Source organism: Peromyscus leucopus, unplaced genomic scaffold (genome assembly GCF_004664715.2).
Source record: "Peromyscus leucopus breed LL Stock unplaced genomic scaffold, UCI_PerLeu_2.1 scaffold_188, whole genome shotgun sequence".
Classification (NCBI taxonomy): Eukaryota; Metazoa; Chordata; class Mammalia; order Rodentia; family Cricetidae; genus Peromyscus; species Peromyscus leucopus.
In genome coordinates, this window is record NW_023505061.1 from 118,489 (window position 1) to 190,577 (window position 72,089).

The 72,089-nt window shown below is 36.5% G+C and overlaps 1 protein-coding gene across 1 annotated transcript; it reads right to left on the reverse strand.

Annotated features, from left to right (window-relative positions):
• Positions 1-16,674: 16,674 nt before the first annotated feature.
• LOC114692024 (28S ribosomal protein S14, mitochondrial-like) lies at positions 16,675-36,707 on the reverse strand. Its single transcript, XM_037201877.1, has 3 exons — positions 36,651-36,707; positions 34,120-34,260; positions 16,675-17,332 (listed from the first exon to the last, which is right to left on the reverse strand). The coding sequence occupies exons 1-3, from the start codon at positions 36,705-36,707 to the stop codon at positions 16,922-16,924; spliced, it is 609 nt and encodes a 202-aa protein (XP_037057772.1). The 3' UTR covers positions 16,675-16,921.
• Between the last annotated feature and the right edge of the window lie 35,382 nt (positions 36,708-72,089).

Genomic DNA, 72,089 nt, shown 5'->3' on the forward strand with positions numbered 1-72,089 from the left:
CTTCACCCATATGTAATGTTTAGACAGCCAATGATGCAAAGGTTATATTAACAAAACCGCTACCTTGAAGAGAAGACATTGCATTGATCACTGTCACGACATTCTGTGCATCGGTGATCAAGGTGGGTTTCTCACACTGACATTTTAAGGAGTTGACACATAAGATTATCCTTTCTTAGCCGCTAGATTTTATCAAACATCTATTAAATATAATGTCTATCTGAGATGTATTTCTCTGAATAGAAAAATTGCAGACTATATTTTTAACTTTTTATTTATAAGTAGAATGTTAATGCTCCAAGTGTTTAAAAAATAATGAAAATTGCCATTTAAATTTTCTTATTGTTATCCTTATAAAACATGGCTGCTAGTCCTGGAAAGTAGCATCTTCAAATCCAGTACAGAAGTGAAGAGTATAATGGGCGTCCCTCTACTTGTTGGTGGATATTTCATAAAGGTAGTCACTATTCAATGAATATTCAGAGTGAATCAACATTGAAAAGAAAAGGAGCAAAAATAAATGTTGCTAATCAATGTATTATTTATTCAGAATTATGCTAGTGTTTTTCTGTGGAAGCATGTATGTAAAGAAAAGTGAGACTATTCAATTTTGACACTGGAGATGGAATTTAACAGACATTTTCCAACAAAATAATGTACCAACAGATGCAAAAGAGAAGGACTATCTCTCTGATCATTCCATGTTGCTGGGTGCTACAAGCCTGGAATCTAAAATGCCTTTCATCCCTCTCTTGGATCCTAAGCAAAGGAATGACTGAAGAAGGGACTATTTCAATAGTAAGGTCTACCCCTTAGTTTCAGGTTTTGTTATCGATTGTGAAATAACAAACCTAATCAGGTTTTAAAAATATCCCAAAATATCTGGCTGTATCACTGACAAATATACATAAATAGAGAACCCACAGAATAAAGGAGTGACCCTCTCCTCATTATCCTCTAACAGAAAATGAAATGTCTCCTTTAATTTTTATTTCTTTAATTAAATTTAATTGGCACATGAAAATAGAAATGTTGGGCACATTGATGGCATAACATGGTATTTTATGTCTACATATTATGTAAATGTTAAGTCAGATAATACATACTAGATTTTTTAAATTTTAAATTTGTTTTGTAGTGTATTGCATGTACATGGGTATTTTGGCCACATGTCTATCTTGCACCATGTGTGCTGGTGCCTTTAGAGTCCAAAGAGGGCATCAGGTTACATGGAACTGGACTTACAAATTGTAGTGAGCCTCCATATGGGTGCTGGAAATCAATGCTATGTCCTCTGGAAGAGCAGCCAGTCTTCTCAACTGCTGAGTCATCTCTCCAGTTTCCACATAGCTGCTTTTATTGTAAACACTATCATTTTCTCGTACAGGGGAGATGGCTAGGTGTCTAAAGATCTTTCTGTAGAAGACTGAAGAGACAAGTTGTATTCTAAGTGACCATATAAAATGCTGGACAGGGTGACTTGTACACTAGGGATTGGTGACAGATCCTGAAGGATTGTTTCCAGCCAGATTCATGGAAACAGCCAGCTTTAGGTTCAGTAATATCTGTGTCCCCAAATGTGAGGTGGATAAGTGACTTAGGTCATTATTCCAACATTAATCTTGGCCTGCATAGATTCCTGAATGGGCAAGACACACAAACACACACACACACACACACACACACACACACACACACACACACAAAAGATCAATATCTTTCTCTTTAGAATTTTGAAATAGGTAGAACATTGTTATTATCTACATTCAGCTTACTCTTGCATTTCAGAATTTCATGATTACATCTACTTATAATTTTATACCCATTCAACTTTCCTATGAGAGCATCTTTGTCTGCATTCCACACAGTAGTGCAATCTTGAGATTCCTGTCTTTCTGTACTTGGTTCATTTCATCAAACACCAAGATCTCCAATTCCGACATAATCACAAGGAAAGGAAACCAAACATTAAAGGTCTAATTAGGTTCCAAATTGTTAATGAAATACGTTTTTAAAAATGCCTGTGAAGCTGGGCGGTGGTGGCGCACGCCTGTAGTCCAACACTTGGGAGGCAGAGCCAGGCGGATCTCTGTGAGTTTGAGGCCAGCCTGGGCTACCAAGTGAGTCCCAGGAAAGGCACAAAGCTACACAGAGAAACCCTGTCTCGAAAAAACAAAAAACAAACAAACAAACAAACAAACAAACAAAAAAGCCTGTGAAGGTGAGGCTCCCAAAAGTTCTAAGTTTCAACTGAACCATGTTAAAACCACACAAAGTTATTTGAAACAGGCTGCTGAAATCATTAGTTGAATGAAGTAGGATCACATGGTAAACAGCATATAGCAAAAGAAATCTTCTGAGTATTAGACAGTAATGGAGGGACACAACACTTTGAAAAAGTTTCTATGTGAATGAATATTGAACTAATTCACTGATAATCAATTCAACCTTTAAAAAATACAAAAGGACCTCCTTAGTCAGAAAGTGTGATCCTAAAGAGCAATTATAGCAGTCAAAACTCATATCAAAACAAAGTGCAAAGATAAAGTTAATTACATAATTAAGAATAATGGTCTAAATATGTTATTTCCTCTTTTAACTGACTGAAAAGCAATTATATGAAATGATGTCTACATAATTTCTTGTTGTGACTCTAATGTATACGAATGTGATGAATTTGACAATAACTGCACCATGAAGTGAGTGGAGCAGAGAAAATTAGTGCTGCAGAGAAAGGAGTCAGCCTGAGACCACATGGGAATGCAATACAGAGAAGAGGAAGAGAGACTCAGAAACAAAGGAGACCTGGAAATAAGAAATATTATTCATGTTAAATTCTTTGTATTCAGGAAGGCATAATACCTATGCTTTATTCTCCTTTGATACAGAATTATATGAAGGAATAATTATAATACATTATACTTTGTACATACATAAGACATATTTTAAATTATAACACCTAAAATTAGCTACATAAAAATAACTGTAGTATCTCATTTGAAAGAAATCAGTATGACTATATAGTATATTATAATTTATCATCATACATAGTAATCCATAGGACAATCATGATGGAAGACCTGATTGTCAAAAATGAGACAATTAAAGAACTACACAATATTTACTTCATGCATAGATGTAGGAAAATGAAGAATAATGAACAAAAAATAAGTAATGTACATCAAATATATATTAAAGTAGTAAATAAAATCCACTGTGTTGATAATAACATTAAATTGATTAAAGCAATTAAAAATAAGATGTTAGATCAAGTTAGAAAACACCCAACTGCATGTCATCAAAAAAAATGCAAAAGAGGATGTAAAGAAATGTGAAAGAGGAGATAAAAGGTAAGCTGTGACAATAGATAAAGTGCTGTATTGATGTTAGAACAATAGACAGTATATCTAGAGTTCCCAGAGAGAAATTTGATGTTATTCAAAATTCGTTCATCCAGGCTGAGATGATGCACATCTTTTAACCCTTCACAGAAGACAGAGACAGGCAAATTTCTGTTAAATTTGAAACCAGATTTGTCTACATAAAGATCTAGGCAGCAGGCTACATAGTGAGATCTTGGCTGCCTCTGCCTCACCCCCACCCCTGCCAAACACAAAATAAATGAACAAGACAATCAATTCAACCAAATGTACAGTAAAATATACATCTGTCTCACAAGGAACTTTTAAATATATGACGCACAAAACTTATCAAGCTAAAGTAAATAACAAACTTTCATGATAGTGATTGAGAAATCAATTTTTACATGTTCAAGAGTAGGTGGGATGAGGAGAGAGTGTATTGCAAAATATAGGCCTTTGAACAACATGTAATATCAGCAACACTAGACAGTCTAAATAAACATTGGGAGGACACCACCCTTAATAAAAGCACAACACACTTTCTTCTGAGGAACTGCAACATGTTAGCCAGGCAGCTTAAAAGAGCTGGGTATAAAACAAACCCCACCAATATTAATGATTGAAACTAAATAACAAAATTTGTTAAACCCAAATGAACTAATAAATCAGTAACAAGAAGAAACTAAGATGCTTTAAACAATCTCTTAACTAAATCTTGTGAAAAGAGGAAGTCATACAAATATTCCAACATTTTGGATACGAGAGATATAAACTCCTTAAAATGGGAGCTGAAGAGATGGGCTCAGTGATTAAGAGTTCATTGGGCTCTTGCAGAGGGCCTATGTTTGATTCCTAGAATACACTTTATATGGCATAGAAGAGCCAGCCTGTTACTCAAGTTCTAGGAGGTTGGCTCATCTCCTGATTTGCACAGACACTGTATTCATGGGCATAAACTTGCACATGGAAATATAATTAATTAATTAAAATCTAATCTTTTCAACCACCTGAAATGAATCATAGCTTAGAGGCAAATATATAGGTTCAGTTGTAGATATAAAAAAAAGAAGAAGAAGAAATAAAAATCAATAATCTAAAACTCCATCATATAGTATTGAATAAATATAATAAAACTAAAGCAAGTAAAATGACATTAAAAACAGAACTTAAGATATTGTGCCTAATTATTGGAATTTCAACACTTAGTAGGGCAAAGTGGAATAATCTCCAACATGAGTCTAGCTTGGAATACATAATGAGTGGCATGTCAGCCTATTCTACGGACACGAACAAACATAGAAACAAATAAATAAATAGTTTTTAATTAAAAAAGAGAAATTAATGAAAAATTTAAAAAATAAATGAAATAAGAATCTAATCATCAGATGATGAATCATTGAAAATATCAGATTTACAAATGCTTAGCTCAAATGACTGGAGAAAAAAAAAAACCTAAATTAATGAAAGCAGGATAGAAGAATGGACATTAATACTGACTTCCAAAGAGAGAAGAATATGTCATGAGGAATACTATAGAGATAAATGAGTAAACTAAATGAAATGCTCATGTTTCCAAACTTCCTGAGATACTGAGAATCCTTAAGAAATAAGAAATTGGATACACACTAAAGCAAGCAATAACAGTAATTTGTAATTTTTAAAACTAAAGAAAGGAAAGGAGTATTAACTAACTTCATTGGTAAATTCTACAAAATATACAAGGACAAAAAAAAATGGACCTAGAAGAGGATGAAGAAAAAGAAATCCCACAAAGCCCAGAGTGGCATCTCAAAAACTATACACTTATCTCTATCAAAGATATTTACACAGAGATACTCACAAGTAATATACCCAGTATCATATTAAGTTTATATGACTGTCTTTGGAATTTGGGTTCATTTAACATCAGAAAAAAAAAAAACATAGCACAATATAATCATAGTACCTAAAAAATGACAAAAAAAAAAAAACCTCATAGTTTCCTCAATGGATGAGATCAATATATTTGAGAAAACCCAATACTACTTTGTGATAAAATACCTTAAGACAAAGTATCCCCCTTTGAAAAAGACACAAAAAGTACACTTTGTCATGATACTTTATCCTTTTCTCTTCTAGAAAGACAAAAATAAGTAGACAAGAACAAATTTCCTCTTCTTTTTTATATTTCTACTGGAAACCAGGAACGTTAGGCCAAAAACAAAAGTAACTAGAAAAAAGTAAAACCATCCTTTATTCTTCTTGAAGTGGGTTCTCTCCCTGTCCCAAAGCTCATCAGACAAGTGAAGCTGACTGGTCACCAGCCGTCAATGTCTTCCTTCCTCTGCCACCATTTAACAGGTTACACATATTTGACACTACACCCAGATTTTTTTGTTTTTGTTTGTTTTTTTTTCTCTTACTCCTTTTTTATATATTTTTCTTTTTAATTTATTTTTTAAATTACACTCATGATATTCATTACTTACACTCATGATATTAATCACATTTGTGGTATTCATAGATTACATTCTCAGTATTCATTCAATTATATATATATATATATATATATATATATATATATATTATTAATTTTAAATGTCGAATGTCATTTCTTAAAGGGGGTAGGAGGTTAAATACAGGCTTACAGCACAATGGGAGGACCCTGGAGGGCAGAAGTTCACTACTGATGTTTTTACAATCTTGCATTTAAGCTGTTAATGCCCATTATTCAGGATACACAAACAAGGAACTTCCCTTAAGCATTCAGGAGGGTGGAACTGGCAGGGAATTAGCATTGTGAGGATATCAAGGGTCAAGGTCCGCAAGCAAAGCAACAGTTACCCAAAATGGGGGCCAGGGCCCTGCAGATCCCCTTTTATTAAAAAATGAGTTCTGACGTGGGTTGCGTGGGACGTCAGCAGGTCACCTTACCCGTCATGGAGACACCTGCCCAGGCCACACAGTGCTCTGTCTTAGGTTGGTGAGTGCCCCCAGGATTACCCGTCTCTGAATACACATTATCATACTAGCTCAATCGTGTGTGAGCTGCATGGTTAATTGCTGCCAAGATCTCAAAGTGGCACTGGGCTTGCAATCTGTGTGTTCGATACAGAAAAGACCAACAGAGTCCTATCTCACCCATAGCAGTAAGCTAAAGGCAGCTGAGCCATTCCCTTTCTTAATGAGCCATACTATGCATTGTAGTCCTTGTGAGATAGTATCCCAAAAGCAACTGGAACTTGAGTTTATAAGTTTATAATTTTCAAAGCCAATTGAGATGTATATAACTACTGAAATTAAATTTATCAATGTCCAATAGAATGGAAGATTAACTAACTGTGGTAGCTACTTTTTGTTGCCAGGGTTGTCCACTGTACTAGCTTATGTAAGCAAATTAATGAAATGGTAATCCCAGAAACTAGTAGCAGTGGTGTGCGCCATTGTTATTATACAACAACAGTGACAGCAGCAATGTCAAATTCTCTTCTGGATTGTGTGGACATCCACTGGCATGGATACAACGCAAGGAACATGAACTGCCAAGGCCCATTTTTCTTGATCCCAGCATGACTTTAGCTGGCAGTTCTTCTGGAGAATCCAATCTCATGGCTACAGTTTTCTAGGCTTACAATAATGCTTGCCAAAGCTGGCCATATTGGGCTCTCAATCTCCATTGGCATCAGAAGGGTAGATTTTTTCATGAAGACCCATTAGGTCTCTGTCATGTTGGGTTTCAGCAGCAGCCACAGGGCACATTCAGTGCTCAGGAATCCAAAGAGGAACCTCATTGTCCTGAGGGAAGACATAAACCAAACTCCGGACCACACCAACACTAGATTGGGTCTCCTCCATGTGCTAGTAGAAAGATCCTTCCATTGCTCCAAAGGGTGATTTGCAACAGGAGATCTCCAGTGCTTATCTACATCAGATCCTCTCCAGCAGAATCCAGCTGATAATCCAGAAATCCACCGAAAAAAAAATTTAAAATATATAAACAAGGGAAAGAATAGAATGTGAGAGGAACGATGAGTCCCTAGTTCTTCCTTTTTTAACTTTAGTAAAATGTTTTGTTTGTTTGTTTGTTTAATATTTCAAATTTTTCTTTTCTTTTTATTGTTTAAAATTAATTAATTTATTTATTTTTCTATTATCAGCTTGATAGAGTATATATTCTTATCTAATAGTGAGATGTTTCATTGAGGTTTGCTCAGTAATTGAGTAAAACCAAAATTTATTATAAGCCACAGTCGTCCTAGGGACCTCCATGCTATATATATAGCCTCCATGGTTCTGTGGGTTGTAGTCTGAATGTTCTTTATTTTATATCTAGACTCCACTTATGAGTGAGTACATACCATGACTGTCTTTCTGGGTTTGGGTTACCTCACTCAGGATGATTTTTTTCTAGTTCTATCCATTTGCCTGCAAATTTCATGCTTTCATTGTTTTTCTCTGCTGAGTAGTACTCCATTGTGTATATGTACCACATTTTTTCATCCATTCTTCAGTTGACCGGCATCTAGGTTGTTTCTGGCTATTACAAATAGTGCTGCTATGAACATAGCTGAGCATGTATCTTTATGGTACGAATCAGCATTCCTTGGGTATATGCCCAAGAGTGGGATGGCTGGGTCTTGAGGTAGTTTGATTCTAATTTTCTGATAAACTGCCATACTGATTTCCACAGTGGTTGTACAAGCTTGCATTCCCACCAACAGTGGAGGAGTGTTCCCTTTGCTCCACATCCTCTCCAACATTGATTGGCATTTGTGTTTTTGATTGTAGCCATTCTGACAGGTGTAAGGTGGTATCTCAGAGTTTTGATTTGCATTTTTCTGATGACTAAGGATGTTGAGCATGTCTTTAAATGTCTTTCAGTCATTTGTGATTCTTGTTTTGTGAATTCTCTGTTTAGCTCTTTAATTGGACTGTTTAGTAATTTGATGTCTAGTTTCCTGAGTTCTTTATATACTGTGGAGATCAATCCTCTGTCAGATGTAGGGTTGGTGAAGATCTTTTCCCATTCTGTTGGCTGTCTTTTGTCTTATTGACTGTGTCTTTCTCCCTGCAAAAGCTTCTCAATTTCGAGAGGTCCCATTTATTAATTGTTGTGCTCAGGGTCTGTGCTGTTGGCACCCAGGTTTTTTTTTTAAATCTCCATTTTGGTGATTAAGTTAGATCCTGATGTTTATGAGGCAAGTGGTTTATAAACAGAGCACCTCCTTAAAATACTTTTAAACCAAGCATTTTATTTAGGTCTTCTCTAGAATGTAATATTATATATTGTATTAATATATATGCATATACATACATATATATACACATACACATATATAATGCATATCATCAAATCAATAATCAAGCCGGGCGGTGGTGGCACATGCCTTTAATCCCAGCACTCGGAGACAGAACCAGGCGGATCTCTGTGAGTTCAAGGCCAGTCTGGGCTACCAAGTGAGTTCCAGGAAAGGTGCAAAGCTACACAGAGAAACCCTGTCTCAAAAAAAAAAATCAATAATCAAATAACTAATAATCAAAAGAAGTTAACCAATTGAAAGTTGTGAAGAGCTCAGAATGCATTCTTTTAATTGTCAATCACATGAAAACAGTCTTAATAATTACATATATAGATTTGTAAATCCAAGCCTTACCAACTTGCTACTTTATACTTATAAACAGTCATAATAAACAGACAGAGGAGGGTAAAAGCTAAAAACAAATCAGAAAAATCAGAACTGTGGAGTGTTGCTGATGGGAATGTGAAATGTGGTATCTGCTCTGGAAAAAAACACCTACTTTTCTCTCAAAGAGTTAAACACACAATTATCAGAGACCTGGCAATCTTCTCACTCGGTAGATATCTGAGATAAACAGTAACATTGTGTGCACAAAAGTGTGTATGGGAGCAGCTGAACAGATGGCTCAACAGTGCTCACTCCAGAGGAATGGAGTTTGGGTCCTGACACCTATACTGATGGCTTCAAACCACCTCTAGCTCCAGCTTCAGGGAATCTGGGGCCTGCGTCTGCCCTTGCAGGCACTGCACACTTGTACATGTGTGCACACATATATACATGTAGACATGTAGATAAACATTTTTTTAAGTTTAAAAACTTTAAAAAATATACATGAACATTCAGGAGAGCTTTTTGAGCCTGGTTAAAATTGGAAACATATGCATAAGAATAATGAATATTTTGTAATTATCCAAAAATATCAATAAATAGAAAAATAAGTATGGTACAGTAACATTGTAACTGCTATAAACTAAAAAAGGTGTAGAACTTAAATATTTTAAATATGTGTCAAAAGAGGCATCTTTTATACTATTTACTTTAAAAACATTTTATCTGTTGTATCAATGTTTTGCCTGCATGCACACTTGCATGTATGCAGGGCCCAAAGAGATCAGAAAAGAGCATCAGATTTCCTGGTACTGAAATTGTACGTAGTTGTGAGCTACCATCTGGGTAATGGGAACCAAACTCTGCAAAGGCAGGAAGTACTCTTAATCCTGATCCATTTCTCCAGCAATGTTATACTATTTCATTCTTATAAAATATCCAGAACTCCAATGTCTTTGGAGACAGAGAATATTGATAGCTTTACAAAGTGCAAGTGGGTCATTGGGGAATACTGAGAAATGGAGGGTCACTTTAACAGTACACATAGATTTTTAGTGTAGTAACCATTATCAAAATTATAATGATGATTGCATAGATGTGGCTATTATAAGCAAAATTTAATAGCATGCGTCAAGCAGGTAAATTGTATAAAAATTATAATCTCAATAAAATTACTATTACATATACCATTAACATTTATAAGGCTGTGTATTTATTTAGGCTGTATGGTTAATGTTCTTTAAGTTCATAAGAATAAGGCAACAATATAGATCATGGATGGGGGAGGGACTCATGTGGCCCTTTTTCTCTCTAAGGAGCTGTTAGGGACTGATGGAGACTTCAATTGTGTATCCAGTGTTGAGCCACTACAATCCAAAGGTCATACAGCTGGCCCTCTTTAAACCTGTGTGTCACAATGGTTCTTAAAGACGTGAATGTGAGAAAAGGATTTGTTGAAGGGGTATCAAGAGTGGGTCTGCAGTGAGGGTAATCAGAATGCATTAATCACAGGATGAAACTGTCAAAAGAAAAAAATTGAATTTCAGAATATCAGAAATTCAAATAGTCACAATATATTTATAAATCTTAACTTCACTAGATGTATGCACAAATACTGCTTAGAAATCTAAACAAACTTGTGACTACTACTTGGGGAAAAAGAAAGAATCCAGCAACTCTTTCTCAGTGTAATATTTTTATTGGTGTTCCCAACAGCAGCATCCGTGGCTTCTAGGCTCATTCCTGGTGGTGTGCATTAGTCTCTCACCTGAGTACACTTTAATTTTCCTTTTATTTGCAGTGATTTTCATTTTGAGGCAATAGTCATTTATGCTTAAAAATGAACAATAGGAACATTATATTCTCATTTACTTGCTTAAGATGGTAATTGGACTGATTCAACACCAGTTTTGAAGATGGCATGGTGTATTAGGAACTTTAGTATCTGTAGCTGTTACAAACACAGATGAAAGATAGACAATGTTTTCCAAGGCATGTGTAGTATTTTTGAAGAGATTAGATCATAAAACAAATGGGAAATGAAATGTTTTGATAATTTATTTGAAAAAAATAACCATAAATTTCTCAGAAGAAAGGATGAAGATTTCTCAGTACACTCCATGGAGACATTGTCACAAAGGTCATGCTAGAAAACAATTAGGTGAGGAAGTCTGCAAGCGTAAAATCATGAAGAAAGTAAGAGGGCAATGAACAGTCTTCAGAACTAAGTGCACTCCACTTGGAGCCCAAGCAGAAGAGAGGACAGTGGGAGGGGCCATGTGGAAGATGCACATTAAGGGTGAAGGGAAAGCAGATTACAGAAGTCAGGCAGGATACTAGGGCTGAAAGCCATAAACCGGGAGGAATGTGGAGTTGGGGGACATTAAGTGTTAAAAGGGAGGCTAATCCAAAGGACGGGGGTAGAAGGATATATGGAAGCCTGGTATCTCAGAGCCTGATTTAAAAAAAAGTAGTCGAGGGAGTGTAGAATATATGTGAAAAGGAAGAACAGGGAAGGCTGAGCATGAAAGCATTAATTAGGGATGGAACAGGTGGGTAGGGGAAGAGCAAGGAGACGTGGGTAACTTTGTGAGAACTAAGGATCTGTGAAAGTGCCTCATGTAAAGTCACTGCCAGTAAGCAAATGAAAAAAATAAATAAATAAAATAAAAGCAAACATCAGTTCCCTACACAGGTGGATAATATTGTTCCAAGAAGACTCAGCTAACGAATGGAAATTTGTAGTATAATAATGCATGGGTTATTTCCCTATGAGGTATTAGTCAGATGCCTTGAAGGTCTCCAAAGCAACAGAAACAATTGCTAATGCCCTTGGTTACCCACCGTAACTACAAGATAAGTTTATTTATTTTTTCTATAGAACATATCACATTCTTTGGCTGTAGAATATAGAGATTTTCATCTCAAACCAACTAGAAAAATTTCCCTGTAAGCTAGCTTTCATGGGGCTGGCACTAATGGTGCAGAATGCTAATGGAGAAAAAAAACATCAATGGTTTTACCTAGTGCTGGACACAATGCTACAATATTGACCTGCCAGACAAGATGAACTTACTGGTAGATAGTTGGTGGTGGAAAGAGAATCATTCTCTTAGGTAAATGTTGACTTTCTATGCTCCAGTAGATGGCCTCACATATATTGGCATCATGAACTTATCTACCATGTTATAAGGTTGGTAGAGAGTCATGATGTGGTAATAATGGGAAGGTCATGGAGGGACGAATGGGGTGTAGATATTCCTGGTATACATGTATTAACTTCTCAAAGTTAAGGAAAAATGATTAAATAATCAGGGTGGTGGTGAGAAGAGAGGAAACTAACTGCCCAGTGGAGGAATATCAGTACAGGGGAGACTCATCAAGCTTACTATGTGTAGTGATTCCTGAATATGCATGTCATCTTTGAGAGATAATTGACTGCAAGTGCCCATCCCCTGTTTACCAGGTTACTCGCTTCAAGGAAAGAAATACGATGATGGGAGACATGTCATTACTTTTGCCGTTAATCTGCATCCTTAATGGACAAGATCATCAACATGGATTCATGACCATGAAGAAAATATTCAGAATCTTACTGGTCTCTGGTATCTGAATAGAGTTCAGCATTAATTAGCCCACAGCACAGAACACAAGTGAGCTATCCGCACTCCATTTCTCAGCACTATCCATTCTGGCTGCTCAACAGCTGCCTGCAAGGGACAGACGGTCACTATGACATGCCTCTCCCTCTCTTTCTGATAAATGGTGAATTCTGCAATACCTTTTATGTGCTTGCGTCAGAAGCTCCTGTCCTAAACCTGAAATCTTTTTTATTTGAAATGCTAAAAACAATGTTTATTTACTTCTATGTTATTTCTTTCTCCTGTGAAATTTCCTAATAAATCCTCTTATGTGCACAGAGAATAGGAGGGAGCTGAGCATGTGAGTTGTGTATTAAGGGTGTGGAGTTATATAAGATTCCCAAGAGTTACAGTGGTATATACAAAGAGATAGGCATTATAAATCCTGGGAAAATAACAGAAAGGATTTATATAATACTATTATAGAGTTTGGTAATAATAGTAGACACTGGACTTTCAGAAATGAAACATTTCTAAGTTTCGTACAGGTTAGACATAACAATCAACCCCCTGAGATGAGAGGCATGTTCTTCGGAATTTTAAGAATTTAAGCAGAGATGGGACTTCTACTCTTGAGTGTAGTGAGCTGCATCCTTCATCCAAATCTGTCTCAGTGTCCTTTGGCTGGTGTATGTATGGTACGTCCTGAAATGCCTTAAAACTTATCAGTGTATTTGAGAATTCATTATAGAGAGATAAATCTAATCTCCATCCCCCAAATAGGTATTTTAATTATACTGTGCCTTGGGATTCTGCCTGTTAACCTGGAACTTTGTTGAAATCCTGCAGGAATATTAATTCAGCCAGCTCTAATTGATACTTTATCCTTTTAATTGGTTCTTAATAACATTCATTTTAAACCTGAAGGAAATCAGAGCTGAATGTATAAAGCTTATTAGACACAGGAAGTCCTGAGTTCTCTTGATGTGAAGAGAATTTTATTCATGGCAAGTAGTACCTAAAATACAGGAAAATCTGTAGCTCGGGAACAATGAAATGAATTTCTTAAATCTAGTATTTGCTAGTTCACGTGGAAATGAGCAAAATATTTCAAGGTGTTGGGTTTTTGTTTTATTTATTTATCTATCTATCTATCTATTTATTTATTTATTTATTAGCAAATGAAGGAGAAGAAGATAACATTCCATTGAAAAGAAAGTATGATCTATAATGAATGAAGCAGCAATGCTTTCCTCCACTCTCAATTTGTATTCTTTGTAGGAATTCTGAGGGATAATTAGTGGCTTCACTCCCTGATACCCTGATCATTGTTCCTTGGCAATCCACTTCCCAAAAAATATTATTTATAATAATCTCTGAGCACTATGTTTTAATCTTGTAGTTATTTTTGTTCACAATAGTGCAAAAATCAAAATAACATGAAAACCTCAAGCTCAGAGAAGTGAAGGTTTACGCCTTCAGTTCATACATGTTGAAATGTCCTCAAACATGAGTGAGTACTTCCTGGATGTTTAGCAGAACCAAGGCATCTGCTGCTCTATGTTAACACCTTGGGCAAGTCTAAAAGTAAACTCTGCAGTTGCATGCTCTCATTCTGTACATTTGGCAGGCTCAAATCCACATCGTCATGGCTATGTAAATGATACCAACTATGTGCTGTCCCTGGGACCTAATTCTATCATTCAAATCCTGTAATTTAAGTGGAGAAAACTGCTGTGTCCCAGAACCCTTGACTAGAAGCAGAATCTAGTTTTCCAAATAAAACTCCATATAGATTTAGAGTGATGTAATGAGCCATCCCCATGATCACTCAGCAATTTTTAATAAATTTGTGTGTTTTTTTGTTGGGACAATTTGTGTACAGCAAGAGTCACTCATAAGTTTACAGTTTTTTTTTTGTTTCCCAGAATATCCAGGGTGTGTAACCACTACTGTAATTCTGCAACATTTGTCACCATCAACAAAACTCATACCATTTGTTGTCATTACCAACTCCTATCTCCGAGGAGCCTTTGATCTGTTTTCCAGCTGTATATATATTACCTCTTAGTGTTTCTTGTAAATGGAATCATACATCATTTTTACTACCATATTCTTTCATTTACCATAATGCGTTCAAGGTTGATCTATGCAACATGTCACTTTATTCATTTCTATCACAAAACGATATTCTACCTCACATATATAGAATGTCCCCTTCATCCATTTCTCAGCTGATGAGCATTTGTGTCAGTTATAACTCCTGACTGTTAAATTAAACACCATTAACTTCGAGTACAATACTAAAATGCTTTGGGAACCAGATTTATCCTCCTCAACATATGTCTGAAGCATTCTAACTTTTCTACATACCTTAGTGTTTTATAGTTCTATACTTTTTTATAAAATAAAAAAAAAATTCTAACTGAATATATTACTTAGCCAGATATAGATATGACATCTTAGGGTTAATAGACTAGCTAATGCATTATCTTTTAGCCTTACCAAAATATTATATAAGCCCATGATAAATGAATTATGCAAAATATTCATGAGAGCAATCAAGAGCATGGCCATATCCTCTAAGGTTTAGTGTTCTTTGGGACGTCACTGGCCAACAACTGCAAAGAATCATTTCCTAGCACTGTATATTTTATTTGTTAGTTCTTGTCTAGTGCAGTCATTGGTGCCTCATTACAGGATATTTAAATATAGCTTTTATATATGTAAATATAATAATAATATATATAATGTTTATAGATATATGTTAGGAAGCCTATTTTACAGTGTAGACAGAACCCACTTGAGAATGGTTTAAATTATGGAAAGATCAACACAGTAAGTTCTTGTGGCATCACTCAAAAGTCACACAGAATTCTAATAGAAGCTTCTGCAATTGTAGGTTTTCATATGACAAATCTGAAGTCTTTAGTGTTTCTCTCCCAGGTTCCCTTTTCTATCCTGCCCTCCCCTTCCATACCCCAATGTATCCTTACATTTTTCCATAATCACCTATTAACCCTTTCTATCTCCATTCCACTGAGCTCCTCCTATTGACTTTTTTTTAAATTCCCTGACCTCTGTGGATATTCCAAACGGAATCTACATGTTTAATGACTCAAGGCTAACATGTACTAGTGAGAGAAAACAAATTCATTGTTTGTCTGGTCTTGGGGTGAAGATTTAGTCTAATAAAATTTTTTATATATATATTATTATACTATATAATAGATATATTTATATAATATGTTATAATATAAAGCACAGTAATGTATCATATTGTAGTGATGTCCTAACAGGGAGCTAAAGTATTGCATTAGTAGTCTAACTAACTGATAATCTAGCTATGGAACATAGGATCTTTACCTTTTTGAAGTGAAGCTATACTCCTATCCTAAATGATACCCTCAGGAACCCGTATTTACACAACAGCATTGTATTTGTAAGTGTATGGTTTCTTCATGCTCAACACTTGCTAGTTTACTCTCCATTTAATAATTACACCGTATTTATGCCTTCAGTGATAACATATTTCTGTCTATGTATTTCGGCTTCTGTAGTGTCTAATGTTGACACTAAGTATAGCTAATTGAAGTCATAGTGAATAGATGACAAAACTTCCAAGATAACTCCATTTAAATATCATGTGTGTGGGGGGGGAGTGTGTGTGTGTGTGTGTGTGTGTGTGTGTGTGTGTGTGTGTGTGGTAAGTAGAAGTGAGCACAAAATTCCACCCCTAGCCAAGAATTATTTGCAACTAATAGCTGATGGGAAAGGGAAAAATCTATTTCTTCAGGGGAGAGATGCTCAATATATCAACCATGCTGCAGGGAAGGCCTGCTCTAAGCATTTAGGCAACACAAATCGGCTTGTATGGTTGTTTGTTTTTAGGAGAGATAATGAACATGAAGTTGGGTAAGATGGGAGATGAAGGAAGATCTGGGAGGCGTTGAGGGAGGAAAAAATATAATCAGAATACACTGTGTGGCATTCTCAAAGAATAACTAAAATCATTATTTAATAAAGAGAAATAAACCTCTTTTAGAGAAATCACCAGTGCTGTGCTCAGAAACTTATGGACCCTCCTACATGTATGTATGTTACCTAATGATTTCTAAGTTGCTATTTTTTTCCACAGAAATTATTTTTATTCCACTCATCCCTTGTAATATGCCTATTGTAAAATTAAAGAGAAAAGACAATTCAATGACAAATCACCACATTTCGTTATTTAAAAATCTAAAAGTAATTTAACTGTCAACAATATCAGGTAGACTAAACATACTAGACCCGATAAAAACTTCAGTCTATTAGTAAAGTCTCTTTTGCAAGGATTGGCTTCCCGGGCAGCTGAGTAAGTTCTGAAACCGATTTACCATATTGCTCGCTGAACTCCAGAAAGTAGCCCATGGTCAGCTAAGTGGCGGAAGACAATGCGACTAAGCCTCCAGCGACGCTTTACACCACGTGGACGGGATGTCATAACACAGCGATTTCTGATTCTCACAGGACAGCTATCCCGTGGAAGGGCAGCAATTTCTTCACTGGCCATTTCCTGAAGGTCTTTTGGCAAAATGGTGTTCTTTCTGAGAGAATTGATCCGAAGTCTCTCATCTGCATACTCAGAAGCCATTTTTCGTCTCTTCACATCACGTAACATTTTCCAGTCTACATAGGAACCTCGAACCTGATTTGATGCAAGATGGAGGAACCGCCTGCCGGAAAGTCCGCAGCAGCAAGCCAGCACGGACGCTGCCACGTTCTCCGCCTCGCCAGCCAACCCCTAAGTTGCTATTTTTAAGAGTTTCCAGTCGTCTCTTTCATTGTTTTCGTTATTTCAGTGAAGATGTTTCCTTATTGCCCTAGGAAGCCAATTCTACAGGAAACAAAATGTTTTCAGCCCCAGAGTCTTTTCTGTTCTCCTTGTTTACCATGAAACCTAATACTTGACTCCCTCCACAATTGCAAGACTTTGACACAATCTATATAACATTTAATAGGTAATGTGTTATTGAACAGTATATATTATCTTGGAAAAATACACACATACACACATATGCACACACTCATCTTGTATTCTTACACTTAGATTGATATCTGTAGAGTATGTTATAAGAACCATATAATTATGACTAAATCTACAGAAGAATATAACTGACAGTTAAATGAGAACAATAACTTAAAAATGCCATGGAAATTATATTCAATCTAGATTACTGCTGAACATACTTTTTAATAATTGTGAATGATCTAAATTGAATATTTGAATCCCATAAGAAATAACAAGGATGCCCAAACTACAAATTTATGCCCCAAAGAACCGCGGTCGAAACTAGCTAAGAAGGACCCTGGGTATTAGTCATCACCCATGTTAAGAATACCACAGTGCTTCATTGACTACAAAAGGCCACTCTTCCACATCCCCACCCAGTCCTTAGATCATTTCTAAACTACAAGAAGAGTCAGGAATAATGGTGAAATCAAAGGAGAAGATTGGCCATTTTCTGCTGCAATCAAGTTACACATTTTGCTTTCAGAAAGAAAAGGGACAAATCTGACTCATGATCAGGAGAGAGTAAACTTAGATGTATTTTTTTTCTATGGGCAGAATTGAACATTTTGAGGATAGCTGAGACTTTGGGTTTCATTGCACAGATCACCGAAGGAAAAGAAAAGTTTAAAATATTTTTAGAAAAACTGTATAACATGCTTTTGGTCCTAGAAAGTTTCTTGGTTCAATTATAACTTTCTCATACAAACTCAAACAGGATGCTTGTTCATAGTGGTTCTGCTCATTCTGCCTAAAATCCAAGTGCAGTATTTCCTTCCACTTTTTAACATGTTATTGACAATACAAATTTTATGTTTATTTATTTATTTAGTGTGTAAATGGATGTGAGGAAGTAGTATACTCATGCCAGAGCATGCCGGTGGAGGTCTGAGGACAACGAGATGGAGTTCTTCGTCTCCTCCCACCATATTGGTTCTTTGGATGAAAATCATTCCCTTACTCTTGGCCACAAGAGCTTTTAGCCACTAAGTCATCTCATGGGGCTGAAAAGATGTGATTTTTTTAAAAGATAATAATTTTTATTGTAAAGAACTTGTGTTTATACATTTAACAGTCCAAGATTAATGAAAATGCAAACAAAATCTATAAAAATTTGTGCAAAAATTCTCAAGTGTCACAAGAGATTTACATTAGCACATGGAATTCTAATGTTTAACTTAATACCAAGTATTTAACATATGATATAAACATATAAAATATGCACATTCATATATACTATATATATGTGTGTGTATATATATACATACACACACACACACACAACACACATATATATATATATATATATATATATATATATATAATCACCAGAATGAGAAGTTTATCCCAGGGTTCTAATTTATATTTAATGAGAGAAGTTAGGGTCCTTTTGCTACCAGTCATTGTACAAAAGAAATTGCAGAGAACTAGTAAAGTATGGAATATTACCAAATACCATTTTAAATCCATTAGTAGGTAACAAATTTGGTTTGGAAGATCATAAAATCCACCCATCTTCTTTCTAGTGATACTGAATTGGTTAGATGAAAAACTAAACATGGCCTTATTTTAGCTAAACATGTACATGGACACTCAACCATAAGCTTTTACTTACAGTATAGCATGTTTTGAAAAAATCTGTTACTATTCTATACTAACATATTTATTGAATAGTGAATTGTGATCCCTTTAATGTGATTATTTAAAATAAGAGTAATTTATAGGATTGAAAGAGTGTTTTATACATGTATGTGATGAAGGACTAGTGACCCTCATGTGTGGATTTTGCACATGTATGCTTTTGCACAGAGAAAGGAATAGGAATATAATAATCTGGGGAATTTTAGTGAGATGGAAATTTTGTATTGCCCAATACTATAGTAGTAGTTTCATAAACACATGTGTGTTTTAACATGTGGAGAACTGTACATTGAATCAAGTTCATTATACAACTTAAATGTTCAAATCATTGGAAAATGTTTTCTTTGTTGATTGCAGTAAAATATCCAACCTTGGATTCAAGTCAAATGCCCTGCCAAAAGATCCATTACCAGGAAACATGGCCTGAAAAATGGCAATAATTTCATGTAAGAATTCTCACACTCTTCTGAGTCATATTGTAAGCACATAGAAGGAGGTAAATTGGTTTCTGTTGTTCTTTTTCTTTCATTATACATTTATACAGTAACTCTATAATATATTCTGTGACCCATAGATATAGCTACAGATAGAGATAGAGATAGAGATAGAGATAGAGATAGAGATAGAGAGAGAGAGAGAGAGAGAGAGAGAGAGAGAGAGAGAGAGAGAAATGAATCTCACAGGAAGTAAAATAACTTCTTCCTTGCTAACTAGTTTTCACTTTGGCAGAAGGTGCTATGAAGTTTGCAGGAGAGAAAAGACATCAGTGGTCTTATCCAGTCTTTGACTATGCATGTTATAAATATTAACCTTACAGGAATGATGTGCCTACTGATGGAATATTTGCATGGCGGTTAGGGGTGCAAACAACTGTTTTCTGGAGGGATTTAGACTCTAGTTCTCAGAAGTGATTTTCCCAGTTCTGTAATTCAATTCTAATGCTCATGTATAAGGTCATAAGCCAGAGATGGGGAACCTACCACTCTCTGCCATGCTCTCAACTTGATTTCTAAATGTTTATAACCCTAAGTCAATATTGTATCAAAGACTATCAGAACAAACTCCTTTATGCTGTTTGCAATGGCTAATGCAGAGATTCCTAACTGGTTAGGTCTAGAGAATAAGTGATTATGAGTCATCAGTTCCAAACAATATAACTGTATCACCCCTGCCACAGTGATCAGTTAACATTGTGGAACAAGGGGCACCAAGGATGTAAGAATTGAAGAATGAAAAGGAAGGATGTAGAACAGCATCTTGTGGACAGGACATCACAACTACTTTCATAAACATGCAGCAGCAGTAATTACCTGCATAAGACCTATACAACATAAAGTCAGTAAAATCCTAGTCTGGTGAGGAGGGTCTAAACAAGGCATTTTTAGCAATGGACAGCTAGTTGAGTACTGCCCTTGGAAGATTGCCATGAGTCAAGTGATAGCCCCCACCTATATTCCTATGAGCAGCACTAATTAGAATCTGTAGACTACCAAATTTTTTTTAAAAGATATGAAATCCAAAAGGAGATTGTTGGGAGCATTGGGGAAATTGAAAAGGAGCTTTTGAGGATGAGATCAAAACTTTTTATTAGTTCTTGAAAAATAACAAAGGTACGATGTTTTGAAGGAGACATATTTGGAGAAGTCCAGGAACAGCTAGGAAAAATGTAATAAGGGGAATAGGGTCAAAATATCTTACATATTAATATGAAAAAGAAGACTTAAGAGGGAGGAAGACTTGGTGGGGTAGGGTCCAGGGGGACTGAAAAGGAAAAGGAGATATGGACATGATAAAAATACATTGTCTACATGTAAATATTCAAATAAGAATTGAAAAATATTTTTATAATCCTTTCAACTCTTAACAGGTTACCAGAATTTAAATTTGTTGTGTAAAATTATCAAAATATGTCATATGAACTTATCCTCTTCAGCATATATGCATCTGTTATATCAACACCTATTGCAAACAAGGTGTAAACAGAAAATATAAAACTGTAAAATCCATGTAAAAATTCAAATATGCTTCTTATTTTCAAATAACACATTACTTTCCAACACTGTTTTACTGAAACTTAAGGAATCATTGACATAATCTAATAGTGAGCAATAAATTCTGTGTTTATGCATTCTAAATTCATATTCTGATTCCCATTATGGAAACAATGCTTCTATTGTTACCATTTTGAGTTTCCCATTCAAATGGATCTGAAGAGACTAAAAGATTAAGCTTTTAAAAATGAGAGTTAAGGATATGTAAAAGTCAAATGTATTAATTTTAAAAGGAAGCATTTTCACTTAATTCCACATATAACTGGGCTTAATTCGCTACAAAGTGTATTCATTAAACTATGTTTAAATGAGTCATGAAACTCTCCAACCTAACAGAAGATAAGAGATATTGCTATATAAATGACAGGAAAAAACTGTTCTGTATAGATGAAAGAAATAAATATTATTTTCATTAAAACTGTTTTTAAATTAATCTTCATAGAAAAACAATATTATCTTTTTAAAGCAAAATTATGTCCAATGTTATTTTTAATTTAAATCATTGTTAAGTAAATTTTGGGTACAATAATCCTCTTTGATATAACTGTAAGAATTTTAATTTTTCTAAATGAAATTCTTAAATCTGGAGGAATTAAATATTCCACAATTGAAAAATTATTTCATACATTCATTCACTTCTATACACAGTCTGAATTTATTTTAATATGTTAGTATTTCCTTTTTATGGAGAGAAATAAAATACAAATTAAAGGTGTTTTGAAAAACTCCCTGAATCCCTATTAAAATAAACTACAGGCTCTAAAATATGATCAGTCAATTCTCTTTATTGAAAGCACTATCATCAGAGGACACAATTGAGACAGAAAAAGCATCCTCAAGTGTGCACTTGGGTGAGATAATGGTGAGGACAGATGCCATTAATACCATTAAGATGTCTGTCTTTAGATAAAAAGGAATTCAATAGCAATGAATGCTGTTATAAATAAAATCTTAGCAGGTACAAATAGGGACATGCTAGAGGACACATCTATCCATGGAGAATATTCTTCAGTTCTCTCAGTTCTTAGAAACCTCAAATATCATTTAGTTTTACTTCATTCCATGAACATTGATTGAGAAATTTCATGCTAGAAAAAGTTGTAGAAATAGGTCACAGATAAAAAGTATTTATGCTATGGTCCTTTCCATGATATTTCATAATGTGCAAGAAATAACTGGGGAATAAATGTGTGTGATAAAAACTTACTTTTAATTATAGATAAATGGATAGACAGCAGACAGATAGATGCTGAATAAATAACAGATAATGGAGAGATGATAGAGAATAGTGATACTAACAGATAAATGATGAAGAGAAAAATAGATGATAGAGATGATAGATGATAGATAGAGATAGATGACAGATGATTAGATGATGGGATTTTTACCCAAAAATTCACTGCAGGTTTGGTAAGAACTTAAAAATTGTATTTTACGAAAAAAATAAATGAAAAAAAAAACCTTTAAGAAATTAAAAGAAACGGCTACCATAGTAATTTGATTCTAGTAATTCTCATGACCATATTTCATATTTAAGAACAGCTGAACTGAATGGAAATATAGAGAATTAAAACTTAACTATTTGAAATAATATCAGGAAGAGTGACATGTTATACAGTTCTGAGACCAGTTGGGTATAAATCACAAAGAGCTTTGGGGGGTAGAAAACTTAAGATGAATTCAGGAAAGCTAGAGCAACAATTGAGTTTGGAGAGTGCATATGTGCATGCCTGGACTCTGAGGACCTGAGTTCGATACCCAGAATGCACTCAACCTTCTTCTTGAACTGGATGTGATTGCACATACTGTAATTACAGTTCTGAGCTGGTTGCGAATAGAGAATGCTCAGGGCTCGCCATTCAGCTGCCCTAACATGCTTTACAATTTGAAGGCTAACAAGAGATCCTCTTTCAAAGTTTTAAAAAGGTGGATAGCACCTGAGGAACTACATCAAGGATGTCTTCTGGCCTCCACATCCATAAGCTTGCAAGCAAGTGTATAAAGAACGCCAAAATTCATTGGAGTATTTAATGCAGGCAACATGATTAGTACTAATAATATTAACTGGAGCAAATGAGGGAAATGAAAATCTCTGTCTGTACATGGTAATGGTTATTAACATTATTGGCGAGCTTGTTGTATGATAATTGCTGTGAGCTCATTTAATTGTCAAGCTCCTTCTATGATGTAAGTACTATAATTGTTTCTAAGGCATCAGTGAAGAAATCAAACACAAGGGATTTCAGTAGCTCGCTCATCAAAACATAGTGTATAGCAAAACAGGAATGGAGACCTCATGTAGTAAAACATGTTCTCAGGGCTTAATCATTGCTGATGGAGAGTCTTGAATGTAAGCACATAGTATTCAGCACATGAATGTGCATAGTGATCAGCTAGCTTTATGGATGTCAGCATAGTATTAGAAAGTCAATGTAGGCTTCCAATATGAGATAATGAATCTTAATCTCCAACTCTAGATCAAGTCAATCTCAGAGACAATCATACCTTAATGTCGTTCATAACAGTTTCAAGAGGATAATAATACTACTCAAACTAATATGGAATAAGTAAAGGCCCTTTGCAGTTTATCTGTGTGCCCAACCTGAGTGAATAACAATTATCTCTGTTGTTCTTGTGTAATAGATATCCAGGCATCTTTCATGATAACTTTAAAGCCTAAGTTTGGACTTTTAAAGAGTTTTACACTTATTTACTAGGAGGGGGCATGTGTGCCATGGCATACATGTAGGAGTCAGAGGACAATTTGTGAGAGCTGGTTCACTCCTTTCACCATGTGGACTCGAGGGATTGAACTTAGGTTGTCAGATTGGTGGCAAGTGCCTTACCCACTGAACATTTCACTGGCTCTCCTTCAGAATGCTGATATGTGCATGTTACTCCTGCACCAGAAAGAGCTTTTCACTAGAAGTAGTGGCTTCCTTCCGCATTTTGGAAATCAAGATAAATACACACATGTTTCCACACTCCAAAGCATCCATTATATACCTGCAGTGAAATTCTCTCTTGATTTTTCTAAAGAATATTGAATGGGTTGGTCATTTGCTTTACTTCTTGCTTCACTTGAGTTTAGGTTCAAAAATAAGAAAAGCATGTTTATTCACCACTGTACAACAAATAAGGGGCATAAAAGGCAATATGGTAGTCACATGGCCAACACCTCCTAAGTGAAGGAGACTTCGAATGCAAGACACTTCTACAATTGAAAAATATTTTACCTAAATCTAATCAATTGCTGATTGGTGATGGTTACAAAATCTTCACAACAATGATAAACAATACAGATATTAAATGTTTGAACTGAGTCATGCACATCCAATAGACATGTTACATCTTGCATTTGAGTTATCTTTACTCACTTTTGAGTAGGATTCTGTCTGGGAACATCTGATGAAAAAGTCAGTTTAAAGCAGAGAGTGTTAGTGCTGCCACTGAAGAAACTTTCAATACAGTCTGTTCCAAAGGAAACCCGATACATCTTTCAGCAAAAAATAATTTAAATTTTATTCTAACTTACCTATTGAAATAATTTCTTTTTGAAAAAGAAACAAAATAACCCTAGAGAACATCCACTCAGTAACTGAAAAAGGAAAATAATACATGATTTCTCCCTTCACTGTTTTCTACTCTGAAAAACCTAGATGATGAAGAACCTCGCTGTTATTAACAGTTTTGAAATTGCTTCAAAAGGAAACCTAATGAATCCCCGAATAATACCACAAAGAAAAGTGAAGTTATGACATTTGTAAGAAAATGGATGGAATTGGACATAATCGCATTAAGTATATTAAGCCAGTATCAGAAAGTCAAGTATCATGTATTCTCTTACTTGTGGTACCTATATTCTATACAGATTCATAAATCATGTATGTGTGACACAAAGGTATAAATAAGTTGTTTAGCTCTCTATAGGAACAAGAGAGGGGCAAAAGACGTGAGGTGAGAGGAGTGAAGTAGATGGGTGGGAATGTGCTCAACATAAAACACACACAAATAAAAGTAAAGAAGGGTCTCTTCTTTGGAAGGGTATAGTGAGGACTGGCTTCTGTTACTTGAATCATTGGCAGATCTAACCTGTGCTGCTCTCTTCTACTGATATTTGCTTCCTGGAAAAGGTTTAATTGTTAATTCAGTCCAAGTTATTTAGTATTGCTTTACTGGGGTTTTTAAATTCTGATTACAACTCTAAAGGGATGGAAATTTCCAAAAATCATAGAATTCTCTTAGTTGTTGAATAGTGTGTTGGCAACAAAAAAAAAAAAAAACCCATGACATTCCACAAGTTATGATTTCTTTTTGAGATCTATTAAACTGAAATAACCCCAAGTTTAAGGTATTTTGTCTGTAAGGTATGTTGTCATACCTACTTGCCTGAAATGCTTGGATTCTATACTTCCATTCACTGAAGGGTATTACATGTTGTTGTCATTTTTATATCTTTGTTTGGATTTCATAGCAGGGAGGTCCTGGCTACAAAAAGCTTTGCAAATCTCTCCACAAACACACAATTCTATTTGTCTCCATCTGCAAATATTTTCACACGCACATCTAAGCATGCAAGTAGATTATGAACAAACTTATACGATTTGTGTGGAGACTCACTTTATGCAATAAGCATGGGCATTTGTGTTTATAAGAATGCTTCAGTTGTTCTGATTTCAGATCTCCATAGTGTATGCTGTAAGGAAGTGTGCTTCTCCAATGTGTGCTCTTGTTTCTGTTGGAGAATGCAATGGTGTACACATGTGAACTGGGCCTGTGTGTGTGTGTGTGTGTGTGTGTAGTCATCTGTTGTGTGTAGCTTTGTATTCACTGGATACACACACACACACACACACACACACACACATATATATATATATATATATAAAACCTATGTTCTAGAGTGAGAATTAATTGTCAACCTAGAGACACCAAAATCAAAATGGAGAGTGGTCCTTCCAGGGTGCTCATGGTGCACCCTTTGTCTGCTCACATTTGCAGCCTCACTTTTCAGTGATTTATATAACCTGGTGTTGCCGAGACTGTTTGAAGTATTTTCGCTTTGGGTCCTTGCAGCAGTTGATGAAAAATTCATACCCAGCTCTTGCAAATACCAAATTCCAGCAAAGATTTTTCTACCCAAGAGGTGGCAGTTGTCCCGATATGCACCTGCCTCAGAGTACTTTCTCTGTACAGAGAGTGAGCATTCCCAAGCAGTTAGAAGTTAACTTGTACGAGAATCCAGCCTTTCAACAGGGAAGCATGAGTGTCTTTTCATAAATAAGGCAAATGATTCTTTACCCTCAAACTCCTATTTTTTATGTTATAAGATAATTTATAATTTTAAAAACATTTTCAAACATAATTTCAATTTATCTTCTGTGACCTTGGTAAGATAATTATTTTTTTTTCTGAAATGTTCTTTATTTGCAGTTGCTGAAAAACTATAATAAAAGTGACATGACAATTGAACACAGACACTGTAGAGATATAAAAGTAAAGGCTTCAAAACCTTGTAATAGGTGAGATGAATACAAATGAGGGAAGCTATTTTATTGTCATTATGGTTGTCATCATCATTTATCCAAGGAAGACTACATATAAACCAAAATACAAAACACTTAGTTCATAATCTCAGAAACCAATTTTGTGATCCTTCAACACCCCTCTTTTTTTCTTTTCATAAACCATAGACAACTAGGAAACTGCACATTTTTTAATTGTTTAGACATAATTAACCATCATTGTTAGCAAGAGGTTGGGCTAGTTAATCACATTCTAATACATTGTTAACACCATTATTATATGATATTTTGCACCATTTGGTCATATATATGTATTTGATATAATATAACATGTATATCCAAGGTGTGTATATATATCATGTCAAAGTTCAACTTTGCACCTAGTCTTTCATCAATATTATAATTGGGACACCATGGAGAAAACACATAAATATTTATGCCTATACACATATATGCATACATTTATATATTGTGTGTGTATTTATACAGAGGTTACAGGGGTGAAATGTATAAGAATAGAAGTATTGTGCATCTGTGTATATAACATACATATATGATGATAATATGAGACACATCTCAACTGTAAAAATCGGAATAGACATTATGAAGAATTTCAATGTCTATAGATGAGCTGTTTATCAAAGAAATGTCTCCTGCTTGCTATAGAAGTCTTTAAACATAATAACTAATTCTAGTTACTATGAGAAAGACCAGGGTATATCAACATACTAGGCTATAGAAGAATATTCCATGTATAAATGTATTAAGTAAAATGTCTTTACATTTTATATTCTGGTGATGTTCAGCTTAGTCTCTAGTATACAAATACCATAACTTTGCCTTTTGCTTGGGTGTCTCTTTGTGGATTTAAGCTTTAATTATAAGTAACATTAGCTTTAGAATGGGTTCCTGGTTTCCAAGGTGATCTCAGGTATGTTTGGGTGTGGTCTGTCCTTACTTTTGTGTAAGATTCCATAGACCTAGATGGCTTATAAAATGTATATGAAATGCTTTGAATAGTAATTGGTAGAAAAAAAACTATAAGAAATTATTCATTTTGGATCTTATGTTTATCAAATACTGTGTGAACTTCAGAAAACCAAATACCCCTGAAATGTGATATTATATAGTGAAGTAGTTTATAAACCATTTCTATAGAAAATTCTGCATAGCTAATGGCAAAGAGAAGCTGTAAGAAGATGCAGCTATTAGAGGGAACAACAGCAAACAGGTCCCTTCATTCATAATCTAAATATCTGGTGACCTCATGCACTATCTGTAACCAATAGACTTTTAGTATTTCTACCTGTGACCTCATGCACTATCTGTAACCAATAGACTTGGAGTATTTTCTACCTGGTGACTCATGCACTACTATAACCAATGGACTTCCAGTATTTTTCTAGCTTCAGCAACTCACAGCTTGTATCTGTTTTGATAACGTATTTCATTCATTTCTTCTTGTGGTTATCCTGATGCCCTCCACTGAAAAGATGAGTTTTGACATATGCCTCTTGTGCCTTGCTCTTTTTTTCCATCATTGCTTACATCCATTCTGGAGAGGGCATTTGTTACCAAGACACATATTCCATCTTGTAGTTATGACAAAATGATATAATAAGTTATAATATAATCATAATTAGATATTTTATCCTATCTTATAAATATTTATTTTATTCTAATCTTATTTGATTATCAAATGCATTTATTATGCATTAAACTTTTATTCTCAGCTTGACTTATCAGGAATTATTTATAAGGCATCTAACAAGCTATTCATAAAAATATTTCTAAAACTTGAGATTAGCTAAATCAATGCTTATATATTGACTTTTCTTTTTTTTTTAAAAAAAAAGCCAACTAGGTATATAGAGTTTAAGATGACCTTTGTGGTTGGGGAGACAGCTCAGTGGATGAATGTTTGCTGTGTAAGCAAGACAACCTTGGTTTGGGTTGCAACAGTCTCATAAAAAGCAAGGTATGGCTACATGTACACCCACAACCCTGGCCTGATGGGATGGGACATGGAAATGGGAAGATCACCTGCCTTTCCCCCACAAAAAGTTGTGAGCTCTAGGTTCAAGCAGAGACACTGCCTCAAAGGAATTTGGTGGAAAATGGTAGAGGTGGATACCTGATATCCCCTCTGTCCTCTTCCTGAGCATGCATGAAGTACAAAATGTCACACATGAACACATGCATACCCAACCAACAAAGAAATATAATAATATATAATAATAATAATAATAATAATAATTAATAATAAATAAAATGATCTTTGTAAAATCTCTAATAGCACCCATGAAAGATAATAGAAAATTTCCTATGTTAGAGCTGACAAGATGGTTCAGTGAATCAAGGGGCTTGCAGCAAAGTCTGACAATCTAAGTTCAGTCCCCAGAACCCTCTACACGCACATGGCTGATGCACACACACAGTAACAATGGTAAATTAATGAAGACTTAAATCCCATGCTACCACTCAGATTGTTAAGATTCAGTTCCCTCTTTCAAATACTATAGCACTCACTAAAATATAAGGAAACGATGTATTATTACAGTGCATACTGGCAAATCACCATAGAAACCCAGAAAAGAAAAAGAGCCTAAATTATTGAGAAAAACACTCCATAACACATTTACAAGGAAAGCCGTGCAGCTTGATGAAAAATTATCAAACATTCATTTTGTTGTATCACATTTCCTATTTAATTCCATTGATTTTCTTATAGATAAACAAAAGAAGTCCATCCAACTCTTAAACATAGAATATAGTCAAATATTTTCCTGGCTCTTTTACATTATAATTAAATAAAGATACTGGAAGCCACAGTGAAATTCTAATGATTGAAAGAAATTAGACATTAGAGCACTGCATTAAGAGTTTTTGTAGAACTATTACTGCTAATTCTCATTTTCATTATATGTATAATTAAAAACTATTTATCTACCCATTACTGAATTTGTTCTCAGGGTTGATGAGAAATCATACAGTATATTCATATTTTCAGAGAATTTCTAATGAAAATCTCCTGCGCTAGAATGAGGGAATGGATCACTTTTGTTTCATTTCTCAAATTCACTTTGTCAACAGGGTACCCCGCCTGATGTGTGCCACTAAGATGTATGACGCTGCCATCTGCTGCTAAATAATACACAGCATTCCTTCAGTTGCAGAAAATATCATATTTTAAATAAGACTTAAATTTCAATTTTTCTTAGAGACATTTTCTGAATATATTTTTTGAACTAAAAGTAAATGTTAATCTATTGACAAATGAAACATAAAGAAAAAGACGTCAGTAATACTTAGAGGAATTCGAAATGCAGGAAGCAGCTGTTTAATGTGAGGTTGATTCTCATTTAACTGGAACTATTTCACAAAATATTCCATGTCTATAATATGCATTTTCACATATACAGATATGTTTACCACAGGCAGCCATGGTGATAAGGCTTCCATAAACGTACTATAATTCTTTTCAACTTCCTTAATTTTCTGTACATTTTGGATGGGAAGAATCACTCTAACTCTTCATGTTTCAATTTAGGAACTGTAGTACTAAGAGTTAATCGACTTAACTACAATGAAATTTTATTGTTTATTTCCTAAGTCACAGACATAACAAACTTTAGTACAGTAACAAACCAGCTGGTACTGGAACAGAACTCAAATTGTTTTGTGGTGGTCTTGAATGAACCCAGGACTTCTTGTATTATAAGAAAATGTGCTATCGGCTGTGCTACAAGTCTCACTCTAAGAATATTGAACTATTAACATGCCATACATACAATTTAACATATTCTATACTGTAAAAAGAGTAGTGAGTAATTAAAAAAAACTATTCAGGAAAATGTAATCATAACTCATACATGTTTTCATGCACATACACCATATGTGGGTGTATGCATGCTCATACCTGTGTATAGTAAGATCCAGAGGCACCAAGACTAAATAGAAATAGAAGAAAATAAACAGAGAAAGGATTCTGTCATTTAAAATAATTATTCAAACAAAAATCCAGGAACTGTGCTCCTAATTGTTCCCCTAGAAGTTTCTATTTCTGACATTGAGGCCTTTGGTCCACTTAGGATGGATCCTTGTGCATGGTGAGAAGGAGAGTAAAGTTTCCTTCTTATACATGTAGATATCCAGTTTCCCCCACATTTGGAAAAGCCCACAGCAAACACTTCAGTCTACAGTGGAAAAAGAAATTCTTCTAGAAATCGGAAATCCAAGACAGATGCCCTTTCTCCACTGCTATTTCAGAGGATACAGAGTTCTAGGCAGAGATGCGAGGCAGGAGGTGATAATAAACACCTGCAAATGTGAAATGGTGAGTTGAAGCCATCTGTCATGGATAATTCCCCATTTATGGTATTCCCAAATCTTCCTGCGAAAATATTGAGAACTAATGTTGGAATTTAGCCAAGATTTGAGAAACAAAAACAATGTGAAAAATATTACTTATGTTGTTGTTATACACTAGGAACTAAAAAAGCCAGAAACCAATAAATAATACAAAAGAACTTAATGCTTTATATTGGATTTAAGAGCATTTACACACACACACACACAGCACCATGCACATACATACAGACTCAAAAACATGGTGTAGTGCCATAGAAAAAGATACTTGATGTGAACCTGTATCATTTTAACTGTATGCACACATCTGTACATATATTTATACATACAATTATATATACATATAAATAAATAAGGCATTCAAAACATTAAGAATCAGTAAATTAGTTATCTGATAACATATAGAATTATTTGTGTCCTAAGGATACTTATAATAACTGTATTCAATAGATGCAAGGTTATTGACAGAATTAATTGCAAATCTATACCTCAATGAAAAATACTAAAATAAACTGGTTAAATCTAGATGACACTGTTTCTTAGGCACTATCCACCACCAGTGCTTATAATAAAATACTACAATGGTATAGACAACTCATGCTATCTTATCAAATTACAAAGAGTTAAGCTTAAAGATTCGCTTGAAAAGGAGCAGGAAATGTATTTATTTTATTGTGGTAACATGTGATAGATTTACAGATGTCTGTCTGCCCACCATCTGTTTGCTCAATGTAGTGTCTATAAAACTTAGAACATAATTGAACATTGCAAGGAAACTTGATCAAGGAGGAAATGTCTGGATCCAACCATTGTAATGGTTTTCCATATTTATCTATATGTTTTCCATTGACTCGCTGAGATATCAACAAATACAACATACATTTATACTGAATCCTGAAAAATGAGTTTAGTAACCAACAGTGATCATTTTGAATCAGAATGAGGCTGGTTAAACAGGTATAGGCTCTGTAGTTATTGTGCTCACTGTTTTTATTTTTATCCACTCATATCTTGGTAGCAAGCATTACATGGGTAGCTTACTGTAAGTTTACTTCTTGGTATTCAGTGATTATTGCTAGGACTTATGCCATACCACTGAACTCACATTAAAGTACATCTTACAGTTTTAAAAAGAGGATATATTTCTTTGAAATGGAAGATACCATTTAAAAATTGTACATTCAAGACTAAAATTTCTAGGTACAACTGCATAATTGTGTGATTTGATGGCTGCCCTAGCTTCTTCCAGCTGGATAAAATAATGAGAGGTTATTTGATGTCATTTCTCATTCTCCTGCATGGGGCTCACCCAATGACTTCCACAGGAGACAAGAGACAATGGAGGTTTCCGACAGTTGCACACATCTTCTTTGTATTTTTACCATGTTTTTTGCCCTAGGGAACTGAAATGTATAGCCTAGTTTTAAAAAAAAGAAAAGAAAAAGTAAGTTTTATCTTACTATATTCTGTCAGAAGAGGATAAAATCAGCTTTCCACATATTGTGTGATGCATGACTCCATTCTCAAAATCTTGATGAGACTCAGATTGAAAGAGAGAAAGGAAAATAATAATTTTCTTTAAAAAGGATAGAATGGAAGACAGAAAATCAAAACTGAAATAGATCCAAGATCCTCAGAACTGAACAAAATGAGACTCCAAGTTAGCCATGCACCTTCAACCCTCAGTGGTATTTTTCTCTCTTTTACTTTTGGTCTGTACAATGATGTTTCTATTTGTGAGAAGAAGAGACATGAGTAGACTTCATCCTTTTCTCACAAGGACAATGAGACCTGGTTGCTGACTATTACTAGACATGTAAAATATTAGTCACTTTATCTCCCAGGCAACTAATGTTTGGGAGGTTTTTTAACAAAGAACAGGCAACTAATAACATTAATTTACAGAAAAATATTTAATAGTCATCCAGGGAGTTTGGTTTCTCAACTATTGACTAAATGAAGATGTTCAATCAATACAGAACAGAGTGTTTCTAGGTTTTTAATCGAATCAACTTCTAAGAGGACTGTGGCTACCAGCTGAGACTCTCATGTCTTCCCCACAGTGAAAAGTGCTACATTTCTTGCTTAGTGATGCTTTGTGTGGTTTATTAAATATTGCCTTGGAAAGGAAGATAAATGAAAGGGGGTATAATACTGAGCAAAATGAACTCCACTCTGTCGTGCTTTGATTTTATTAAACCCAATTCCTTTAGAACAAGATTAGACCATTTAAAAAGTCAGTAAATATTCACTCAATCATGGAAAAAAATTAACTATTTGCAATGAAACCTTTTTCTGGCATTGAGGAGATGGCTCAGTTTGTAGAGGGCCCACCACACAAGCGTGAGGACTTCAGTTTGAATCCCTCTTACCACTAGAAAAGATGTCATGGGATGCGTGGTTGTTAACCCATTTGGGTGTCAGGTGAGAAAAAGGCAGGTCTCTAGAGCTCATTGGCCATCCAGCCTAACAAGTTAGTGAACTCCAGGTTCAGTGAGAGATCCTGCTGTAGGAGCCGCTATTCTAAGATGGCGCTGGCTTCCTGGTAGCCTAGCTGTAAACAACTCCATATTTGGCTATGATGCACGAGTATGGTAATTGGCCTTATGTCCTCAGCCTATCCCGTGGCTCCCCGTGCTAGCATTCTGGCGGGACCCAATCACAGTACGGCACGTTTGCCTGATTCCCTATATAAGCAGCTGCAGTTTAGTCCTTGGGGCCCCTCACCTCCCGCTCTCCCTTGATCAAGAGGCGCTCCAATAAAGTGTGTTCTGAGACGATCCTCGCATGGTGGTCGTTCTTCCTCGCTGGCCGAGGAGCTCGCCGCAACTGGTGCCGAAACCCGGACGTGACGGAAACCCGGGAAAGAAACCCGGACGGGAAGGAAACTTTGGACACCAGGTGAGGGGTCGAAGAGATTCAGAACTCAGCACACGGAGCGGTAAGTTCGCAGGAACGCGAGGACGTCGGTGAGTTCGCCAGGAACGGCGAGGACGTCGGTGAGTTCTCTAGGAACGGTAGTGACGTTGGTAAGTCGCCAGGAATGGCGATGACGTCGGTAAGTTCTCCAGGTATGCTGATGGTTGGGATAAATCCATTTGTGCTTGCTTTTGTGTTCATTCCTATGACAATTGTTGTTCTTCTTTGCTGTTTTATATATGCATGTCTCAAGGAAGAACGCAATGTGGAAATCAGTAAAAAGGGACACAAGGCATTAATTAAGCACCAGGATAGTCTATCAGAATTAGACTTTAAAGGGGAGAACTTAAGTAGGCCTAAAGAGGCTGACAATGAATTGGATCCAGATGAGGAGAAAATTTAGAGGAAGCTGCCGCTGAATATAAAAAAGAGAGATATGGGCGGCAGCGACCCCCTCCTTATAATGTTTCTGCTGGGGTGAATGTGGAACCAACGCGCCTTCGGGACCACATCCACCCCGGCACACCTTCCTATCTGCAAACAGGTGAAGGTTGTCGTTTTATCAGGAGAGACACCTGGACGCAGTTAGCGTCCGCGTTTCCAGTCTTTGAAGATCCGCAAAAACAACAGATATCATGAACCTGTGCCATATAAACAATTAAAAGACTGGTTGAGGCTGCTCGAGCCTATGGAGTAACGGCCAGTTATACCTTAACATTATTGACTAGGCTCACTGCTCAGGCCCATGACTCCAACAATTGGTTCGAAATAGCCAGAGCATGCTTAACTACAGGACAGTATCTGGACTTCAAATCTATAGTTACAGATAGAGCCCAGGTACAAGCTAGAAATTAATCTTCAGAATAATCAACCACAGTGGACGGTTGACATGCTACTGGGTCAAGGACAATGGACCGTAAATCAGACGGCATATCCTATTGAAGTTTATCAGCAGATAAATGAGATTTATTCTAAAAGCTTGGAAATCATTACCAAATAAAGGGAGAAGTGTCAGGGAATTTGACTAAGAGCATTCTGGCGGGACCAATCACAGTACGGCACGTTTTGCCTGATTCCCTTTATAAGCAGCTGCAGTTTAGTCCTCGGGGCCCCTCACTCCCACTCTCCCTTAATCAAGAGGCGCTCCAATAAAGTGTGATCTGAGAAGAATCCTCGCATGGTGGTCGTTCTTCCTCGCTGGCCGAGGGGCGCGCCGCATCCTGCCTCAATAAATAAGGTGGTGATTAATAGTGGAAGACATTCAACAACGACCTCTGGTCTTCCCATACACATGCATGTACATAATGACACACATAAAGTTGTTAATATGCTACACACACACAAGAGAGAGAAAGAGGAGAGAGAAGAGAGAGGAGAGAGAAGAGGGAGATGACAGGAGAACAAAGAAAGAGAGAGAGAGAGAGAGAGAGAGAGAGAGAGAGAGAGAGAGAGAGAGAGATTAATATGCCTCCAAACACACTTAGAAATAAAGAGGCTCCTGTGTAATAGACTAGTATCTTTACTTACTACATGGGGGACATATCTGGGAAATGTTATTAATGTGTATGACGAAAGACATAGCTCTCACCTTAATAATAGTAATTCTCTCTCTCTCTCTCTCTCTCTCTCTCTCTCTCTCTCTCTCTCTCTCTCTCTCTCTCTGTGTGTGTGTGTGTGTGTGTGTGTGTGTGTGTGTACAGGCATGCACATCAGACTTCCACTACCTCAGTCAGCTGACATTTCAGATTCACTGGATGTTCACTTAGGACCCTTGGTTAATGTCTCATAAATATGGTTTAACAACTCCTGCCTGTGCATTTGGAGCTTTAATTATGCAAGCCTGAAAACATGGTATGTCTGATTCTGGAAACCACTTCCTAAATTCTGCCTAGAAATGAATACATTATCATCTAATGTTAAACTTTCAGCATAGATTTAAATGGCAAATTCAACCTGTCAAGGTTTATTATCTTGGAAAACTGAGGCAAAACTTCTGTGACCTGACTAACACAACTATAATCCACTTGAGTCCAGTTAGTGCTTCCCATATGTTCATGGATATGAGGTCATCCACTGGTAACAGTGGTCTGCCCTCCACAGAAAAGGGACTCTCCATTGACAATAAGTCCTGCATTCTAAGAGCTTCCCAGAGGGGCCTGAGAGATGGCTCAGAGGTTAAGAGCACTGGCTGTTCTTTCAGAGGTCCTGAGTTCAATTCCCAGCAACCATATGGTGGCTCACAACATCTGTTATGAGATCTGGTGCCTCTTCTGGCCCAAAGGGATACATGCAAGCAGAACACTGTATATATAATAAAATAAACAAATCTTAAAAAAAAAAAGAAAAGAAAAAAAAAAAAGAGCTTCCAGAAAAGGGAAGAGTCTTGGAGGCAGCATCCTCCCTACTTGCTGGAACTTTTTAACAGGCTTAATCTTGTACAGGTCTTGCACAGCTGCGGTGTCTTCCTGCGTACAAGAGCCATGCTGTATCCAGGGGATAACATTTGAAAATATTCTCCCGTCCTCCCTCTCTTATATACTTTCTTACTTTCTTACACTTTGCCGAGCTGTTCCCTGACATTTGGTGGGAGGGCTTGATGCGCATGTCCCCTCTAAGATTGAGTACACACTGTTGCTACTTCTTAGTATTTTGAACAGTTGCTATCTAGTTTATTCACCACCACCCACTTCATTGAAAAGCTCCTTTGACCAAAGTTGAGGGCAGCCCCACAGGGCTATGGCAGGTGCTGAAGTGGGTTGGACGATAAGAACAACTGGACACCAGAGGTGGAGAGACCCTAAGCAAAGCCAATGAGAACAGGAGTAAATTCTCTCCTCTGCCAATCGACAAACTGGTCAACTCATTCAATAAACACTAATTGAGGATTGATTTGGGGGGCTAACTATTTTACAAATCAGATCACAGGGGAGGTAGCCCCCGCTGCCAGGAATGCCATTTCATGGAGGAGCGGGAAAAGGAAACCGCGCTGGTGTGTAGTAACCAGCGGGGACAACACAAAAGGAACACATATCACAGCTGATGGCGAGCAAGCCCTCTCCAGCGTGGCACTCATTTAGACAATCGTCTGTTCCGCCCATAAAGCTAAAGCAAAAATTGGAAGTCAACCTAAATCACGTTTTCCAAACACGAGCCGTCCCAGGCCTTGCTGTTTTACCCCCTGCCTCTTGCCCATATTAAAAGCGCATCTCATTGGTCCCAGATGAACTCGTCTCATTTCCCCCAATTTCTCTGAAGTGCTTTCAGTCATGCCTCTTCAGAGCCCTCCCCGCTCTCACTTGCTGCTGGCGTCAGATTCACCTTCAATCCTGAGTGACAGATTTTCCAAAGAACCAATTAGAACCCAGCTAATGAGCCCTCCATGGGCTCCCCGAATAGCCAGATGACTGTTTATTCTCATCTTTTGAATTAAGAAAGAGACAGTAAGTCAAGGGAAAGGGAGGAATGAAGACCCACTAATTGAATCACGCAAACACCTGTGTTCCTCATCCTATATTTATTTACGCACTTTAATCTAATGCTGTTTAATAGGTGCAAAGTGCTTTAAACATCCTAATTATGTGTTAAAGAGAAAAAAGAGACTTTGAATAAAAAGTAAAAATCAACAGGAGTGAGGAAAAATAAAACTCAGGGAACAAAGGAATTTAACCCTTTCTACACTGACGTGCTTGCCTGTGAAGGTGACATTAAGCTAAACCTTTAAAAATTGTATTTATTATAATGTATAGGATAGGGTATATTTGCAAGGGTTTATACATCTCTGTCAAAGTGTTAATCAAGCTGAAAGCTTGTGCTGATACTGCATAGATATTAAAAAATACTCCCGTGTGTGATTTTTTTTAAAAAAAACTTTGTGTTTTGTAGACCCTAAGAAAACAATTGTTAGGGGTTACATTTGATTTCTGAAAAGCGACTTTCCCTGGCAGGCCACGGGGACTCTGGATGACAATCGCTTTATTTTAATTGTTTCTAAATGTGCAGAGGCTGCAGGAATCTCTAATGATGTGAATATTTAATAACCGCGATTACTGTATAACCTTCTGCCTTTTATCCTTATCACAAACACCGACAGCAGCTGTCTTCTTTTCATAAGAGATCTCCTATTATGGTGAGGGAGTAACCTGGTGTGAGGAAAGTGAAGTCTGAAATACTGATAACGGTGGCACGCCAGACCATGGGAGCATCTAGAATTAACCTGGGTCTCAAGGGGAACTAAGGAGAAGATCAACATTTGACACTCTGAAGTAGACTTGTTAGACCTTAGCGCTCCAACTGTCCCCATTAGATGACTCACATTGTGCTTATTGATTCTACAGAAATTGGTGGCCGCACAACTTTCATCTTACTTCCCACGGCCCCACCGAATCAGCAGTTAGCATATTTCCAACCTCATGCGGTTAGAGGATGTGTAGTTTTTCCATCAATGCCTCCATCTCCTAAACATCCCCTCTTCCAGAAATTGCTATTGTTAACACATGGCAGGTGCTCTGGTTCAATTCTAGCAGAGAAGGGCTGCATGATAAGGTATTTTGTAACATTTCTTTAACTTTATCCTGTATGTAACACAATGATATGACAATCATCATGTAGACAGGGGTCATGACATGTATGGATATAATATTCTAACATTTATTTTATAATTTCGGATAATTTTATGTAGATGACTAATGTATTTAAATCATGTCCACATTGCCTTATCCATTCAACTCATTGTGTTTCCTCATTCCATACTCAATCTTAACTTCATGACAACATTTTCTTTAATTATATAATGTCAATTGGTATTGACATTGTGTAGGCAATCATGTTGAGATTTCATAGGTGCAGCTTCCTTGCCAAATATAGAAAACAAAATAGGCCGTGGTCCACCAGCTCTCACAGTTTTCCCATTCCCTTTTCAGTACTGTCTATAGATGTAACTGGTCTTATTCAATAAGAAACACAGAGCCAAATGCAGAGTTAAAAGCCCAAGAGGTCAGAGCAGTAGCTAAGAGCTGAGACTAAAACTGCCTTCTTATCACCTGCTGCTGCAGCTGTCCTTCCCCTCAGAAAGAGACCTACTTCCTGTGTGTCTTTTTACTGACTTTCTGTTCTGCCTTCTCATTGGTTGTAAACCCAACCACATGACCTCCTCGTCACTGCCTGTCTATACGCACTTCCAGGTCTCTATGGTTGGCATTGAGATTAAATGCGTGTGTCTCCAAACTGGCTATGTCCTTGAACACACAGACTCTGCCTGCCATGTGATCAGGATTAAAGGCGTGCGCTACCACCACCCAGGTTCTGCTATGGCTTGCTATTAGCTCTGACCCCCAGGCAACTTTATTTATTAACATACAAATAAAATCACATTTCAGCACAAATAAAGTATCACCATAATTGTCATTTTACATAGTGTAAAGAACACACTGTATTTACAGTCCATCATTATGGCAGGGGCCTGACAGCTGGCTGCTACTGAACCCCCTATCAGGAGGCAGATAGAGAGAGAAGAATGCTTGTGACCAGCTTAATTTGGTCTCTCTGTTTCTCCTTTTAATTCAGACTGGGACACTACATTGAGAATGAATCTTTTTGCTTCAGGTCAATTATCCTGGAATCCAACGCTTCATTGTCCATGCCCCAAGTCTTACTGATTATGTGATACTGGATCAAACAAAGACTCACGCTGAGCTCAAGTTACTCATGAGCCCTGTGCAGCGGTGCATAGTAACCAGTTCAGGAACTGAAATTTTTATGTAAACAGCTTACTCTGCAAGTAGTCAAAATTATGCAGTTTAATTATTTCTCGAGGAATCAGTGAGCAATAAAATGGAGAAAAGTCCCAGAGTATTTCTTCCTATGGTAAAATCCTGTTGAGATAAAATATCTCAGACAAATAAATGGAGAATGTTATGCTCTGTACAATATGGCCAACTTTATCAAAAGCTTTTCCCTCATAGATAATATATCACTGTTCTCTTTGAAGGCTTTTCCTCCTGGGGAATTCTAGTCTTCAAAATTCAGCATCCTGAATTTCTCTTTTTCACACCAAGCACCAAGCGTGTCTCAAGCATCTCCTCTTTGGGGGCATAAAGAAGATATCAAAAGAAACAAGAAGTCTATGTTGGGTTGTTTTAAGATGATCCCCAAGACATCTTGGGGATGGGACCTATACCAAAGTCCAAGCCTTCAGGCACTGAAGAGCCTGGTAACAGCCCGGGTCACCTTAAATTAACTAAATTAATTTTCTATTATAGGAGAGTTTTTTTAAAAAAACAAAAAACAAAAAAAAAAAAAAAAAAAAAAAAAAAAAAAAACACCTCTTTTTTTCATTTTCTGCTTTTCATTTTACTAAAACCTGTGGCAATTAATTCCTGAAGCTGCATTGTCTTTCCAGCATTAGATCCCAGAACAATTGTGATTTAAATATTTCTGGGACAGAACTGTTAGGGCACAATCAATCCCCCTTCCCTGTTGCAGATGGCTACTGATAGAAAGAGGTCAGATGCTACCACCTACTGAATGAGCACTTGTGATGGGCACCAGGTGTCCTTTCTTGTGATGCAAGCAAAATAATTGGAGCCCATAGCTAAGGGGTCCCTACTTCAGTTTAGAAGCAGAAGGGCTCAGAATTTTCATCTCCCTGCTCCTACAGCTGAATTTTTATTTTTGCTTTACTCCAAAGCCAATATAATACTCATCCCATTATATACTGGCTAATCAAAGTTGATAGTAGTTTATACTCTCCATTTCCTTCATGCATAGGTGAGGCCTTCGAATATTTCTCTCCTATACAGATTGTATTAAGTAACAGTCTCTGGCCCATGTTAATTCTCCTGTCATTGTTTTTGTTTGTTTGCCTTTAAACCATCCTTATTGTTCTCTCCTCTGTTTGCTGTGCGAATTAACTGAGATAAGTGGTGTGCCACCAGGAAGGAGCGCTCTGCAGAGAAACATAGTCTCTTCATTGTGGCATCTATGTCTACAAATTCACAGGAACCCAGCTCCTGCTCTTGCAGTAGGTTTGTGATGTTCAAACTTTCCCCCACAGTCAGACTTCTAACTCTGGAAGTTTGCTCAGTAACTGGTCAGCTCCAGGTAATGGATCTCATGCCAGGAATAAATGGCTTTTTGCAAAGCCACATGCGATAGTTGGCAAGACACTCTGACCCATATCCTGGCCTCCAGGTATACTGTGAGCACGGAAGGCCAGAAAACTTTCTGGCCTGGAAAAAATAAACACTGAAAAAAGGGAAAAAATGAGGTTGGGGGGTGATGTTCCATATTCCCTTAAATCAAGCGTCAAAGTAAAATGCCATTTTCTGTCCTCTTACTCCAAAACATAACTGAGCAAGAAAAACCACCCAGCTCCAGCTCTGTGAACAATCCCCATTAAATTCTGCTGACAGTGCCTACATCTGTTAGCTCGTTAGAGACAAAGTTGAATGCTACTTGGAATCAATGTTGGGCAAATTTTTGGATGCAACCTGCAGTCCTCTTGGATGAGTTGCTCATCCGTCTTTGCCAATCTTTACTAATTTTGGCTCGCTGAACAAGGATATAGTATTCAAGCTGATAGCCAGGAAATTCCCGGGAAAATTATTCTTGTGTCCCAGCTGCCTGTCTGAAGTCTTGGCGAGTAGGAAATGACTGGCCGTAGGCCCATCTTGCAGGGCCCAGCTGTGCTGAGTGTACAGATAGACCACAGATGGGGAGAGTCAACTGGGAGAGTTGAAGTTCCAAGACCTCACTGGTGGGAGGTCAGAAAATGAAGAGGGCTGAGCTGCCAGCACCTCTGTAGCATGCTGGTAAAAAATGGATTCCAGCATTCTGTGCGTGCACCACATGAAAATAGAGAAGGTGTGGCTACTGCAGAGTCCAAAATGCCCCGTTTCCAAATGTCAAGAAAGGACAAGAAGGGGATGATTGATGGTCAACTTTAGGTGCTTGCCTTTGCTTCTTCTCTTTCTCCTTCCTCTTTTTATTCTTCTGCTCCTCTTTCTGTCCTAATTCTCTGTCTCCCTCTCAGGAGTAAATATTCCCATTGTGAGTATGTAGAATAATTAAATTAGGCAAACTCAGCATGATAGCTCTATGTCCTACAGTAGTCAGAAGAAGCACTGTAGACAAATAGGTCATGAATAAAATAGGAAAACTGTACACTGACAGACACAGGTAGTTAATGTATTTATCTTTTTCTTTCAAAAACAATGCAGGTACTGGGATTGCAGAAAGGGCCAGATATTAAAATTAAATAAATTGGTGGGTGTTGCAGGACAGATGTGTTTGAGTCCACATTTTGACATAAAAGTGATCACTATCATCAATCATAAAATTTAAATAATAGAGTTTCTGTTTTCATGACTGTTTTAAGTGTTAACTAAGTTGAGCATTGCTTACTATAGCTGGAATGATTTGAGCCTCTACAAAATGCATAATTTTAATTCTTACTCGTTATGTTATGATATTTAGATATGATGTCATTGAAAAGTAAGTCCCTGTTGCCTGACTTCAATGTCCTTGTAAGAAAACACACATCTAGATTCCTCTCTTCCTGCCTATGTGAGGTCAAAAGTCTGCAAAGCAGAAGAAATCACACAAAAATAAAACCAATGTTGTTTCTCACTGTAAGAATTTCATGTTGAGTTAACTATTCCAGTTTAATCTCATTTCAAATGGTTACTGCATTTTATTGATGGAAGGATTTATTGTGTGTGTGTGTGTGTGTGTGTGTGTGTGTGTGTGTGTGTGTGTGTGTTCTTGCACTAAGCAATAAACCTGTGGAAATTAGAGGACAACTTGTAGGAATTTGTTCTCTCAGGATCTCAGGGAATCAAAATTAGGCCATCAGGTTTGATGGCAGACACCTGTACCCTCTAAGTCATCTCAAGGATTTCAGTTGTTGTGTATTGTTATTCTACCATAAGGACACACTAACAGGCTCTGTTCCTTACAAAATTTGTTTTAGATGTTAGTAGGAAAGTAAAGTAAAGAGTAGAGAAGATAGTGAGAATTCTTTTTTGTTTGTTTGTTTTCAAGACAGAGTTTGTTTGTGTAGCTTTGGTGCCTGTCCTGGAACTCACTCTGTAGACCAGGCTGGCCTAGAACTCACTGAGATCTGCCTGGCTCTGCCTCCCGAGTGCTGGGATTAAAGGTATGTGCCTGGTGACAGTGACAATTCTTTTGTGTCTTTTGCATCACAGCAATTCTCCATCTCCATATTCAAGGGAGCACTTAATAAACAAATAAATGATGTAATAAAAATAAAACAAGTCAAAGATGAGCTAAATAAAAGAAAAATATCTACTTGCCCAGCACCCAGTGTGTCTCTGAGAATCACCTTCCATAGAGCTTTGTGTATATTAAGAATTAACTAAAATGCATGTAAATGAATCGTTGCGGGTGGGCATCATCATAATGCTGATATCTTGATAATGTCTATTTTATGTATCCTGACTACTATGGTAATAGCTTTGCCTGCTCTTGTCACTTTTCAATAGCAATATGAATATTTCCAACTCAAATTAGAGATATCAATAAAGATTTTTCCTGATGAATGGAGAAAAAATGAAAATTAATTTGTGTTATGTACTCTGGATGGTCATTTAGTCAGTGCTCTGAACCAGCCATTTTATGTGGTGCAGTTCATTTAAATGTGACAATAAGGCACTAAGCTAAGGGTCATCCTCTTGGAGTATGCAAAATCTCCACTTACAGAAGGGCTCTCTGCCTGTTATATAATAAAATACATATATATATATATATCCTTTTAAAATGTCATTCTGATTTTTATAAATTTGGCAGTAGAAAGTAATTGATTAGCAGATAAGATATTCTCAGAAAGTATGTTCCTTCTTCCTTTGAGATGAATAAGTAAAATGGAATTATAATTGCATACAACTTTATTCTGGCCTGAATTTAAATTCTCTCGTAAGTATTTGAAAGGGTTATGGAACCTTCTAACAATGTTATAAGGCATACATTCAGGAGATAATTTTTCTCTATTTTAATCAGTGTCTCAAGGTTGGATCTAGACTTTTTGAAACTTTCTCATGTCTTTATCATTATGATAGGTAAAGCTAGCTTAGATAAAACATATAAAAATGGACTTTTGATGGAATTAAGGATACAAGTAGTTTATCTAACTCACAAAGCACATTAAAGTTAATTGTTAGGGCCATGCTAAATGGAAGAAACCCACGTCATTTGTACATGCATATTCTTATGGAGGAAAATGCAGGGAAGGTTATATCAAAACTAAGTTATATTCATAGTTAGCTAATTGTATAATCTAAATTTTATCTATCATTAGAAATACTGGGAGTAAAAAGTTTGGATTACTGCAATTATAATGCATGGAAGTCATGCATCTGCCTTTCCTTTTACACTCCCTATTCCCTTGTTCACATAGCATTCCACAGTATTAGCAGAGAGGTCTCTGACTTCAGGATACACATGCCCTTCTGTTCGGCCAGAGCAGTCATTTTAAGATGTACAACGAAGATCAGCAGTTTGGGGATGAGACAGGAATGAGATAACCTGAGCTCCTCCGAGGCATTCAATTGTGAGAGAGCTAGGATTTCCATAGATTCACCAGGTGGGAGGCCACTCTGCATGGTGGCATTCATCTCCTGCCAGCTTGTCAACAAGACTAGTGTACACACTGGTGAGCCATGCGTGAATAGGCAGTACATGCAAATAAGATTTGGCTCTTTTACAAAACCAAGGGCCACTACCTTTGGACCATATTTGCCAGGATATGAAATAGAAGCAACTATACTATGGTAAAGGATTAAAATATCAGGAAACAGACTTTTCTGTTTCACCCTGATTCTTAAGCTACAATAGAGCTGAGAGGAATCATGTCATTTTCCTGAACTTCAGTATGTTTCACATAAGAAACAAAGGTGAAGATAATCTTATATAAATTAGAAATGAGAAACCAATAAGTTTTAATAAAGCAAATGGAAGCCGGAGAACTTGCTTCCACACCCACGATCATTTATCATATTTCTCTGCCTGAATAGAAGCACAAGTGACCAGTACATTTCCTCTGAGTCGATTGAACTCAAATGATTTCACCTTCTCGTTTTATTAGTAACAAAACAAACTATCAGATAAAAGACTCAGTGTCTTTTTTTTCTCCTTAAACATTTAAACCCTAATCTATGCACTCCCAATTAAATGGACAAAGAACGCAGTGTCAGAAAATATTCCAAGTTGTATTACATGTTATTTCTTCTGTATGTATGTATGGCACACAACTGGCATGGCACACGTGTGAACACACAGCATGTGAAGTCAGGAGGCAGCTAAAGGAGTCATTTTGCTCCTTAACCATGTGAGTCCCCTGGACTGAGCTCAGGTCATCAGCCACATCAGTAGGAACATTTATCCAGTAAGTCATCTTGATTGTCCTGGTCTTCCTCTGAACTCTTGAGATAATTAGTTTCTCTACATAATGTGTATCCTTCAGGAGAGTCTGTGTGTACAGACCCTTGTACATTATGTTACTTGTCTCCTTTCCATAATGTTGCTTTCCTTCTTAACTGCTCTCCAGAGTCCATGTGTCGGAAGCCTGATCACCAATCCACAGTGCCAACGGGAGATAATGAAGGCCTTGGGAAGGAAACAGGGCATAGCAGGAGCAAGTGAGGTCACTGAAGACAAATACTTGGAAGTGATATTAAGACCCCATCCTCTTTCTGTTTCCCTTCTTGGCTTTTCAGTACCATTGGCATTAATAACCCTTGCCACGCTCCTGCAAACAGTCATGTTGTAGCCACCGTTCCTAAGTAACAAGGATAAGCAACCTGGAGCTGAAAGTTCCAAGAAGTTAAGATGTTCTAAACACCTCCTCCCTGATAAGTTGTTTATCTCAGATATTTTGACAGGGATAGAGAATGTACTAATGCAAGGAGAAAAATCATACATGTAAAGAATTGGCTTATATCTCACATGACTTGGGGTCTGGCACATTCCAGATTCCTGGAAGTAGCAGCAGGCTCAGGATGCTATAAGGAGATGATGTTGCAGGGGAACTCAGAAGCAGTGGAGACATAGAGTTCCTTTATCTTGAGGGACTTCAGTCTTTCCTCTGATGACCTACTACTGATTGGATGTGGCCCACCAACATGGTGGGACATAATCAGCTTTATCTATATACTATTAATACAGTCATCTTTTATGCAGTCATATCAGAATACACCTTCACATCAACTGCCAGACTAGTGTCCCGGGGATCTGGGCTTTGTAGATGAGCCAAGATGACACATGACACATAAAAGTAACCAACAATTTCTTCTGCAGAGGTTTTCTCAGTGTGTGCACAAGGTTCAGATTCCTTACCATATAATAAGCTGTTAAGAGCTGAGGACATTTTCAGCAGGTCCAATAATGACCATAAATGACTATGACTTTAAAAAAAAGTCAATGAAATGATTCCTAGTGATAATCTGATATACTCATAGATTATTGCCTAGCCCAAATGTCATCAGAGAGGCTTCCTACAGCATCTGATGGGAGCAGATGCAGAGACCCATAGTTAAACATTAGGTGAAGCTCAGGGAACCCCACAGAAGAGGGAGAGGAAGGATTGTAGGAGCCGGAGAGGTTGAGGATACCAGAAGAACATGGCCCACCAAATCAACTAAGCAGGACTCATAGGGTTCACAGAGACTGAAGCGACTCTCATGGATACTTCATGGCTTTGCATTTGGTTCTCTGCATATATGTTATGGATGCTGGCTTGGGATTTTGGGGGGACTCCTAATAGTGGGAGTGGGTATGTCTCTGACTTTTGCCTGCTCTTGGGATCTTTTCCTCCTAGTAGGTTACCTTGTCCTTACTTTGTTCAGCCTTAATATGAAGGTATGTGCCTAGTCCTACTGTATCTTTTTATACTGTGTTCAGTTGGTATCCTTGGGAGTCCTGTGCTCTCTCTTGAAGGGAAATGGAAGATGAGTGGATCTGAAAGAGAGGGGAGGTGGGGTGGGAGACTGGGAGGAATGGAGAGAAGGGAGGCTGTGCTACATATGTATAGTATGGGAGAAGAAATAAGAGGGAAAAAGAATAACCAGACATTAGAAGGGAGTGACACATGTTCAGCTGAATAGTTCTCACAGTCCATGCACTGCTGTAAGCACCTCTGTATTTCTGTTTCAGAAATAGAGAAGTAGAAAGTGTGTGTGTGTGTGTGTGTGTGTGTGTGTGTGTGTTTACAAACAGCCCTTAGACAATAATGAGTTTTACATGCCATTTTAATGAGTTTGGTAACTACCTACAAGAAAAAGGACAACTATGGAATTCTATCTTAAAAAGACAAATATGAGAAGGGTTGGTGAAATATTCCTCAATCAAAATGTTGGGGAGATATAAAAGTACTTGTTCATTATGAATATTGTGTTTGAATAATATGGTTTAGGAGAGAAACAATAAGCTAAGGAAGAGGGAGGGCTAGAATGTTCAAAATTCTTTGAATTTGAAAAGTGCCTACGGATTCAAGTTGACTTAAGAGTTTCTGCCTGTGACTTTAAAACGTTGCACACATCCTTAGAGAAATGAAATTTTGTATGATAGACAAAAAGACGGAAGGTAAAGGACAGAGATTCATTCAGGTAATGTTTTAATTAGGTAGCTCTTTAATACTCAAGGATTACCCTCGACACAGATGGGCATGCATATCAGTAGCTCCGGTGTGAGAGCTACCGGATAAATACAAACTATGAACATGTGACAGACTGACAGACCGTAACCTGTCTTGTGGAAGTCGCTGAAAGGAAGCAGAGCTGAGTCATGTATGAGAAGATGGGAACAGGAGAGCATGAGATCTACATACAACACCCTAATAACACCACATCAGCTACCAGGAGAAGGAAAGTTTCAATGAGGGAGGGGAAAGGCAATACAAGCAATTCAGCCTCTGCTCCTTTTAGTCTTATTTGCTAGCATGTTCACGTTGTGTTTATAGAAACACTAGACCAAAGTGATCTGAGATAAAAGGAGAAAAAGAAGTAGGGGGCATAGAATTGCAGACTGTGAGAAAAAAAAGAAACACTTCAAATGAGAGATATATAATAATATATTATATATATAATAATGATGATGAGAATGGGCAGGGAAACTTCACGTTAATAAGAAGCACTATATGTCTTCCACTTGCCTCTTTGGATATGGGGATGGTAAGAAGAACTTCACTCTGTCAAGTTCATCAGACCACTGGAGGGTCAGGTTCTATTGTGTCTGTCTGATTGCTGAAGGATCAGCATAATTTGTAACTTAAACTTTATCGTCTCTTGACACCCACTGGAGGTGTTGAAATGCAAAATGATGATGGAAGGAGGTGAGTCCCAGCTACATCATGTGCCCTACACTAGCTGTCCAACCGAATCCATTTCTGAAATATATTGGGACTTCTATGAGCGTCTGGGATAAAGTATCATATTACATTAACATAGTGTCCAGCACAAATCCATATTTGCTAATTATTAAAAAAGGTGCTCTCTAAAACATGGTACCTAGATAAATGTGGTTACACTCAGTGAAGCTTTATGTAAAAATTACTGCATGCATATGAGGAGCTGGAGGGATGGCTCGGTGGTTGAGAGCACTTGCTGCTCTTCCATCTGTCACTGGTTCAATTACCTGAAGCTATATGGTGCTTACAACCATATATAACTACAGTTCCAGAGGATCTAATGCCCTCTTCTGGTCTCTTCAGGCCCTGTGAATAGACATGGTGAACATACATACTTCTAGGTAAGACACTCACATAAATTAAATAAAATACACTTAAACAAATTTAAAAAACAAGAAATGGAAATACTATGAACATTATTTAAAGTGGCAGAAAACGCTTGGAATGTTCAAAGTTGCCACCAGGAAATTAATTTCAAATACAGTTATTACTGCAGTAATAAAATAATGTGAATTATGATGTAATAATGTAATGCAGTTTGGGTAAATATTTGAGTATGTTTCTGGTTGGACAAACTCATCAATACCGTTTTTCTCTGTCAGTCATGATGGCTCACGATTGTAATCGCAACACTTGGGAAGGTGAAGCCGAAGAATAAACATGTTTCTAGCTGCCTGAACTAGAATGAAACTATGTCTCAACCATACTACTTCAGCTTCCCTCCAAATGAGTATTCTCAAGTTCTTAGAATAGGGAAAGCATATTCAGTTTTAAAAAAACTAATTGATAAGACCTGAATTGTACAGGAAGCTTTATGCTTTGTGCTTGATTCTCTAACATGCATGAAGAATATATGCAACTGCCATTTCCATTGTAAATCAAGCATAATATAAACCGTTTTTTTATGGGAAACAAGTTCAGAGTGTGTTGTTTCTTTATGGCCTCTATATTTTATTTCTGAGTGGCCAAGAGCATCTCCTATTTCATGCCACCCGTCTAGCGTCCTAGAAAGGACCCAAGAGAGGGATGACAGAGTAACCACTCACCGCATCTGGCATCTGCTTCCTTTTGCTATGAAAGGTGAAGCTGGGTTGAAATCTCTCCCCTTTTGTGATGAAGAGCTCAGAATGTGGTCTTTTTTTTTTTTTTTTTTTTTTTTAATAACAAATAGCCAGCATCCACTGTGAAGAAAGGCTCTTTCTTCCAGCAAGACTCTTGAGGAATGCAGGAAGCATTCAAAGAATGAGAGCTGATTAAGCTAAAAATGAATCAAGTCAAACTTTAAACATATTGAGAAAATGCCCGAAAGTAAAGAACTGGGAATGGAGAACTGGCCTCCTCTTTTATCTGTTTTCTCATTCAAAATGTTTGAAAGCCAAGTCTAAAAGACTGGAGAGGCTTCAGAATGTGCTTAGGCTGCAAGCTTACAGATGTGTGCAGCAGGTGCCATTTCACAGTTTTATAACACGCATGGGTTCCTTTGTTTTTAAGGAACCTTTATTGTTTCCCGATGGGGGAAATAGGAGTTCAAGTTTTTTGAAAACAAAGCGGAATCTAGAATATCAAAACATAAGCTTGATTTTGATCCTCAGTCTAGGTCTCTTAACCTACCTGCACGAATGTATTTTCTGGATAGTTTTAAATCTTCCATTGTGTTAGTCTGTTTGTTGATTACCAAGACTGGAGTCTATAGATAATAGAAATTTTCTTCTAAGCTCCTTTTTTAAAAAAAAAAAAAAAAAAAAGAAAGAAAGAAAAATATTCTTCATTAATTTAATATATGTATGCATGTATTTAGATAATTATTACCCCCAAACCTTTCTGATTCTTTCTGGACTATACCACATCTTCCTCCCAACGTCATGACCTCATCTTTGTTTTTAACTCACCAAGTCCAAGTACTGCTGTTCATACGCACTTGAGTGAAGGGCAACTTTGTAGAGAATAGGAACCTGCCATGGGCCACACTGCTGCAAAAAACTGACTCTTCCCCCACTCAGCAGACCACCAACTGCAATGACTCTCTCAGTTAGGGACTGGTGCTCAAGATCATATTGACTGTCCTCTTATTTTGTGGTTCAATAGCACACTATCCTCAATGGTCCCCTGCATTTATTAGAGGCTTTATTTACTTTTGTAAATCATTTCTTCATTCTGCTCATTGACTAACATAACTCACACCAAAATGTACATTTAGAATGAAGTTATCCTGCGTGGATGGGTAATTCTTGTCCTCTAGGTCACTTAAGTCATTGGTGCTAAAGGAAAACGTCAGTGCTATGTGCAGAACACATCCCTAGGATCAGAGGCTTCCCCCAAAACACAGTTTACTCTATTCTTTTGCTCACCAGAATTAAATACTAAGACCATATTGATAAAGACATTACCCACTTTAGTTACAAACACAAAATTAATCAAGCTAGAGCTGAACTGGAAACTCCCTTTCTCCTGACTGATGTACACAATGCTGGGAAGTGACATGCAAATTGCTGAGATCAAAACTCACCAACAGTGTGACTCAGCAATGGACTCTGTGAGGTAAAATATGACCACTGGTGAAACAGTGGTATGACTGTTTGGGTACAACCATCTACTTTCTGATTGGATTTGAGGCCTGCTATACAGAAAAGAGTACAGGCCTGCTACTGTATGACAAGCCTAAAAAACCCTATGGTCATAGGCTTCAGGGAAAAAAAATAAAAAACCTACTACTCTTCTTTTACTAATATATAGATATGTATTGTCAAACTGCCTTCTAAAGCTTTACGTTCATACTTAAAGAGTCGTACTGTTCAGGTATTATAGATGAAAACAGACCTCTGTATCAGTTCAATATGCAGAGCATAAGCAACTGGTAAGTGCTCAGCTAAAAAAGGGACATTTATATTGCACTCTCCATGGCCCAGAGTGCACTGAAGATTATGGAGCAGAAGGAAAGGAAAAGCTGTATGTAGTATGGGAAGGATTAATGCAGAAGTCTACCATGTAGGTAAGATAGGGCTTTTGCAGTCACAAAGAACAGCAGCTGTGCATGGCTGCAGAAGACCTGCACAAGATGTAACACCTTAGCATCCCAGGTAATAAAGATGACATGCAAGTAGGAAGGGGGTGTTTGGGAAGAAGAATGAGTTCAGAGGGAGGGGAAGGGGGCTTGAGAGAATGAAAGGAGGTGAATGTAATCCTAATGCATTGAATATGCATGGCATTTAAAAAACAATAAAAAACAATCTTGCAAACCAATGTCCCCATGAATATCATGGAAAAATTCTAATGAAGGAAGAGAAAACATCTTCAGTACCTTACCCAATTCACAAACACACTGTCTGCCATTTGAGCCCAACTGGAACTCAGACTGTCAAAGATGTCTACCACTTCTGTTTGTGTGTAAAGCTGTCACAGAAGCATGAAGGATGAAAGTAGATATTGTTATATAGCTAACTAGAATAACAGCAATATTCTTGCTATTTACTTGATATTGATATAGGACTCGGTGTAAAATATGAGTCATGCTAGTCAAATAAAATCCTCCCTGTATAATGATGCATTGAAGAGGTGATTTGTGCCTAAATAACATTTTAAAAGAAGTAGGAAAATCAGGGGTGTGTGTGTGTGTGTGTGTGTGTGTGTGTGTGTGTGTGTGTGTGTGTAGCAGAGACATTAGTTTAGGTTTTAAAATACATGAACTGTACACCTTCTTTTGTGTCTTCATTCTAACATAGTTTTTTCACTCTTTACAGGCATACCTCAAGGAACCCATTCATGTCACTGACTTATTGACTTAAACTCCATTTATTCTTCTGAAACTTTCCTTGATGTGTGACTGGAATCTATTTGTCCTCTCTCTCTCTCCTCTCTCTCTCTCTCTCTCTCTCTCTCTCTCTCTCTCTCTCTCTCCTCTCTTTGTCATAATGTCAGGGCTCTGGTTATAAGAAAATATCTTTTCCTACCTCAATTACTGAGTAAAATTTGCTTTTACATCTAGTTAAAATTAGTCAAGTACACATGGATATATAAAGGAGGAAATACACTGATGCTAAGAAATCATGAAATTGGTGAGCAGTATTCCATGCTCAATAAAAAAAAAAATGATATACAGATAGTTAAAATTTATTTCTACTTCTCTAGGACCTCTACTTTGCCAGCAAGACCTTTAGGCTACTCAGCAAAGTATCAGTACTCTGTGAGACCATGACCTTGGAAATGCCCTGGCAGCAGCCTCCACCTGCAGCCAATGGGCACCAGGGCAATATCTTCCCATCAAAAACTTCCCTAAGCACTCTAGAAAGTGATTCTGCTGTGTTCTAGTAGCAACCTCATCTCTCATATGGACATATTCCCTTCTCATAATCATCATTTTGCGCTGAGAATAGGCTTTGTAAATGAATGGTGGAACAGAGGAAGGAAATCATTTTGACCTTTCTATTCAAAACATTTCTGTGTCTGGGAAGTCAAGAGTCGACTGAATTGAACACAACAGTTCATCTTATCATCTCTTGCAAGCCATTTATTCACACTGGCACAAACAGATACTGCACATATTTGTTTATGATCACGTACACATGCAGGAGTGTCTGATCACATGTGCAGTTCTAAAACTGCTTATGAAGGCATGCTCTACATCCAACACATCTTACACTAGTCAGACTATTTGTTTATATCAGCCACAATAATTAGGCTGTAAACACCATACAGGTATTTACACTCTCCAGAGGACACAACATGGATTCATAAAGGAGATTCAAATGCACACATCTTTCTGCACTTATTAGGGAAGCAGAGCACTAATGCCACTTTCACTACATCAGACCATCAGGTACAATTAGAAGCTTTATCGAGAACTGCTGAAGAGATTATCAAGACAAAGTAGAGTAACTTGAAATTAATAACGTTTTATGGATTCATAATGCCCTCATGTGAAAACTTACTGCCCACTTAAAAAATACATAAGGTATTAAGTAATAGAGCATAGATAGAATATTCCAGAAATAAAAGCAAAAACACTCTGAGCACTAATTTATTTACCATATGAATAATTTAATATCTACCCCCTGATTTAGTTATCTGTCATGGTCAATTAACTAATTATTAACAATATGTATGCAATAGATAATCACTCTGCCCTAGATGAAATTTAAGAAATATTAAAAACACAAAAGATTCATAAATAAGGAGGTTGTTTTAATATTTTGATAATAAAATGAAGTACTGTTATGATAATTTAGGATAGATTTTTTTCCTATTCAATTTTATAACCAGAGTTGAGGTATAAATACTGCCACAAAATTCTCTTCCACACTGTAGAAAACATTAAAGAGCTAACAATAAGCCTCTTTGTCTAAATTATTCTTTCTTGTAACTGCTTGTAATTTTAGTAATGGGAACCAGTATGCAACACTGTTCTAAGAATTTTCTTTAAAAATCCCTTGAATTCCTATGTCAGTGTTTTGAGGTAGGTATCCTTCTCATGACACATTAGTTTTGCAGCTCAGACATTGAGACAGGAAGGATGAATATACACCTGAGTTTACAGAGTGCATGCTGGGATTAACCTTGGCAATCGGACTTGACTCTGGCATCAGAAACTCTAGGCTTTCTGTAGAGCATCTTCAAACTTTTAACCTCAACTTACTGATAATAAAGACACAATGGCACTCTTATCAATCTCAAGAGCACTTTGGGGTGGACAGTTAGTGAGCTCTTAATGCTCATGGTCATGGAAAACTAATCCATTAATTTGGAAATTTCATTATTTCTGGGGGCACCTAGGATAGATCTCTGCTTAGTTGGGTTTCAGTCTCTGATCTTTAACTGAGCCAAGTGCTCATTTCCCCACTTGCTTTTGTTCATCAGAAATTAGACAATAATTGGAGCAAATAGGTATTTGAACTCTAGCTCTTATTGGTAACTTCTAGACTTATTCAGAAGCCTCCTCTCTACCTCAGTTTTATTGTATGAGTGGCAATAATGAGACCAATTTTGTGCTCTGAAAATTATATGGTTTCATAGGAAATGCTGCAGGTTACATTCTGTGATATACATGTCATACATATCATATATTTATATATACATATAAAACTTATTTGGTCTTTAATAAAATTTGCTTTCTCTTCACACAGTTGAAATACTTAAGAATGATAAAGACTAAATATTCTCAGTCTAGTTTCTCTTAAATCCTACAATTTTTCAGAACATTGCAAAACACAATTATTTGGTCTAATAGTACCGACTAGATATAGTTGACATTTTAATGCTGTTTTGATTTCCTATATAGTTTTGGTTACATAGTTTACACGATAACTTAAAAAGAGAATTCTAGTTTTCTGTTTAGTTATCCTTTTAAAATGAATACTTAATCTCATTCTGGAGGAAAAAAATCAATGAGTCATTACAGAAAAAGAAGAGAACTTATTAAATGCTCATTTGAACCATGACTTTGAAGCAGAATTTAACTAATTTGGTAGTTAATTCTTTTTTATCTATGCTAACCCTGGAGAAATTTTATCACCAAGGAATTAGTATTTTTGGGAATGTTTTGGTATTTTGTAAATATCTATAGCTATCATATGTATGTATGTATGTATGGAATATATATATATATGTGTACACATAAACACACACAACACACACACACACACACACACACACACCACACGGGGAAACAGACATAAAGATTAAAAAAAAACACAGAAATATAGACATCATTAATATTTGCTTCTAGAAATTTGCTTTTGGCTTTTCCTTTTAGAGTGAGCAATGACTAATAATAACAACGTAGTCAATTTACAAGTAACTAGAGATCTCATTAGACCCTGCACATGCTATTAAAGTCATTGACAACAATGAAGAAAAGAAAGGATAATTAAGAATGGAATTCCAGAACACAGGATTTGGAGTAAGATTGATGGCAATAAATTTCCCCTTATCATTTTACATTTAAACATTAAACTACATGTTTAAACTCAACAAATTACCCAGCCAACATAATATCCCACTCCTAGGTAGACAGTAAAATTATGACACCATGGTTATTGTACAGACATATGAAGTAGCAGTGTAAAGTAATTATAACCATGATATTCACAGAATAATAAAACTTCCAGTAGTGTTGACTCCATTTCTGGAGGATGAAGACTGTTAAATGCCTATGAAGTAATGCCACTTCAACTAGACTAGAATAAATAAAGAGATACATTAAAGGAAATCTTCCTTTGCTTTGTTTTAAATTTTATTTGTATAAGTGTTTTGCCTACTTGTATATCTGTGCACCACTTGTGTGCCTGGTGCCTATGGAGCAGAAGACAGCGTTGAATCCTCCAGAACTGGAGTTACATATAAGCTGCCATGTGCATGCTTCAAATCAAACCCTGTGCTCTTAACCACTGAGCATCTCCCCAGCACTAGGTAAGCTTTTCAAGAGGGACAAAAGAGTATTGACAAATGAAAAACAAATATAATGCTGAATTTATGCAGCATGTAAACAATTAAATTAAGATAGATACCTTTGTGACTAGAATTTTGTAGAAAAAAGGGCTCTAGGTAGCTAAGTGACCTTAGCTAATATATTCCTTGCCTGACATCCAGGAGAATCTGATTTAAAGCTCCCAAATCCAGGTAAATGTGTCAAGTGTGGCAGCATGTAATATAAATCCCAGCAGTGAGAAGGTAGAAGTCGATATGAATCTGAGGCATGGTAGCCAATCTGCCTTGCCTACTTATTAGGCTCCAAGTCAATGAAGGAAACCTTGTCTCAAAGAAGTTGGGAAATGTCCCCTAGAATGACACCTTACGTTATTGTCCTCTGACCTGTGCATATATATTTTCACAAAGGTATGTGTATTTGCCTACACATGTACACCTTTATACACATGACCATGCACATGCATATAGACCCACAGTTGGCTATCAGTTGTCAAAAAGTCTATTAAAATCTTCCCTCTCCTTGTGTCTGTCTACTTATCATGCTAATTCTGTTTGGATTTGTGTAGTTTAAGGTCTTATTATAGACACTAATATCTAAAGTTTTATAGCCTCTTAATTTATCCCCTTCATAAGGTGATAATTTTATTTATCAGAGAAATTTGTTGATTTCTCTGAACTTTATAAGTGGTGATACATAAATATATTTCAATTATTGAAAAGAAATAAAATTGCATGATAAATGCTGTAAAATAGACATAAGCTATATAAACCATTGAAAATATGTCTGGAAAATATTCAAATATTTGGAAATATGCTTTAAATTCTTAAGTAATCTGTTTCCCATGGATATCTTCATAAAGATAATATAGATGAAATTCAAAACAATTTTATTAAATAAGAAACACAGAGCAAACACAGAGTTAAAAGTCTAAGAGGTCAGAGCACTAGCAAAGAGACCAAGACCACCTTATCTTCCACCTGGCCACCATTGCCCCAGGAGCTTCTCCATGTGTGACTTATCTTTATATTGCTTTCCTGTTCTGCCTTCTCTTGGCTCTAAGCCCAGCCACATTCTCCTCATCACTGCCTGTCTATACAGACCTCCTCTGGTCTCTATGATTGGTACTGAGATTAAAGATTAGTGTCACCATGTTTGGCCATGTTCTTGACCACACAGAGACTGTGCCTGCCATGTGATTGGATTAACGGCATGGGCTACTACCAACCTGACTGTCCCTGGCTCAATATGACCTCTGATCTCCAGACACACTTTATTTATTAACATACAAATAAAATCACATTTTGGCACAAATAAATATCACCACAAGATAACCTACAAATGTCTACAATAACTTTTCCTCTATTTATGTATAATTATTATGTCACTAACCCTTGTATTAAATATATTCATATATGTTAGCCCAAAATGCTTGAGAACTGGAATAATTTAAAGCTTATTAGAAAGCATGGAATAATACACATTTTCAAAATACAGCAAATAAAATAAGTGCTTATAATTCACAATGGAAAAAAACTAAAATGTTTACCTAAATATACACTTAAACTAAATTTGGATATTTCAATACCTACATCAAATGGCTCAATTGTCTCCAAGTTGGCCTTTATACCAAAATTTACTCCAATCAATGAATAAGTATCTTTCTGTGTAGAGATCACTAAAGAAAAATATTTTGAAAAGACAAAACAGTTTTTAAAATAAGAAATTGCTGTGGGATAATACTCTTATAAACTGATTTAATAAAATGCTGACTGGCCAGTAGCCAGGCAGAAAGTATAGGTGGAGCAAGCAACTAGGAGAATTCTGGGAAGAGGAAGGTAAGTCAGGAGTCACCAGCCAGACACAGAGGTAGCAAGATGTGAAGGCAGAACTGAGAAAAGGTACCAAGCCATGTGACTAAACATAGATAAGGATTATGGGTTAATTTAAGTGTAAGAGCTAGTCAGTAATAAGTCTGAGCTAATGGCCCAGCAGTTATAATTAATATTAAGCCTCTGTGTGATTATTTTATGAGGCTACAGGACTGTGGGTGAGAGATTTGTCCCAACCACTCCGGCAGGGACACAGAAAACAGTTGGGAAACTTACACAACTTGATGATGGTGGTGGGATGATGCAACACTGGCTTTGGATTGGTGTAAAGAACAATGCCTTGCAAAGCAGAGAAGGTAGAGACAGATTGTCATGTGTACAACTCATTGTCTTAAAAAATGTTGTGCCGGGCGGTGGTGGCGCACGCCTTTAATCCCAGCACTCGGGAGGCAGAGCCAGGCGGATCTCTGTGAGTTCGAGGCCAGCCTGGGCTACCAAGTGAGCTCCAGGAAAGGCGCAAAGCTACACAGAGAAACCCTGTCTCGAAAAAAAAAAAAAAAACAAAAAAAATGTTGCTATAATGATTTGATACTTAGGGACAATGTTTTTCAGTGAATGATTGTAGATCAATGGAGTGTACCTGTGGATTTCAAATAAATAAATATGTGATAATGTGTTAAATACAGCAACATTGTACAGAACCACCAATTTTATCATTGTTTAAAAATAACATAATCTTTGTATCTGAGCAATGAGAGAAAGAAAAAAATCTTGAAACTAAATTATAGTAGATGAAACGAACTCCACTATTCAGAATGTCAAGGATGCCTGATCCAAGAGGAAAAGTCTCATCTTGTATCCAGTTAAAAAGTGAAGTATTAAAGGTATGCACTTAGTCCCAGTACTTGGTAGGCAGAGCCAGGGGATCTCTGTGAATTCATGGCCAGCCTAGTCTACAGACGGAGTTCCAGGACAGGCACCAAAATTACATGGAGAAACCCTATCTAGAAAAACAAAACAAACAAAACAAAAGTGAGGTATTGTGGTTGGGGAGAAAGCACAGTTGTTACAAACACTTGCTGTTCTTCCTGAGGACCCAAGTTCCATTACTAATACCCAAATCAGGCTCTGCACATCTGCTTTTATTTCTATGTTCAGGGTTTTGACATACTCTTCTGACCCTGCAATCATAAGTACACACACACACACACACACACACACACACACACACACACACAAAGAGGGGGAAGAGAAGAGAGAGGAAGAGAGAGAGAGAGAGAGAGAGAGGAGAGAGAGAGAGAGAGAAGTGGGGTCATACATGTACACAATTCAAAATAAAATAGATTTTTAAATAAGGCATCATTGACACATGACACTTCATGCATTTTTCATGATTGATGATTAACACAATTTAGAATGGGGTAATTCTTCCTTGCAAAATAAATCTTTCTATTTTTGAAGACATTAGATTGGTCTATTATCAAATATAGATGAACAGTCTTATTAAATAAGAAACACAGAGCCAATTACAGAGTTAAAAGCCCACGAGTTCAGAGCAGTAGCTGAGAGCTGAGCTTACCCTTCACTGCCACTGCTGTCCTTCCTCTCAGCAAGAGTGCTACTTCCTGTGTATCTGTCTTTTTATTGACTTTCTATTCTGCCTTCTCATTGGTTGTAAACACAACCACACAACCTCCTCATCACTGCCCATCTATACAGACCTCCAGGTCACTATGGTTGGTACTGAGATTAAAGGCGTGTCTCCATGCTGGTGGTATCCTTGAAACACACAGAGATCTGCCTGTCATGTGATCAGGATTAAGGGCATGTGCTACCACTGCCAGACTTCTGCACCCTCAGGCAACTTTATTTATTAACATACAAATAAATCACATTTCAATAGAAATAAAATGTCACCATAATCAAATCTGAACCGCCTTTCTTTAGAGAATCACCTACTCTCTCGTGTGCTTTGTTGGAGTTAAGATTGATTCTTATTGGGATCATTATCTGCATTGATAGCTACTTACAGGAACTTTTGCTACTTCAAACTTCTCTTGTGAAAATGCAAATTAATATAATTACCTCTTGTGGTAGAGTACAATAATTGAATGGATATAGATTTCAATCACCCTGTTTTCATTTCCCCAATTTCTGAAGCAAAAAATAAAATTCAATTTACTTTGATAGTAGGGGGCGAGAAGTTTGCTTGGTACGAAACAATTATAAAATTGCATATAGAGATTTTAAATTTCCATAGGGAACTCTAATTATATTGTTCAATTTTGGTCTATATTTTAATAACTGTATGTTTTCCTGTGGCTACATTTGCAGAAGTATTAATACTTCATACAAACTAACGATAGCTTGTGAAAAATGAGGATTCACTTGAAGATATCAAAATATTATATGGAAGTCATTAATTAGTGCCTATCTTGTTTAATTTTGTTTATATTGTTTATGTCCTAGTTCAACATATGACAGCCCATAGATGTCTAGTAATTACCTGTCAATGAATGAGTAAGGCATCAAAATATTTTTATCACTCTTTTGACTTAAAATTCCAAAAATATCTTAAAGAGGGCATGCACTCAATGGATTGCATGTGCTCCAAAATCTGCTTAAATTTTCTGCATTATAGTTAGAATCATACAGTGAGTGTGGATGGCAGCTACTCAAATATGTGTAACTGAAGAAAGAAATGAGGTCGGAGGAGGCATAATTAACTTGATACCACCCCTCTCGTGAGCCAAAAGGCAAGTGTATGCTATATACCACTATACTTAGCTATAATGTTGTCATAACACACTAGAAGTCGAGTTGACAATTCAACAGCTGATTCTCCATGCTTAGTTGATGATGGGATCAAGACTATTCTTGTTTTCTGTATGAACGTAACATTTTTGGGGGGAGATGTGATTATGGTAAAGGACATATTTGTTTCAACAATGATAGCACAATGTGAAGAATGTGGGACAAGAAGATCAATAAATCAATCATGAAATACAAATCTCTACATTTGTGATCACTGATCTGACATCTCCAAGTGATAATCTTCTTATTTCACTATTCCTCTCTCCTCTTCCCATGAAAATGGAAGAGTGAAAATTGGCAGATTCTTTTAATCTGACATGTATTTCACAGAATTCACTGGGAATGTTAGAATCCAATGTAGAAAAGATTTGGACTTGGCCAAGTACCAAAAAAAAAGTCTAAATATATAGTGTACTTGAATGAAAATGTCATTTTGGAACTCTTTAATGTAAATATATGCCAAGGCAAAAATAAAAGTGAAGATATACTACCGATTTTATCATGATCATGTGATTGTAGCATTGAAATGATCACTAATGCACAGGTAACTGTCCTTCCTGCCAGTTTTCTCCCAAATTAGCACAGCTAACAGCTAATAACCTTAACATCCCAACTTTTTTTTATGTTCCACAAAAATAATAAAAAAAAATTCTAAAAATGTGTCCACTAAAAATAGTTTTTGCATATTTTGCATCGAACAGAATCCCATGACCTTCTAGTACTCTTAGGGCATAGACTTCTAATACATTGAAGAATTTCTGAGATATTCCCTTAGTTGGTTGAATCCTAGACACCAATTTGGAAAAAGTCCTATTCCAAGTTTTTTTGTTTTATTTTTTAATATTTTTATTCATTTATTTATTTATCAAATTAGTGTGTGTGAGAGACAGATGTGTGTAATGTGTGTGTGATATGTGTATGTGATGTATATTGTATGTGTGTGATATGTGTATAATGTGCATGTGTGTTGTGTGTGTGTGTGTGTGTGTGTGTGAGAGAGAGAGAGAGAGAGAGAGAGAGAAGAGAGAGAAGAGAGATAATATATGTATATGTGCTATGTGCATGTGGTCTGTGTGACATGTGTATGATGTGTTATGGGTGTGAGGGTGATGTGTGTGTGTGTGTGTGTGTGTTGTTTGTTGTTTTGTGTTATGATGTTTTGAAGGAGTGTGGGAGTATGTGGGTGTGAGGTGTAGGGGAGTATTGCTGTATTGTGCCATAGTGCATATGTGGAGGACAAAGAAAAACTTTCTATAATTCACTCTGTCTTTCCACCACATAGGTTTGGAGGATGGAACTCAGGTTGTCAGGCATGCTGGGAAGCATTTTACCTGCTGAGCCATATGGCTGGAAAGGTTGCAATTTAAAGCCCACTCGCTCTATTAGTGAAGGAGAATTTACACTCAGAATACATCAGAGCTATTGCCTCTTTCTAATGGGAAAAAAATGTGAGTTATGACATCATTCATTTTTTTACTTACATAATCTACTTTATAAATTTAGCAACTCAAATAAATCCTTTAACTACTAGGCTTTTAAAGAATTGAGAAAAAATTTGCAAAATTGGCTATTTTTCCTATTATGTTTATTCATCTGACAGCATATAGTAGAGAATGGAACTCTGCTGAGTTACAGTTTGAATATGGCCATAAATAAAACATGACTCCCGTCTTAAAGGAGCTCACACAATAGGAGAGATGACATGCCAGCAACTTTTGGTAGCTCTACTAAGAATAAAGTGTTGCTAAAAAGTTTAGGAAACAAGACATGACTGGCTTCTTAAAGGGTTCATGTTTGATCAGAACATTTTAAAATTCTTTACTCAATTCATGGTGCCTGCAGATGGGCATTAACATGTTACTTGGCTATGAAAGTAAAGCTGTGTGTTTAGGGTGTATATATCTTCCATTTAAATATCACACACTATCACATTTTCAAATTTCATGGCTGAGGATATAGCTTAGTTGATAGAGGGCTCTTCTTGCCTGCCACGAACCTCAGGTTTTTTTTTTTTTTTTTTTTTTTTTTTTTTTTTTTTTTGTAAATCTGTATCAACTGAGCACTGCGGGGTACACCTGTAACCCAGTCATCCTCAGGTAATTTAGGATACATGAAATCTTGTCTCAAAAAGATAACAAAACTACAATACACAAGTAATAGACAGGGCATGCAGGTTTCACTTATTTAATTTTGATTACTATATGAACTGTGAACTTGAATCTTTGTACATGTGTGTCTGTGTATATGGATGTGTCCCCGTATTAATAAGGAGATATAGTGAAATTAAGACACACACATATAAAGATGTTCAAATGAAGGGAAAATAAAGAAAGGTTAAGAGCAAATGAACAAGAGTCATAAAGCCTTACTTAGTTCAAAGGTAGTTATGTAAGTTATTTAAAATTCTTGAATAGCCTCATAAATCAGCATTTGATACACTGAAAGAAACACTATCCAAATAAAAGAACAATATGGGACAACACAAATTCCAATTGCTCAGGGAATCAGAAACACATTCTCATAACAAATTTATATTCTCTACCATAAAATCTATCATAAACCTTGCAAAGTCTACAATTACTAACAAACATCTCTGTAATAATGAAAAAATGTCTTGACTCATGGGCAACAATTTACACTGAAGATATATTTATTCATGTTGCCAATCATGCACTACGCCAATGCTTATCAACTATGTACCATGGTGGCGGGTGCTGATGTAACCCCTGACAATACCCAAGGCTATGATGGCCCAGTTAGGTAGAGACAGAAACAAACAAACCAAAAAATTAGCTAATCATCAAGTGGTAAAATAGCTAAGAGGAGAGTTACTTGGCTTAAGTATAAGGAGAATAAAAATGAAGAAAGTGTGTGTGTGTGTGTGTGTGTGTGTGTGTGTGTGTGTTAATTATAAATGTCTCTTAAAGATGATACCGTCAATAGGACAAAATGGCAGCCTACAGAGTGGAAAAAGATTTTCACTAACTCCACATCTGACAGAGTCCTAATATCTAAAATAATAAAGAATTTAAGAAACAAGACATAAACAAACAATAATCCAATTAAAAAAAATGGGCTCATAGGGGCTGACATAGACTGAACTGACAGCCAGGGAGTCTACATGAGCCTGACCTAGGCCCTCTGCATATATTATGGTTGGATAGCATGGTCTGCTTGTGGGACTCCTAACAGTGGAAACAGGGACTATCTCTGACTCTTCTGCCTGCCTTTGGGACCCTTTTCCTTCTACAGAGTTGCTTTGTCCAGCCTTAATATGAGGGGGGTACCTAGTCTTATTGCAACTTGATATGCCATGTTTGGCTGATATCCCTGGGAGTCCTGCCCTTTTAAGAAGGGAAATGTAGGAGTAGATGGGGCAGTGGGGGGAGAGGGACTGGGAAGAGGTGAAGGATGGAAAACTGTGGTTGGAATGTAATTATAGAGAGAATAAAAAAGAGCAAACCAAAACACAACAAAGGAAAACATCTATTTAAAAATTACAGAATATTTCTATTTGAAACACAATAAAAATGATGACCTTGTAGATAAGAGATCATTTGAGTGGGAATGATGAAGGCATTTTACTTTAAAAGAAACATACAAATATTCATGTGCAGTCTTTTTCAAGTGGTTACATCGTTTAAAAAAATGTTTAGAACACAAGCTTTTCTCTGAAGACACACTGTTCCAAGATACATACTGAGAGTTTTATACATTTCACCTAATTTATTCTCTCCAGAAACTCTCAGAAAGAAGTACTCTTACAATCTTTTAAGTTCAAGATAGCAACCCTTAGAGAATGAACAAACATATGAAAGACCTGTCCCGCACCACGCCTGACCACAGTTTCCAGGAATTTTGTTCCAGACTCTCAGTCCATATAGCCTCCTGCAGCAGGTAGGGAAGCCTGGCTTCCTGATTTGGACTGCCTACACCACCCAGGAACTATGCTCTACCTGCCATGGCCGCCTGCACCAGGCCTGCTTATATCTTCCAGAAATTCTGCTCCAGAAGCCCAGCCCACAAAGCCCCTGGCAACAAGTAGGAGACTCTGGCTGCCTAAGCTTACACTTGTCTACACCACTCCAGAACTTTCCATACAACCCATAGAGCAGTGGATCTCAACCTGTGGGTCGTGACCCCTTTGGCAAACCTCTATCCCCCAAAATATTACGTTACAATTCACAACAGTAGCAAAATTAGTTACGAAGAAGCAACAAAAATAATTTTATGGTTGGGGTTCACCACAAACTGAGGAACTGTATTCAAGGGTCTCAGAGTGAGGAAGGGTGAGAAACCACTGCTTGAGAGGAAAACATGCATTTTGGCTCTGCTACGACCTGGTGCTTGCCTAAACATTGTTAACGCTACTACTAAAAATAAACTTGACTGAGTCTACTAGGTTGATCTCAATCCTCGGGGGAGTCTTTGCCCTGGAGGAATTGGAAATGGGGAGTGGGCTGGGGGAAGGAGGGCGTCAGGGGGAGAACAAGGGAATCCATGGCTGATATGTAGAATTAAATTATATTGTAAATAAATAAATAAACTTGAACAACAACAAAAAAAGGCTGAGATGATCAAAAAATAAAGGAAGGAAGAACAAGAAACTACTTCAGATCCACGATTCCCAGTGCAGAAACAAAAAACCACAAGGGGGAAAAAAAGAAAACTACTCCACAAATAACTAATAGTGGCACCTAATGAGAATGATCTGGAAGAGCTTCCAGACCAAAAAAAAATTTGAATGAATGATCATAAGTATGTTCAGACAACACAAAGAAGATAAGAATATACTCCAAAGAAACATTTGCCAGCTGAGAAAAACATACAAGAAAATCCTTCACTTAGACATGATAAAAAGATCAACCCCCTCAGAAAAACAAAGGCAGAAAGAATTTACCATAGTAAGAATTATCCTATTAGTAAGGAAAAGAAAAACAGAAGGATTTTTTTATACTGCCTGTTTCCTGATATACATAGTTTAGCTTCAGATATTTAGAACATTTATTTGAGTAGGAGTAAGCTTTAGAGCAGTGATCTCAACCTTCCCAAAACTGCAACCATTTGATATATTTCCTCATGTTGTGGTGACCCCAACCATAAAATTATTTCCATTACTAGTTCATAACTGTAATTTTGCTACTGTTGTGAATTGTAATGTAAATATCTATGTTTGCTGATGGTCTTAGGTGACTCCTGTGAAAGGGTCATTCAACCACCCCCCAAATGGGGTCATGACCCACAGGTTGAGAACAACTGTTTTAGAAAAAAATAGGAAACTAGAAAGTAGCCCCTGAGTTGGGAAAATGTTGGCTTTAAGGCAGTGATTAAGGATGGGAAGGATAACAGAACAAATAAGCTATGAACGGGAATAGAGGAGGAGGAGGAGATGGACAGTGCATATGGGGTTATAGGACACTGACAGGGAAGAGCAAGGAGAGAGATCCTTGCATCTGAACCAGACATGTACCTTTTTCTTGTCAATATTTCCAGTACTGGATTTTAGATTACTAACATTGTAAATATTGCAGAATTTTAAAGATTTTAAAAAGAAAGCAGGGACAGCCATACTTTCACAAAACAAAAATTTAAACTAAAAAAAAAAAATATAAGGAAAGACAAAAGAAGTGCATAGCATGAATGTAACAACACTCTCAATATATCTCCATACAGCAGTAGAGTACCCAGACAGACAAATGACATGAAATAAGCCTCTAGGAGATACAGAAAATGATATGAAGGCAGACTTAAGAAATAAAATATACCACTACTAAATCAGAAGTCTGACAGGATTTAAAATTTTCCCAAATCAACACATAAATTAAATGTCATTATATGCCAGAGTTTAGCAGGAATCCTATGAAAACAGAAATGTACACTGAATTTTACATTGTAGCAGAAAGAAAAGGTGAGAAAATGCATTAAAAAGATAAAGTAGATTTGCATGTAGTAAGTTCAAAAGTACTAAGATGTAAATATGTATCATAAAATGACTAAATCAATGTGGTAATCAGAAAAGGGAAGATACACTCAGTAATGGAGCAGATAATAGAGTAAAATTAGACTTGTAGATGTGCGGGGCGGTGGTGGCGCATGCCTTTAATCCCAGCACTGGGGAGGCAGAGGTAGGTGGATGTCTGTGAGTTCTAGGCCAGCCTGGTCTCCAGAGCAAGATCTAGGAAAGGTGCAAAGCTACACAGAGAAACCCTGTCTCGAAAAACCAAAACCAAAAAAAAAAAAAGGAAGCAGGAAGTGGTCAAAGGAATATTGAAGATGTTGTTGTTTTAGGGTTTTTATCACTTTAATAAAACACCATGACCAAGAGCAACAGGTTAAGAAAGGGCTTATTTCATTTTACACTACCCAGATTCTCCACGACCGAGATAGTAGGCTGTTTTCATTTTCTCATACTTAAGGGTTGCGTTCTTTATCAACTGAAGCAATCCGTGGAACCTCGTTGTTAAGTCTAATTTCTTTTAGTAAGAGATTGATCTTCTTGTTGTGGAGCCCAACCGTTTGTCTTCTTCAATATTAACATTTAATGTTCCAGAGCAACTCTGCATTCCTGCCTCTACTATTACTTTAAACTTGATTTGTATTGCCAGGACCTATCCATACTAAAACCAATCAAATATTCACTGGATATTTGCGAGAAGGTTCCTTTTCACTTACGTTTTTAAAATTCAAGTGCAAAGGAACCATAATATTTTACTGAACATCTTTAAGGACTTCTGTATTTACAATTTGTCCAATAGATATATTCCTTTTCCTCACTGGCTAAATATTGCATATGTTTGAGAACATGGAAAAAGTGATACAGGATCTGGGTTTACCCAGAATCAAATTTGCAAAGATTCCTGTTTTGTTTTTTGTTGTTTTTTTTTTTTCTGTAGAGCTTCACCTGCAACTAAAAGTTGTTCATGCTTAAAAATTACCCTAAGCTTTTGCTTTCTCATGAGACAGACATTCTTTACACAAAGCCCCTACTGTCTGAGCATTAGACACCAGGTCAGTGGCAAGTCAGTAACAAAGCTCCTTCTCAAATGAAACTCGAGTTTAAATGATCTGCAGCCTCAGTGCTTTGTTTGAATTCATATCTGAGAATAATTGCAAATTACTACATGGCATGAACTGCCATTGTGGAGGAGACAGATCGGAGGTACATTGTCTGGGCTTCAATTAAGACTGTGGCTGGAGTGAATAGAAAAGGAGGAGCCAGACTGGAAAGATATTCCAGTGTTAGGACCCTGCTCCCTCTACAGTTCAGCACAGGACTTCGTGACCCTTCTGTAGTCTATCAGTAGGTCCTACCATCACTCTAGTGTTATTATTTTTCATGACTGGATGGAGTTTTATGATGCCAAGGAAATTACTTCCCAGTTCTCCTGTTTAAACTGCCTGGTCTACAGAGCAAGATCCAGGACAGAGACCAAAACTACACAGATAAAACCTGTCTCAGGAAACAACAACAGTAACAACAACAACAAAAATTAAAATGCATAATCTTCATTTTTATTTTTATTTTATTTTTCTCAAAAAAAGCAAAAGCCTGAGGGATTTCCTTTTTTCAGACTGTATCCTTCCCTCTATTCATCTATAGTAATCCTCGATATTTTTCTTGGATAATTAATAATTTTTGAGTTAATATGTGAAGAACTTAACATCTTTACAATTAACACTCAAAAATAAAGCATGGTTCTCAGTATTTCATTACGTATTTGAATTATAGATAAAGAAGTTTGACAATCTTAGCAGTTAGGTAATCCTAAAGTTTATGATTGCTTTGAAGAATGTGTGATTTGTAGTGTTTTTGCCATATATATATATATATATATATATATATATATATATATACATTCAATTTGTTGTTATTAGAGAAAAGAACTGTTTTCTATTGTATAGCATTATAAGATGCTAAAAGTAAATGAATTCAGAATAGAATATCAAAGAAAGTTCCTGGAACCACATCAGAATTTTTCCTGTTTGTCGCTGACCTCTAGGGAAAAGGCGATAAAAGACTAAAATCTGGAGGACTAGGGAGTTTCCATGGCCTGGAAGTTCTGACTGTGACATGGCTTTACTGGTTGCAAGATCTTCTAGTTTGTTTTAACATAGAAAAACATTTAATATTTCTAACTCAAGAATGTTTAGGTTATTTCTTGACTTTAATTTTACAAATAAACTGTTATCCTGAAAATACTTACTTAAATATGGAATATGAACATATTGTAGAAAATTTTAATACTCATAATATGTAATTGATGTTTTAAGTGACACACAATAGAAGTTTTATCTCTGAGTTCACATTTCCAGTTCTCAGGTATGAAGTCATATGAATTTACAAACCTTGATAGACATTGTTTCAACCTAACATTTTCCTTTGTGTTTGTGTATTAATTCATGGAGAAAACTAATAATTCATCACATTGACTGTTTATTCACCATAACCATTTTCCAGTTATCTTTTTTGCTTCTTAAAGTTGCAATTCATATATTGAAACAGAAAACTTTGCAGCTTTAAAAAAATTAAAATTAATGGAAGACTGTGGATAGGTGCACAAGTTTTTCCATGTATAGCAGCCTGACCTTGAACTTACTCTGTATGCGAGACTAGTTTCACATGTTAAAACTATCTACCTGTCTAAGCTCCTGAATGCTAAGGTTACCATTTTGTGCCACTATTACAGAGTGTTTGCAGAGACAAAAGTATTTAGGTAGCTGCAGGGTGAGCTTATGCCAGGTAGAGGTATACGTTTTTCGGGACACATCATTGTGACAGCTGCTGGTCCATTCTAGGCTGTGAACCATAGAGACAAGCAAAGGTGACCTAGGGTCAAATGATCCAAAGTCAAAGCCTACTGCTTTAATGTCATTCTGACATTTGTATTTTTTGGAGGAAAAGCCCAGCATACCCTTATGAAATTCCTGTGCAGATGAATTTGGTAACAAGAGTTCTATAATAGAATCTGAAGTTATTAATTGCCAATTATACTTGGGTCTTCATTTTACTTCAGTATGCGAGTGAGAGATATGGGAAGAGAATCCTGCCTTGTTCAATTTAGAGAGTGGAAGAAATTTAATTTGTTTAAATCACATTTCTCCTAGGGAAAGGACAGAGACAACCTTATGAACCACAGATTCAGTGTTCAAAAAAAATGCATTTATTCAGTAGAGAAAGAAATATTCAGATAGGAAAGAAATAACAAGAGGTGGGTGTTGGAGCGTCAAGTACTCTTTTAGTTCTTCCTCCAAGTTTATTTATTAACTGTTGTCTTGTTTAAATCATTGGGGAGTATTATTTTACTGTACAAAATTAATCCAATTCCTCCACAGGAAATCATGTTTTATTACACAATAAATTTTGTGCACTTATCTCTTTATAGTTATGTCCAATGACACTAATCAAAATGACAGCAAAGAATTTTATTATAAAAATATTTTTTTGGTTGACCTTGTCTTAGTATCTCGGTTGCAGCCACTAAAAAATAACTATCCAATAAAAAACATTGAGGGTCACTCAGTCACCCATCTGTCACTGTCTGTCTTCCACAAGGCATTCCCTTCAGGAAGGACTGTATTGTGTTCATCTATATAGCTCGACAGCCCAAAGTGACATTAGTCACCTACCTGGAGATACTTATTAAAGATCAACAAAAATACAAGACCACTCAAGAGCTTCCCAGCACTGTCTAACTCGTAACATCATAATAGCAAATATAACTGTGGTCTCAAAGGAAGGAGGCAATGTGAGGAGCTGTGCGTAGTAAGGCAGTATTCTCTTTTCCTATAATGCTTGACATCCAAGACCAGCTGGAGAAGAATGTAAGATGTTATTAATAATTAAAGAGACCAAGGCATGATAGGGCTCATTTCATTTCCAGTTTCTGTGTTCAAATGAATGCTGACATGCCCACACATACTTAGTCACTGAATTTTGTGAACTGAGCACACAAAGTTGCATGAAGTACTAGGAACTCCTCGGTGAATGAGATGGCTACTAAATAGAATTTATGTGAATTGTGTGACTTTGGGAATTATTGTCTACAATAAAGCTTATAATACTGCAAAGCACTTGACACTATGGCAACATGAACTACATCTCTTGAACCAAAAAGATGACCAGTTATTGAACAGCAAGTAGTAAAATGAAAACCAGGTATTTTTTGTCACATTTATAACTGGATGAAAACTCCCTTAAACTATTCAAATCTAAGTTTCAGTGCTGGCTTTTTGATCTTATACAAATCATATAGGTTACCTGAACTCTTTTGAACCATTAACTGTAACAAATTTTGAACTGTTAATTGGCATACATTTATAGACATTTCAGGTTATAGTGAGACTTAAAAAACAAAATGGAATAATTGGAGCTTTCTCTGCTGGAAATTTAATACCAATTGAATAAAACAGAGAGAAAACTAAATGATGTAAGCAAAATAAAAGACACATAGATAGATACTTCATGAACTCTTTTTCTAAATATATATATCTATATCTATATATATATATATATATATATATATATATATGTATATGTTATGAAGAAATACATAGTGATATTAGATTATAAAGTTTGGTGGTGTATTGTGTCCCCCAATATACTGTGTCTCCCAATAAAATTTACCTAAGGATCAGAGGAAAAAGCCATCCATTATATTAACATACAAGTCAGGCAATGGTAGCACACAACTTTAATCCTATCACTTGGAGGCAGGGATCTGTCTGGATCTGTGAGTTCAAGGCCACACTGGGAACAGAGCCAGGCATGGTGATAATTAATCCCAGCACTAACCATAGAGGTCTGGAGGTCTGTACAGACAGACAGGAAGTGACAGAGCTGGGCTGGAAGAGGAAGTGATATAGCTGGGCTGAGAGAGCAAATGAGAAAATAGAACAGAAAGGCATTATAGGCATGGGTAGACAAGAAGTAGCTCACTTTAGAAGCTGCAGAGTTGGTGAGGTGAGGTTAGCTGTGCTTGTTCTATTCCTCTGATCTCTCTCAGGCTTTAACCCCAATTTCTGGCTCTGAGTTTCTTTTTTTTTTTTTTAATTAATAAGACCACTTAGCAACTTGTCTATAATAAAGCATATAATGCATTAATGCAATATGAATATACTTACATGTTAGATGATTTGTGTTAAAGAAATATCACTAGTATTCAATATGCAATGTCTTAGTTAATTTTTCTGTTGCTGTCATTGGAAAAAATAAAACAGTAACAGCGACTTAAGGGAAGAAGGGTTCATTTTAGTTCACAGTTTGTATCCCCTTTGCAATTCGTCTTTATTCTTGTATTTTTTTACATTATACATTTATTCACACATATACATAACAGTAATAATTAAAGAAAAAGAGGTCATGCATTGAGTGGGAGCTGAAGGAAAAGAAGAGGACAGGGGAGGGGTTTTGGAGGGAGGAGAGGGAAGGGAGAAATGATGTCATTGTTTTTTAATTCAATTAAAAAAAAATGTTGCTTTTCATTCCTTTCTTTGATTTTGCAATTCCT

Excerpts from the sequence above, each read along its gene's own strand:
- LOC114692024 (XM_037201877.1), bottom strand. The coding sequence starts at position 36,707 with ATGCGCATCAAGCCCTCCCACCAAATGTCAGGGAACAGCTCGGCAAAG. Across the intron at positions 34,261-36,650 it reads GCTCGGCAAAGTGTAAGAAA|CATACCTGGAGAACTTACCG; the intron begins GTAAGAAAGTAT and ends CCCAACCATCAG. Across the intron at positions 17,333-34,119 it reads TCCTGCGAACTTACCGCTCC|GGGTTGGCTGGCGAGGCGGA; the intron begins GTGTGCTGAGTT and ends ATAGCAACTTAG.